Source organism: Castanea sativa, chromosome 6 (genome assembly GCF_040712315.1).
Source record: "Castanea sativa cultivar Marrone di Chiusa Pesio chromosome 6, ASM4071231v1".
NCBI classification, from domain to species: Eukaryota; Viridiplantae; Streptophyta; class Magnoliopsida; order Fagales; family Fagaceae; genus Castanea; species Castanea sativa.
In genome coordinates, this window is record NC_134018.1 from 37,737,024 (window position 1) to 37,808,646 (window position 71,623).

General features: G+C 39.7%; 3 protein-coding genes across 5 annotated transcripts; 1 reads left to right on the forward strand and 2 right to left on the reverse strand.

Moving 5' to 3' along the window:
- Positions 1 to 15,196: 15,196 nt before the first annotated feature.
- LOC142639897 (putative mitochondrial protein AtMg00310) lies at positions 15,197 to 17,044 on the reverse strand. Its single transcript, XM_075814026.1, has 2 exons — positions 16,983 to 17,044; positions 15,197 to 15,629 (listed from the first exon to the last, which is right to left on the reverse strand). Exons 1-2 carry the CDS (start codon positions 17,042 to 17,044, stop codon positions 15,197 to 15,199), a joined length of 495 nt encoding a protein of 164 aa, XP_075670141.1.
- A 19,773-nt stretch (positions 17,045 to 36,817) lies between these two features.
- On the forward strand, positions 36,818 to 48,330 carry LOC142640387 (putative E3 ubiquitin-protein ligase RING1a). 2 transcript variants are annotated; one of them, XM_075814447.1, is made up of 10 exons: positions 36,818 to 37,386; positions 37,522 to 37,564; positions 39,512 to 39,570; positions 42,701 to 42,782; positions 42,951 to 43,071; positions 43,160 to 43,201; positions 43,748 to 44,269; positions 44,499 to 44,606; positions 47,534 to 47,749; positions 48,025 to 48,330. In XM_075814447.1, the coding sequence occupies exons 1-10, from the start codon at positions 37,026 to 37,028 to the stop codon at positions 48,064 to 48,066; spliced, it is 1,596 nt and encodes a 531-aa protein (XP_075670562.1). In that variant the 5' UTR covers positions 36,818 to 37,025; the 3' UTR covers positions 48,067 to 48,330. The 2 variants fall into 2 exon arrangements, with proteins under 2 accessions (XP_075670562.1, XP_075670563.1); XM_075814448.1 differs by having other exon boundaries at positions 43,778 to 44,269.
- A 408-nt stretch (positions 48,331 to 48,738) lies between these two features.
- LOC142638493 (protein TPX2-like) lies at positions 48,739 to 54,382 on the reverse strand. Of its 2 annotated transcripts, none has more exons than XM_075812521.1 (19): positions 54,079 to 54,382; positions 52,824 to 52,909; positions 52,483 to 52,691; positions 52,132 to 52,380; positions 51,951 to 52,050; positions 51,739 to 51,864; positions 51,514 to 51,627; positions 51,264 to 51,416; positions 51,097 to 51,159; positions 50,927 to 51,007; positions 50,667 to 50,825; positions 50,439 to 50,570; positions 50,256 to 50,336; positions 50,053 to 50,172; positions 49,780 to 49,946; positions 49,583 to 49,691; positions 49,419 to 49,478; positions 49,239 to 49,333; positions 48,739 to 49,151 (listed from the first exon to the last, which is right to left on the reverse strand). In XM_075812521.1, the coding sequence occupies exons 1-19, from the start codon at positions 54,254 to 54,256 to the stop codon at positions 49,055 to 49,057; spliced, it is 2,379 nt and encodes a 792-aa protein (XP_075668636.1). In that variant the 5' UTR covers positions 54,257 to 54,382; the 3' UTR covers positions 48,739 to 49,054. The 2 variants fall into 2 exon arrangements, with proteins under 2 accessions (XP_075668636.1, XP_075668635.1); XM_075812520.1 differs by having other exon boundaries at positions 52,132 to 52,368; positions 54,079 to 54,380.
- Positions 54,383 to 71,623: the final 17,241 nt, after the last annotated feature.

A 71,623-nucleotide genomic window follows, 5' to 3' on the forward strand; every position in this document is an offset into this window, starting at 1 on the left:
ATGCAAAAAGGCACTCGACATAAGCTTCACCCTATTTGGACAGGATTATCGTGTCATAACAAACTACTCTATTGTTATTTTCAAGGGCAGAGCTATGTTGAAGGGTGGGGGGGGGGGCCATTGCCCTCCCAAAATTTTGAAATTTTTTAATATATATATATATATATATATATAATATATTATTTTAATGTTTTCAAAATTTTGTCTACAAAAATAAGAGTTGCCCTACCAAAGTATTTGAACTAGTCCAATGATGCTCTTAAAAAAAAATTGGTCTAATAGTTATAGAGACATAACTTTATTTTTTGCAATTCTATTTTTTATTGTAAAATGTACTCTTATATCTGTTAATTATTTGATAAAGTTTGACACAAAATATGTTTGAATTTATCTTTTTCAACCCGTTATGTGGCAATTAACAAGTCATTGACTTATTAAAAAAATCTTGTCACTAAAATTACACATGAAATGTCTCTTTAGTTGCCACATAAGGGGTTAAAGAAAAATAACTTTAAATATGTTTGGAGACTAAGTTGTTCCTCCAAGTTTTGGATCATTCATGTTTTTGAAAATTTTATTAGTTCAATTGAATGATTTTTTACTTACATTAGTATAAAATTTGATAATTTGTATAGAAAATGAAACTTTTTAAAATTTTCACTATGAAAATGGTAAAAATGAATTTTAATAATTTTATGAAAGATCGCCATCAAATATAACTTTGATTGAAATACTAAGCTCTTTTTTTGTTAGGTGTGTGTATATATATAACTTATCAAATAAAAAGTGTGTGTGTGTGTATATATAATAAAAAAACGTGTGTATTGTTCATCAAAAAAAAAAAAAAAAAGCGTGTGTATATATGTGTGTGAATGGGATTGTCTTGATAAATATATTAGTACTGCAACTTACTCCCAAACAAAAATTCCTAGCTCCCCCCTTGGTTATTTTAGTAGACAACATTAAATATACTTGTTGCATCAACTAAACGGTCTAAATGCATGAGTGGAGCTACAAATGTCCCCTTTTAAAAATTCTCTATAAAAAAAGTCCTCCTTTTTAAATTTATATTATAGTACACAAGTTTTTATTTTATAATACACATGTATTTATTAAAAATTTTGCAGGTTGGGTAAAAAAAAGAAGCTGCCACCCTCAAATTTCAAATTTATTTTATAGGAGTAATATTTACTAAACTTTTTAAAGGTTAGGGCAAAAAGGAAAAAAAGAGTTTGGCCCCCTAAAAAAATTGAATTGATGTAATAGTACCCAAAAGAGAATTGATTGGTTGGTCAAGTGGCTATAGAGACAAGGTGTTTTCTATTTTTTTAACTTTCATTTTATGGTGAAATTTACTCTTGCATTTGTTTAAGTTTTAATCCTTCATGACTTTGTGGATTAATTCATTCGAATTTTTTTATTTTCTTTTGATAGATCATTTGCAAATTTATATTGAAAAAAAAAATTTCTAAGAATTTCACTACACAACTTATAATATATTCCATATAAAATCATTGTCCAAATTAAGTTCGATAGTTGTGGGTGCCTTTTGCGTATTTGGACCATGGGTAGAAGTACTAAGACCTATGAGTCTGGAGTGAGGGAGTTGAGACTAGCCTAGTTTGGGTTGCACCGTAGGCCAGCTTGTACTCAAGTTGAGCTCACCCAATGTCAAGACAAGTTGTTAAAGGCACTACAAATTGAATGCAAGGTGTAGTCGTGGCTGGATAACTATTACAGTAGAAATATAATAGCAAAAATATGCTACAGCAGAGTGTTATAGCTAAAAAAGTCACAGCATGCAACTAATACCAAAAGCAAAATAAACAGAGTTACAACAGAACAACTAATACAACTAATAGAAAGGAAAGGGAAATACTACAATAGGACATGTTATACTAAAACAAAATTGGTAACGTTAATACTATTAACATAAACTAAAAGGGGATTGTCACAGGATGTCTAGTGATGCAATGAGAATAGCCTCGTCCTCCCCAACCTTGGGTTGGCTGTTTGACAGGAGCAAGTCCAAAAAGGGAGCCAATCCCTAATGCAATTAACCTCAATGTAGGTTTCTGCTATAGAAATTACTTGTGTTGGGGAGAGAGCCTAAATGGTTTTATGTTCCAGATTATGGGTCCAAGAGAGTGGGAATGTCAAGGGGAGAGAAAAGTTGATCTATAGATGCATGCCTTTATTTCTGCCATAACTCTCTCTATCTTACCACTTGGTTTTTTTTTATTCTCTTTCTTGTTAAGTTTCTTTCATCTTTCCTCTTTGTGTGTTTTCTTTCTCCATCTACCCCTTGCTTCTCTTCCTGTCCGTTCACGGTTAGCTCTATCCCTTTTATACTTAATTAAATTTATGGGATTTCTCCCTTTTGTCTCTTAGGCTGTACCAACCACTTTTGGTTTCTTATGGGCATCTCTTTAGGACTATCCACTAACTTGTTGGTTGCTTGGCCATTACCTCAGCTTAGAGGGTGTCTGCCACACCATTCTCCATTTCCAGACAAAAGTTATTGTTTTGTTTCTCTCCTGCTCACTACCTTGCCTCCCCGTAGTCGATAAGGGTTAATGCCTTTCTATACCTACCCCTATGGCAGCATTAAGTGGTTCCAGCCTATGTTTACCCATTTTGGGAAAAATGTCACCCTAGCAAAGCATTTTCCCGAAAGGAGTCTCGGCAGGAACCCTAAAATAGATATCTTTTCTCCCTACTGCCAAACCACACCCCTTGAATTCCTTGACCGAGGGCCCACCTCCCATGCATTGGCTGGGTACATGTAGGTGATGCCCTAGGCCTTGTGTGAGTGTCACTACCATCTGGGTTTTTCTTCTTTCATTCCCACTCCATTTCTGCCGCTCTTGCACCGTATTCTTCTGGCACGCATACTGAGTAATGTTTATCTTTTGTAGCGTGAGGCATGTGTGGATTTTGGGCTTGCATTACCTTTTTTTCCGTTCCTCCATGGAATGGGCATTGTCCAGATAAGGGCCTCTGCTCGTGAAGCTCATTGGGTTCCTATTCTTTCCATCTCTCTTCCTTTCCATGTGCCTGCTGGCCATGTTGGCCCATTGGACTCATTACCTCTTTCATTGGGCTTCCCTGGCCCACTTGCCTCATCTTTACCTCTTATTCTTCCCATGAGCTTGCTGGCTGTTATTTCTGCCATGTTGGCCTATTGGGCTTGCTACCTCTTTTCTTAGGCTTCCTCGACCCACTTACTTCGTCTTTACCTCTTATTCTCCATTTGGGCATGCTAGTTGTTATTCCTCTCATGTTAGCCCATTGGGATTGCTACCTCTTTTCTTGGGCTTCCTCGACCCACTTACTTCGTCTTTACCTTTTATTCTTCCCATGGACTTGTTGGCCGTTATACCTACCTTGTTGTCCCATTGGGCTTGCTACTTCTTTTCTTGGGCTTTCTTGGCCCACTTACTTTATCTTACCTCTTATTCTTCCCATGGGCTTGTTAGCTGTTATTCCCGTCATGTTGGGCCATTGGGCTTGCTACCTCTTTTATTGGGCTTACTCGGCCCATTTACGTCATTTTTACCTCTTATTCTTCCCATGGGCATGCTGGCTGCTATTCCTACCATGTTGGCCCATTGAGTTTACTAACTCACTTTTACCATTCTTTTTCTTTCCATTTCCTTTATTGTTGGACTTCTTCTACTATTGGGCATTTCATAAAAAAAATGGGCATCAACAATATTTGATGCTAATTTTTTCTGTGTGGATATTTTTGTAAGTTTTCATATCAAACAAGACAATTTTAAAATATTTATTAGACTATTTTTTTAATGATATATTTATTAGACTTTAGAAAAGGATAAATTGTCTTAAAAATTTATCTTGTAAATAAATTGTAAGGTGTCCGAGGATCGAGAAGAATAAGAGGCGGGGTATCATGCACCAACTCATTTGTAAAAGTGCATCTGACCAGAGGAGCTAGTTTACTAGAGAAGAGAATGGAGAGGAGATGCAACATCTTATAATAGCCCGAATGGGAGGGATGGAGCCTTAGGAAAGGATCAGCACGGTGGGAGGAAGCTTCCTGAAAAGGTATACCTTCCACCCTTGCATTAAATGCTCTGTAACAACTTTATCAACTGCATTAATGAGGAAGTGACCCCTGAACAGTATTTTCACAGATAGCAACCCCTTCTACCACTTTCAGCAGAGCCTTCATGGGACAAGTATCCTGGGAAGAGCCTTAGGGCGTACAAGTGGAGGGTTAGGATGCAAAGAATGGGGATATATAAGAGGGAAGGAGCTCCACAGTAAATGAGAACAATTTTTAGAGAGAGAAAATAAGAAGTAGAAAAGTGAACAGTGTATTGCTTGATAAAAACCAGAGTTAGTCATATATAAAAACTCTTCCTCAGAAGTGACCGAAAAGAACTTTTTTTTCAACAACTACTTGATTCGTTCTTTCTTCTTTGGGAACCAGTTCCTTAGCCTTAGGCTTAGATTGTGACTATATCATAATTGTTTTCCCACCTCTACATATAAAAATTCTATTATTTGGACTTGGGTTGAGGTACAAGGCACTACTATTTTAAGTGGGCTTGGACTGCCAAATTCATAATTTTTACATAGATAAATATTTATTTATATATATTTTATGAGTTATAAAATACTCAAAAAAAAAAAAAAAACAATAAGTATCGTTTGAGATACAAGCTCTTGAGTTTGACACGGTGTTGTAATGTGTTAACACTAGTGGCAATTAGCGTATCACACCATCACTGTGTTTTTACATTTTATAACAGTGGTTAATACTCAAGAGCTTAATTGGGTTAAGCCCATTAGCCTAAAGTGTAAGTATTATTTTATTTTATTTTTTGGTTGAGAATCCCAAAGTGTAAGTCTTAGCTCTTATTAAGAAAATAGATTTTGGTATTGACAAGGTTAAAAAAAATAAAATATTATCTATGATCTAGGTGGGGGTTCCTCGTTTCAATTGTCTGTAAATATAAAATATGGGTGCATGATCTATCTAGAGATGCATTTTCAATTTGTGTCAGGTTTGGGCCCTCGTGGATCACCTTGAAGATGTGAACAGCTGGATTTTCTTTTGCCGACTGGCAAAAATAAAGCTTAGGTTGGAGACAATTTCAAGCCCAAACATTTGCGATGTGGGCTGTATGATCAATATGACCCCACACTTCACCTAATTTCTTGAACCATTTTCTCGCCCATGTCAGGCCCATTGAACATTTTGAGTTACAAAATATGAGGTAATTTAATTAAGAGTCAAGACCGACAAAGAAAAATGTGAGCTAATTTCCTCTCATCCTATAACTAAAAGTCCACAAAAATTAAAATAAAATTAAGCTGTTCTTATTACTAACAAGTTTTTTTTTCCAGGTTTTTTTAAAATTTGGTGTTTTAAAAAACTGCACCAAAAAAAAAAAAAGTTTAGAGAGGCTGTAGCAATGAGATTGCCAAACGCTCAAATTCCTCTTATATAGTTTTTTTTTTTTTTTTTTTTTTTAAAGAAGAAAGATGATGAATATCATTAATCAAGAAAGTTAACACAATCGACTAAGACAACATCATGAAAGTGAGGTGGAACATCTTCCATCCACACTATTAAACTACTAAGTTACTAACATATCTTGTACATTTAGTTAAGTTATGAGTCACTACGTTTTCCTGTCTATGAGTACGAGAAAAATAAATCATATTAAAGGAAGCTACGAGTGATTTTGCAGAAGCAAACAAATGACCATAGGAGGCAAAAGAATCATATTCACTTCTGAAAGCATCGATGATAAACTTAGAATCTCTCTCAAGAACAAAGGATGAAAGACAAAGTTCTTGAAAAAAGAGAATAGCTCCTGCTGTCACCATAGCTTCTACATCATCAACTAAAGGAGGGAGAGTGGTCTTTTTAGAAAGTGAAGCTAGGACCAGACCTTGAGAATTTTGAGCAATCACACCCAAATCTGCCTCAGCCGAGTCTTGACACATGAACCCCAAGGAGGAACCTAGTTGACCCGAGGAGGTACTGTGTTGGAAGTTGGAACTCAAGAAGAAAGATTATACCTCAAATAGTCAGACATAGCTTGTTGAGCTCTAGGAATAATCTAAGAAATGGGGAAGTCCTTGCTGCTTGTTCTAAGTTGGTTACGTCTAAACCAAAGAATCCAGGTTGTCTCATACTGCTTGATTGCTGAAAAACCCAAGCTTAAATATTATTTTCAATTTGCTATTTTCTAAGCCAAACTTGAGTATTATGTTGTTCAGTTTGGTCATCCTCAAATTATTTTGGCCTGCTCTTATATTTGACAAGAACTTTGTAACACAAATGATTGGCATCTTTTAAGTGTTTCCAATAGAGACATCTAAGATTTAAATCCCTTCACTCCAACAATTGAATTATAAAAAATTTAAAAAAATCTACAATTTACAATGATCCTTGGTTCAATTGGTTCAGTTGAAGCCGGAGAATTCTAATAGAAATGTTTAGTTTTGATCTCCCAGCCCCAATTTAATGTAGCCAAAAAAAAAGTTACTAATTCATTATTGTAGTGTATATACTAATTATTTTTTAGAATCAAGTCATTGGAAATATTGAACTTCAAGTTCTATAGGGAATAATGGTTATACTTAAACTAAATTGAGTCAAGAACTAAATTTCGATTGGCAATTTTATTGACTCAAGAACTAAATTTGAGGAAAGTAGTAATTGAAGGTGAGTAGGTGACTCAAAGATTTATATAGATACTATTAACAGAGCTCCGAAAGAGGAAAGGCCTATCTTTGTTTCTTGGGAAGCTGTTAAGTATAGTAGAAGATTCTTGTGAGATGGCAAAAGAATTAGATTCCTTGGACTTTGTAAAAGAATGAAGTTTCTAGAAACTGAGAGCAACTGATAGAATTCTTATTGATTCACAAAAAATAAAAATGAAAAGTGTACAAAATAATTAATCTCTGCATCTATATATACACAAACAAAGGCGGGATGATAGGCCAAAAACATATTGACCCCTTGTGATGGATTAGTTGATTAATTAGCCAAGTTTAATTAATTAATCAATTTAACATGCAATGTACGTGACAGCACAAACAAATCACCAACTAAATAAATATGCAGCGGAAAATAAATTGACACTGTGATTTGTTTACGAATGAGGAAAATCTCCGAAGCAAAAACCCCACCGAGAGATTTTAAGGTCACCACTCCCGAAAATCCACTATTATCAAAACAAGCGGTTATAATTAAAAGAATCTCAGTACCTTATACCAACCTACAGTTGAACTCTTACCCTAACATCCAATTGGACTTGTTCTGTAGTGACAATCTCTCCTTGTATTGCACGGCTCCCAGTATGTGACTAACCAATAGATGCGCGGATCCCGACTTGATCACCAACTTGAGAAGGATGTTGATTGCAAAGTTCTTCTGTTCATCACATGATGAAGATCATGAAGTTGTTTGGTCACAAAACTCTACGTTGTACAAACACAGCAGCTTCTTCGAGATGAACTAGGGCAAACTAGGTTTTCGGTCACACTTTTCTTCACACTTGTAGAATTGTGCTCTTGTGCAATTGTGTCACTTATGACGGCCCTTAAAATAATCCTTATATATGTTTAGGGTTGTGAGAAAAGAAAGCCCAAACATACATTCACGGATTGGATGAAAATCAGCTCTGAAATCTGAACTTAATAAATCTCGATAGATACCCTATCTATCGAGCAGTCGTCGAGCCTCGGGCTGAAACAACTCTTTTAAATCTCGATAGATACTAGCTGTCGAGTTTTAATGAACAACACTTTTTCACTTGATTCTTGAACAGATTTGTATGATTTTAACACTTGAACTTGAAACCTTGTTTCTTGAAACTTTAAACACATCCTAAATCTATCCAAATACAAGTAAAATGTGTTTTGTCAAAGAATTAGCTAGTACATAAAATGTTGACATATGTTCCTAACATGAATCACATATGTCCTAACATGGGAAAATGCTTAAACAGTTCTAACTAATTTCCTGATCTAACTAACATTTAACTGCACCGTTGGATGCGCGACACCTGTGCTTCCCTTTAACAAACTTTGGCTTGCATCCATGCACATGATTTCCATTTGCCTTCATTAAAATAAGCTGCCGTTTTCTGCATAATTTTATCCCCTTCATTAAAATTTCTTAATGTCAATTTTCCTTTTGTTTGTTGCTCCTTTATGTCATTTAATTTGAATTCTTGTGCAGCTGAGTTAGTTTCAACACTCCCCTTTAGGTCCTGAACTTTAAGTTCTGAGACTTGAACTAAGGATTGTTTCTTTAATTCCCTTGGAGTAAAAATATCCTTCAAACCCAACTTTCCAGAAAGTCTTGCAAAAGCTAAAAAACTCAAAGCCTTAGTTAATATGTCTGCTACTTGAGAATTAGTAGCTACATGAAATGTTTTAATCATACCCTCCATGATCTTATCTCTCACCAAGTGACAGTCTACCTCAACGTGCTTTATTCTTTCATGAAAGACTGGATTTGCAGCTATATGCAGGGCTGCTTGGTTGTCACAAAACAACATAGTTGGCCTGACATGATCTATCCTTAAGAAATTGTAACACCCAAGTAATGTCACAGGCCACATTTGCCATTGCTCTGTACTCAACTTCAGCTGAGGACCTTGAAACAACCCCTTGCTTCTTAGATCACCAAGAAATTAATGATTACCCCAAGAAAACAGCATAGCCAGTTAATGAACTCCTAGTGTCAGGGCATCCAACCCAGTCTACATCACAAAAGGACTTTATGTGTAGATCAGAATTACTAGCAAAGAAAATGCCTCTTCCTGGTGAACATTTGATGTATTGAAGCACCCTGTTGGCAGCAAGCAAATGAGGCTTTCTTGGCTTTGACACAAATTGGCTTAACCTATGCACAACATAGGTAATATCTGACCTTGTCAAGGTGAGATACAAGAGTCTTCTAAACTTAGCAGGATCTGCAATTAGTTTTCTTTCATATTTGGATAACCTTAAATTTTGCTCCATAGGAAATTTGACTGGTTGGAACTAAGAAAGCCTTATTCTTCAAAATCTCCAAAGCATACTTTCGTTGGTTTAAACTAATACCTGCATAAGTTCTAGCTACTTCAAGACCTAAAAAATACCTCAAAGACCCAAGGTCTTTCAACCCAAATCTGTCATCAAGTAATTTCTTTAGACTGTGAACACAAGCAGGATCATTACCAGTCAACAAGATATCATCTACATAAACCAAAAGTACTGCAAATGAAGATCCCTATGTGTAAGTGAATAAGGAGCAATCAGACTTGGACTGAATGAAGCCCATTTGCAAAATGGTAGTTAAAAACTTCTCAAATCATTTCCTAGAAGCTTGTTTGAGGCCATAGAGACTCTTATTCAATTTGCATACCAGATTCTCTCCTTTGCTGTAAAATCCAAGTCTTAAACACATGTAAATATCCTCAACCAAATCACCATGGAGGAATGCATTATTGACATCCATTTGGTGAAGAAACCACCCTTTCACAGCAGCCAAAGACAACACAATTCTGACAGAAACAGACTTGGCAACAGGAGAGAATGTCTCTGAGTAATCCAAACCAAGTTTTTGAGTAAAACCATTGGCAACTAAACGAGCCTTATACCTTTATATTGAACCATCCGAGTGATACTTAACTCTGTAAAACCACTTACATACAATAGATAACTTGCTTGCAGGTAGAGAAGTTAATGTCCAAGTATTATTGAACTCCAAGGCTTCAATTTCTTTGTCCATGGCAGCCCTCCATTTATGAAATTGAACTGCTTGAGAAAAGGAAGCAGGTTCTGGTGGAATGGTACTAACAGCCATGACAAAGGAAAAATATTGAGGCCTAAGATGAGAGTAACTCATAACATCTGAAATGTCATATGGCAAACTAGAAGCAGGTTTGGTACTAACTACTTTACAAGAATAATTAGAAAGATAAGCAGGTGGATGATGAGATCTAGTGGACCTTCTTAACACAGGTAAGTCAGGAATGGAAGGAACAGGTATAGGTTCAATCGGAGTAGAAATAGGTAAAGCTGAAGGAGAGATAGGATCTGTAGAATCCAAAATAGGTCTGCTGGGACATCAGGTATAGATTGAGAAACTTGATTGGAATCATTGATTGAATCAGATTGGGAAGGAACCAAACTTGATTCAACTATATGAGGAAGATTAGATGGTGAAACAAAAGAAGGATCAGTAGTACTAGATGCATCTGAAACACAATGAGGAAATACAAAAGAATCAAGATATGAGTTAGAAGGATGACCTGATGCAGCATATGGAAATATGTGCTCATAAAAGATGACATCCCTTGAAATATGAATAGAATTGGATTCAAGGTCTAACACCTTATAACCTTTAATGCCATGAGGATAGCCTAAGAAAACACATTTTCTGGCCTTAAGTGCAAATTTGTGCCTATTATGTGATAGTGTGGAAATGAAGCACAAACAGCCAAAACATTTAAGATGAGCATATGGAGGTGGAGATTTAAAAAAGAAGTTCATAAGGGCTTTTATTCCCTAAGGATTTTGAGGGAATTCTATTGATGAGGTATACAACAATAAGAATGCAATCACCCTATAGGCAGAAAGGCACTTGAGATTGAAATTTCAATGCTCTTACAACATTGAGAATGTGTTGATGCTTCCTCTCAACAATGACATTTTGTTGAGGAGTATCAACACATGATAACTGATGCAAGATGCCATTGGAATGAAAGAATTCTTTTAAGTAAAATTTTGTGCCATTATCACTTCTAATAGTTTTAATGGTAGCATCAAACTAGGTATGAACCATATTAACAAAATCAAGAATGACAAATTGAGTATCAAATTTATTCTTGAGAAAATAAACCCAAGTACAACGAGAGAAGTCATCTACAATGGTAAAAAAATACTTGAATCCCTTAATGGTACAAGTAGCAAAATGACCCCATAGATCACAATGAATAAGCTCAAAAAGCAAACCAGATACATGTCTACTAGAAGAAAATGGTATCCTTTTTTGCTTGGAAAAGTGACAGACTTCACAACAATCTGATTTATTTGAAACGTTAGAGCCTACAAGTTTATTCAACAAAACAAGTTTTGAAAAAGAAGGATGCCCCAATCTGCCGTGCCATAAGTTTGAAGAAGAATGACTAGCAGATGTAGCCAATGTAGTGTGAGAAGCAGGAGCTTGCAGCAGATACAACTCTCTACATTCTTTTCCCAAACTAATCATCCTCTATTGAGCAAGGTCCTGGATAAAACACCAATTTCCAAGAAAAATAAGGCAACATGAAGAAAGCTTTGTAAGCTTGCTTACAGATATGAGATTAAAACTGAAAGTAGGGACACACAATACATTAGTGAGTGTTAAAGTGGGTGAAATTTGCACAATGCCTATGTGTGTAACTAAGGCATGTTCCCCATTTGGCAAGAAAACACAAGATTGCATAATAGAAGTGAAGGTGGTAAGCTGAGACACTGAATGGACCATACGGTCAATAACACCAATGTCTAAGATCCAATCATTAGACTTAAAAAACGTGCCTCTCAATAACATGAGCGGATAAAACAAAATGTGACATATTTGGTGGAATCTAGTATGGATTACCTGAGAAGTTAGAGGAATTGGAATTAGATGATGAAGCTGAGGTAGGAGGTAAAACTGGTTGGATGGGAGGTGCAGGTGCCATAACAGTAGCAACTTGATGAGTAGATTGAGTACCAATACCTAAACCAGAAGCTGAAACTTCTTTCAGAAAATTAAGAAGTTGCTTACATTGAACCTGAGATATAGGACACTGAGGCAAAAGGGCTTGTGCAGGAGCCTGTTGGGAAACAAATTGAGCACCAAAAGGATTCTGTGGTGCAAGAGCAGCTTCAGATTGAATGCCATGATTAGGAAAAATAGTAGTATTTTGGTTAAATGTGGATTGGCTAGAGCAAAACCATCCAAGTTCCCAAAATTTCCTGAAGGTAAGACAGCTGAAACTTGATTAGCCATAGCCTTGTTGTTACCCTTGTGCTTGTAACCTGGAGGATACCTATGTAGCTTATAGCACTTGTCTGCTATGTGACCAGTAAGTCCACAATAGGTACAAACATGTCTTTCCTTCTTAGAATGCTCTCCTTTACTACCATGATAGCCTTGATTCTGGCCTTGATTACTAGTAAAACCTTTATTATGATTCACATACATTGCAGTGGCCTCAGTGGGATAGACCATATTGACTCCATGACCAATACTCCTCCTTTTTTCCTCTTGCAAGATCAAGGAACAAACCTTGCTAATGGAAGAAAATGGCTCAGTCAGCAAGATCTGACCTATTATATTCCTATAGCTATCATTCAAACCCATCAGAAAACGGAAAACATGTTCTTAATGCAGTGCATCCAATTGAGAAGCCTTAGATCCACATGTACAAGCACAAGTGCATACAGTAAAAGGTTGAAAATTGACAAATTCGTCCAAAAGTATTTTGAATCTAGTGAAGTATGAACTTATTAAGAGTGATCCTTGAGAAAGATGAGAAATTTCTTTCTGAAGCTCAAATTGCCATGGAGTATTGCCTTGTGAAAGCCTATCTTTGATATCAATCCACAAATCCCTTGCAGTGTTGATATACATCACACTTGCCTGGAACTCTAGACTAAGAGAATTGGTTAACCACAAAAGCACTGTGGTATTACACCTACTCCAAGAATTGAACAATGGAAAGGAAGGATTTGGTTCTAGAATTGAACCATTCACAAAACCAAATTTGTTTCTTGAACTTAAAGCCAAGAACACTAATCTTGCCCAGCTCATATAATTCTCTAGACCAGTTAATGGCTATGATGTGAGAACAATTCCTGGACTCTTAGAAGCTAGAAGGAATTAAGGATTGTTAGTAGATTCATCTGCCATTGCTGTGCTTGAAGAAGGCACAGATTGTGAAGAATTGGACTGTGCTTGATTGGTTGTTAAATCAAAAGCCATGGATGAACCAAAACTTCAAGAAAACCAAGAAGAAAAGGAAGATTTCAAAGTCTAAATTATGTTTGGCAACAACGAAAGTGAAAGAAAATCAAAGATAATGTAGCTCTGATACCATGTAAAAGAATGAAGTTTCTGGAAACTGAGAGAATTCTTATTGATTCACAAAAAATGAAAATGAAAAGTGTACAAAATAATTAATCTCTGCATCTATATATACACAAACAAAGGCGGGAAAATGCTTAAACAGGTCTAACTAACTTCTTGATCTAATTGACTTTTAATTGCACCGTTGGATGCGCGACACCTGTGCTTCCCTCTAACAGACTTTGGCTTGCATCCACGCACATGATTTCCACGTGCCTTCACTAAGCAATACGCTACTGTTTTCTGCATAGTTTTATCCCTTTCATTAAAACTTCCTGATGTCGTTTTTCCTTTTGTTTGTTGCTCCTCTCTGTCGTTTAATTTGAATTCTTGTGTAGCTAAATTAGTTTCAACAGACTTCTCTTGGATAAATTGTGAAGCTAATATGGCAGCTCATTGCTTAACCAAATAGGGTCTTAACAATAGTTGGTAGGTGTTTGTTAATGAATGATCCTTTTTTTTTTTTAATAAGCTGTATATTCATTCAAAGAAATTACAAAGCAAGAGGGGGTATCTCCCTTACAAACTGCCTCAATGGCAGGGGGGAGCATACCTGCAAAAAAACAAAATGATTTCATACAATTTAAAGCAAATCTTGCAACTACATGGGCTATAGAGTTGCTACTCCTGTGCACCCAATCGAATCTACAAGAAGAAAAACAGGAAGATAAACTATAGATATTGCTAATAAGCATGTCAACAAACCATCTGGGAGTCTGATCAGGGTGGTTCAAAGCGTCGAAGCAGATTTTTGAGTCTCCCTCGAACATGACAGAGTATCAACGGTTTTGGATGGTGAGATGGACAACCCAAAGAAGTGCCAGAGCTTTTGCTTGTAAAGGAGGGCAGAGTTGATGTACTTTTCCCCAAACGAAGAGCACCTTTCCAAGGTGATTTCGGGCAACCACAGCTAGAGCAGACTTTGATGAGTTTAAGGCTGCATCCACATTAATTTTGATGTAATCTGGCGGAGGAGGTGACCAAGAGGTAAAGCATGATCTCTGGATGGGGTTGCTGGTTGGGGCGAAAACTTTAGAGATTTCTTGAAACCTTGCTTGCACACGAACCTTGGCATTGATCAGGTTAGCTTGCTCTTGTTTGAAAAGCTTGCGGTTTCTAGAATTCCAAATTTCATTCATGATGAGTGCCATGTTTAGAGTTACAGTCCATTACTCATTTGTTGGAATTGGTGCATCAGGTGGGTTAATGATCAACTTTAAGATGTCTTCACCTAAGGTAAGTGGTGCAATATCAATCCTGATGCCCCACCCTGCAACTGCCCAAAGGGCTCTAGCAAATTGACATTCTTAAAAAAAGTGGATGCTGCTCTCAACTTCATTGTTGCAAAAAGTGCACGCCGGGTCTATATGCTGTATTCTTCGTTGGAGATTCTCTCTTGTGGGAATGACATTGACTCCGTTCCTCCATAAAAACATTTTCAAGTGTTCCCGAAGCCTCACTTTCCATAAATTCTTCCAAAGGGAGTTAACTAGGATTCCATTAAGGACTTGGGTAAAAGCCATACGGTGAACAGATTTTACAGTATAGGATCCCTTGGGGTCAGGCAGCCAAATGAGCATATCTTGCTTAGGGGGTGTGGGATTGGGATTGAAAGGATTGTGGTGCGGACACGAGATATAGGCCCCCAATTATACACACATATGGGAGGAAGAACAAAAAGAAGACGGCCCAACCTGTGGTCTTATGGATGGAGCCTATTAGTTATTGGGCTTGAGATTAAGCAAGCCCGAACATTTAATAATTAGGGTTTTGTGTTGTTAGGGTTTTATGTTGTAGCTATTTAAACACTTTTTTGATTATTGTAACACAGCTTTTGAGAAATATAAAAAATGTTTGCTTTCTTTTTACACTGGTGCCGACTCCAGTCCCTTAGGTGCTGACTCCTAGGGTTTGTCCTACCATTTTTCTGCCCTATTATTATTTTGTGGTTGTCCTACGTCAGATTGTCTGTGGATTTTCAGTTGAAAAGACTTCTTTTACCATGTCTTCATTCCAAGCTTTAGAGGTGTGGTCAATGAGATGGCGTGCCTTGATGGGGAGCTAGAGGTAGTCATCTATCCTTGGCTTCAGCTTAAAATCCTCAATACAAGGCACCCACAGATCAGCCCATATGTTAATGGATTTCCCATCTCCTAACAGGAAGCAAGCTCCTTTTTCAATCAAGTTATTTGTTCTTTCTATTGTACGCCATGTAGGAGTAGCAGATTTACTTGGCTCTGATCTAAGCCAATCCTCCTTATTATACTTCGACCGCAACACTTCCATATATAGGCTTTGTTTGCTAGAAGCCGCCATCCAAGCAAACTTGGCTAGAAGTGCTTCATTAACCTCTCTTGTTTTTTTGAAGCCGAGACCACCTACACATCTTGGTTGACATAGCTTGTTCCACCCTTTCCAAGCAATGCATCTACCTTCCTTCTCTTTGGGTTTCCACCAAAACCTTCTAGAGAGCGAGTTCAATTTGTCACAATTCCTAACAGGTACATCAAAGGAAGAAAGAGTGTAAATAGGTATAGCTTGGGTTACCGAGTTTATAAGTGTGCATCTACCTACCTAGGATAAGCAATTGCTCCTTCAACCTGTTAATTTTGCCTCCAACTTGTCTTGTAAAAATTTAAAATCCTTAGAGGGTGATCTGGACAAAAACAATGGTGTTCCAAGGTACACTGCAACTTTTTTGAGTCTTTTCATGTTAAGTTGCTGCCTTATTGCTCTTCTGTTATTAGGCTAGTATGCTTTGAGAAGAAAATCCCAGATTTGCCTCTATTAATGCTTTGCCCTGACCATGTGCAGAATTTTTTAGGCAATCAGCAAGCCTTTTTGCATCATTTCTTGTTGCTTTAGAAAAAAGGACCATGTCATCCACATCCATAACGTGAGTTATGGAAGGTCCCCTTATGCTTGGTTTAGCACCACTAATGTTGCCATCTCTAAGCTCCTTATCTAGCATTCTTGATAGAACTTCTCGATCCAAAATGAATAAATAAGGCGATAATGGGTCGCCTTGCCTTAGCCCTCTGATTGGTTTGAACTGGTCCAACTTGCCCCCATTTACTAGCACTTCAAAGGATATTAAAGAGACATGATTTAGGATCCAATTGGTGAAGAGAGAATTGAACTTGAGGTTGGTAAGAACTGCATGGATGAACTTCCAACTGAATCTGTCGTAAGCTTTCTGAAGGTCGAGCTTGATGGCCATAAAACTAGATTTGACTTTCTTTGTCTTAAAGCAGTGGAGAAGCTTGTGGATGACTACTTGATTTTCTGCAATCCATTTGCTTGGTATGAAAGCCGACTAGCATCGAGAGATTATCTTATGCAGAAGAGGTCTCAATTTTGCAACCAGCAGTTTGGATATGATCTTGTACACAACATTGCATAGGCTTATGGGTCAAAAGCTGTTTACAGATGTTGGGTTATTGTTTTCGGAATAAGAACGATGAGTGAGCTGTTGGCTTCTTTAGGCAAATATCCATTCTGAAGAATAGGCCAGAATTCTTTGTAAAACAATGTAGGGAAGCCATCGGGGCTAGGAGCTTTTAGATTCTGCATTGGAACAGTGTTTCCTTGATTTCTTCTTGGGTTGGAACCTTTTTAAGAATGGAATTCTCCTCCTCAATGATGCAACTTGTTAGGAGGTCTTCAAGATGCTCTAGGAAGTTCACATATTCCTCAATAAATAAACATTTGAAAGAAGAGTAAAATATATGCCTGATTTGGTGTGAACTGGTAACCCATTTGCCCTTCTCTGTTTTGATAGCATTTATATTATTTTGCCTTCTCCTATTGATGGTAGAGAGATGGAAAAGTTTTGTGTTCCTATCACCTTCCTTTAGCCATAGCTGACGAGAGTTTTGCTTCCAAAGGATTTCGCTTCTGAGAAGCCATTCTGACAGTTCAACCTACAGCTCTTCCTCAATTCTTCCATTTTCCTCAGATGAAGACTTATTCTGGACTTCAGAATTCTTGTCCATCAGAAGGTTGATTCTGACTTGGCAATGCCCAAACACTTCTTTATTCCACTTGCAGAGTGCTTCCCTTGTTTTGGCTTGCTTTTTGTAAAGCCTAGAGAAAGTTGATCCTCTAGTTTTGTCGTTCCATGCTTCTTCCACAATGGAGTTACACCCATTATCTCTGATCTAAGCAGCTTTAAACCGGAACGGTTTGTGAGCAAAACAATCTTTTGGATTGGTATCTAGCAATATTGGAGTGTGATCTGAATTGAGAGCTCCCAGATGAGTTACTGCAGCTTTTGGAAAAGCTAAGCGCCATGAAATACTACCAATGGCTTGGTCTAGCCTTCTTTTAATAGTGGAACTACCCCATTTACTTTTAGCCCACATGAAAGTATAACCAGAAAAACCGAGATCAATTGCACTGAACTCAAAGATCAGTTTCTTCAGAAAGTTAGTGGCTGATGATTCGCCTTTTTTGTTCCCCTCCAAGAATTTCCTTATCATTTATGGTGAAGTTGAAATCACTAATGCATACCCACGGGCATTGACACGAATTCAAAAGGGCCATAAGGTTTTCCCAAGCTTTTTGTTTCTTTGCTGGATAGGGAGGGCTGTAGAAACAAACCAAAAGCCAATCATAGAGAGCATCATACACTTTGAGAGCAATGCGATTTTTATCATATTCCACTTGGTGAATAGAAAGACCTGATTTCCGCATCACACAAATACCACTTGCAGTACCTTTGGCCTCAACAACACACATATCAACAAACTTTATTGCTTTCAAAACTACCTTCATCCTATCTACTGAAGCTTTAGTTTCACTAAGAAAAATAATATCAGGTCTATTCCCCTTAACATGAGCCTTAAGGGCTCTTACTATCACGGCGTTACAAATGCCGCGACAATTCCAGCCTAAGATCTTTATGGGGAGGTTAGGGGCTTGATAAGGCCCGCTTCCTCGGCCGTAATAGTAGGAACAGAGCAAAAAGTAGAAACAAAGCATGTCTTGATGGGAGAAGCAGATAGGGTAAAGATAGACATATAAGTCTCACCTTGGCGTTCTAATTTGCAACGGTTTGATGAGCTAGACTTACCATTCTGGGTTTCCTTAAAAAGCGTAAGGCTCACCTCAGGGACGACAACACCTTCTTCAGTAGCGTGACCTTCAAATCTAATTCTTTTGGTATGATTAGCAAACTCCTGCCGTGACACCTTTCTTTTGTGTGCGGGGTTTAGATTGGTGCTTTCTTCCTGGGAAAATTGTGGTGGAGCAGCTTGAGGTGGTTAAGGTACAGAAGGATTTTCTGGTGTATTTTGCAGTGATTGAGGTTGGGATGTCTTCAATTGGGGATAAATGGCATTGTCTTGGATATGGTTTGTGTTTGTTATAGTTAGATCGGTTGGGTTTGAGCTAGCAACACGTGGGCCGAAACCTGGGGGGAAAAGAGGGCTTAACTCATCTATATTGGTGGATATTGGGCTTGGGTCATCTATGATAATGGGTAGCGGCGTTGGGTTGTTCTCTATTGGGTCCAATTTAGGTTTAGAAGAGGTAAGGGAAGGGTTGCCGACGTGTATGGGTGAGATTGCCAGCTATTGCTTGTTGAGCCCCACAGGTGTACCTTCCTTCTGGTATGCGGTCTGGTACTATACTGACCCATCAGTGCTACTCTCTTGAGGTACAGTGTGAGGACAAGGAGTGTGTATGTTGTCCTGGTTTGATGATGTGGCTTGATGAGCTAGGAAATCTGTTTGAGATTTTGCTGCGTTTGGGCTGTTCACGGATGTTGCCGCTGGTTGATTGACACGGCTTGGATCATGGTATAGCTCCGTCAAAGTGGTGCTATTTTCTACTCTTAGCCTGAGGCGATGAACTCATGGCCAAATGAATTCCGGATCAAAAACGCTTTGCCTTGACATGCATGAGTTCTGTGGCCAATAATCCCACATCGGTAACACACATCCTCCAACTTCTCATACCTTATGCTAATCCAGAGATGAGGGAGATTGTTTCTAGGCAAAAAGATCCCCGGTATGAGTGGTTGATTAAGCTCGACTTCGATTTGGATGCGTATGAATCTCTTCCACGTTCCACCTCCATCTCCAGCTAAGTCTACTTCAACAACGTTTCCAGCTTTACAGCCGATTAGACGGAGGTTGTTTGGAGATCTCCATAACTTGGGAGGGCATGCACTTGTACCCAGAATGCCGATGTTGTGAAGGGACCCTCTTGCCACGTGAAGGAAGGATTCCATTGCTTTAGCACTAGGTGCCCACCACGGATAGACCGTGGTCTTTTGCGATAGGCGTTATCCATGTTCGCTTCATGTTGGAAGTGAAACATGAATGTATAGTCATCTAGTCGACTCATCCGAATCTGGAACGCCGGTTTCCAAGCTCTGTTCACCACATCTGAAACTGTGGATATACCTATAGATTTATAGGTTATAAGCTTTCCTAATAAAACCCATAATGGATTGTTTGGGTCATGTTGGTTTGGAGGGAGCTCAAGACATGCGTCTATGCATGTGCAGTTCTTTGTGCGAGCTATGAGGTCCAAGACCTCCATTATAGAAGAAGCTGACTATTCCACAGCTTTCGGGGTTGTACTGGATAGGGATAAAGGGAAATAACCTTAGGAAAAGGTGGGAAAGGTTTGAGTGAGAGAAGAGAGGAAGGGTTGCTACAGAGGAGAGCACAAAAAAAAAGTTTTAGCGTTACCCTCCATTAACTTGTAAAAGGGCTAAACTTTAATGAATCATCCTTACTTGATCAGTTTGCGGAAGTGATCAAGAAGGATAATTTGAACTGAATTTTGTAATGTTGTTTTTTATCTAAAGAAGTTTGCCCGGCCTTTGTCAAAAAAAATGGTTATGCTCGAACTTTGATTGGTTTTATGGGTTCAACCAACTTTTTTGTCTTTTTTTGTTTGCTAAGTAGCTTGAATTAAGCTTTGGTGAGTGGTGACTACGTAGAGTGTAAGCAATCAAGTTAATATTGAAAATTAAATGCCACTTGCCAGACAAGCTCAATTAAAAATAGTTCAATTGATTCAAGTCAACTTAAACACGTTATTTTTTTGTTATTTTTTGTTATTTTTTTTAAAAGTAAATGGCGTTAGTTTGAGCAGCCCTTTAGGCTTTAGCTTCATCTAACTTGTGGGTACTAGTTAGCTTAACTGATAAAGTCATTGATGGTTAAATAAATGATCTGAGGTTCAATCCCCGCATACACCAAAAACTGATTGGTGTCTTGGTCTGATAATAAAGAACTATTATTAAGAGCAAACATTTTAAGTTGAAACTTAAAAAAAAAAAAAAGAAGCTCCATCTACCTTGATTATAACTTTTTTTAATTACCCTAATCAAGTACAAATATATGATTTGATGTTAAATTTCAGTCAGTTTAACTAGTAAAGTAAAATTTCTCTAGGAAAAAGAAAAAGAGCTCCATCTAGCTTGATTATAACTTTTTTAATTACCTTGCCCAAGTACAAAGATAACATTTGATGTTGGATTTTAATTAGCTCAATTAGTAAAGTTTTTTGTTGTCGAATAAAATATTTGAGAATTGAACTCCCTTTATGGAGATTTTAGCATTTTGCCCTTATTTGTTTTTAGAAAATTTAGCAATATGTCTTTGTTTTGAAATTATTTAAATCTATGCCCCTATTTTAAAACTCGATTGGTTTAAAATCGAGTTATACCAAATGAAACCTAAAAAAAAAAAAAAAAAATTGGAACTCGAGTTCCTTTTTTTTTAATTTGATCGCCCCATATTCGATTTTTTACAAATCGAGTCTCAAAACAGGAACATAGGCTTAAATAATTTCAAAATAGGAATATATTGCTAAATTTAAAAAAAAAAAGGGAAAAATGCTAAAATTTCCCTCCCTTTATACAAAAAACCAATCAGTTTCTTAATTTAATGGTAAAAAATAATCATTATTAAGCAGGATCTCTAGATTTTAAATTCTGTCATGCCTAAAAAATAAAAATATGGTTGGATATTACACTTTAATACAAATACTATTTATGGTCCCGATAAAGCAGTACTATGTAAATATAATAATAATAATAATAATAAAATTTGTTTACAAAACGTTCTGTGATTGATCCGTTGGTAGAATAATGACGATACATGTAGGGTGTGTTGGTTGAGATGAAAATAAGGAGGATGAAAAATAGAGAGATGAAAATAAGGAGGATGAAAAATAGTATTTTTTACTGTTTGGTTGAGAGGGAGAGGGGGAGAGAAAAGTGGTGGAGTCCACAAGTTTTCTCTCCTTTACCTTCAAAATATAATCTCTCTAAATTGGAGTGAAAAGTGAGAATTTTTTTTTTGACAAAACTGCCCTACTATTGTGGTTTTTTTTTTTTGTTTGCTTTTGACTTTTCTACTGTAGCGTTTTTTTTTTTTTTTTTTTTTCCCTTCTCTTTTGAGATTTCCTGTAACGTTGGTTTCTTTTTTTTGCTTTTTTTTTTTTGTTTGGTCTGGGTTCTTCTTTCTTCTTCTTCTTTTTTTTTTTTTTTTTTTTTTTTTCTTAATTTTAATTTTTATTATTTTTTAAGAAGACTTTTGGATGATTTCTTATGCTATTTTTTTGAAATGTCCACTTTCATCTATACACAATTTTTTTTTAAAAAATATAATGTATTACTTTTTCTTTTATTTAAGAGGGTCATGATGGTAAATTTATACAAACCTTATTTTCAACCAAACTAAAAAATTTTCCATTCCTCTACTTTTCCACCCTCTCAACCAAACACAACTGAGGAAAACAAAAATTTTTTCTATCCTCCCACTTTTCTATCCTCCCAAAATGTATATACACCAGATTTAAAATTAGACTCACATGTATAACACATGGCAGTAAGATGATTTAAAATTTTTTATTATGGGGTAACAAAGAGAAAATTTTTTAGGTCGTGAAAGATATAATGGATGAAGTATCTAAAATTTTTTTCTCCAGTTATAAAATTTTTTAAAATTTTTTTTAAGCTGTTTTTTTTATTTTAATTTTTTACTATAATAGAAACTGATGACTACTTTTAAAAATAAAATGCCAAATATGCAAGGTTTCAGCGATTTTCAAGAACCGTGTCAAGATTAGGAATTTGACATATTTGTAAATAACCTAAAGTCTCTCATTGAATCCTCATAACCCCTGAACCTTTTTCCCCCTTGTTAAGATTTTAGTGTTGCCTAATTTCATGACTTTGGTTGTAATAAAATTTAAAGATTTTGATGTATTCTATTCATTGTAAAATTCTGGTCAAAATTGCCTTGAGGCTACTTAAAAGAAGTGTTGATAGAAGATTCCACTTGAGCAAAATGAAACTTACTTAAATCAACTTGAGACTTAGTGTACCTCACTCGAGACTTCGTAAGCGAGATTGAGGAAGTATGTTTTCCTGATTATTATGTTTTTTACTAGGTTTAATTCTGCCTCTTTAAACCTATCTTGTACAACTATATAATACTTGCTTTGCTTTATATTTTTTTTGTAGAGAAAGGGTGGTCACATCTTGTGCTTTTCAAAAAGAAAACATTGTTCTTTTTCTCCTTTTACATAGAAAAAAAATATTTGTTATGTACCGTTCATCTTGTGATCCCAAAGAGAGTGAATTGCATGCAAGCTTAATTGCATTACAAGGAGTAAAATGTTGGCAAAAGCTATGGGTTTCACTTTCACATGGGTATGTTTCGCCAAGCTTGGTGCTTTGTAGGTGCAAGCGTGTTTGGGGTTTCAAGCAAACGACATGGGTCATGGTTGTGCCTGTGGGTGTTCTATGGTGTATATGATTGGTTTCTGAGTCTGTTTGGATTCTAGGAAAATCCTAATTGGACTGGATTATTTTATTTTTAGGGTGAGATCGAATTTTTTTCAATGAGGTAATTCTTACAAGTCAAAAAATTGAATGAAGCATGATATTATTGCATCACATTCTTAGAGATGTGAATGTTGATAATATACTCCTATTAGATTTCTCAAACAAAGCACTCACATAATTATTATGTGTTAAGTTCAAATGTAATTTTTGTTGACGAATTCATATTCAAAACCCTATTTCTATTAAGTTGTAGGTTTAGTGTCCAGATTTAGGTTTGAAGATGCACATTGAAGACATAAGTAACAACTCAAGAATCTGCTCAGAAGCTGAAGGTTTTATTGCCTTGATTGCAGGCCAACCAATTAAGCCTCGTGTAAACTATTTCTCAGTTTGCAACTGATGATGACCATAGTAGGAATCCGTGCACTAGGATCCCGTGACATGTCCAAGGTCATGAGGTAATCATTAAAATGAGGAGAATATTCATTGAAGATGGGATCTTGCTGCAATATCTATGTGTCAAGGGTTTGTACCAAGTAAAGTCTCTCACATTGTATTGAAGATCAAGGAGCGTCTCAAGCGAAGTTGTTGTACCAAGAACTTACACACCATTTAAGTTGTTGTAGTGTCAGCCTAACGTATTCGTGCGTGGAAGAGATCCACAAGTAAAAGAGTCTAATCGGGTTGAAGCTACACGTGGTTATGTAATTAAGTTTCTATTATAATTACTAAGTAGCAAAACGAGGAATTGAGATATTCTTGTACTTGCATTATAATAAACTTCTATTAATTTATAAGAGATCTGTAGAGTTTTTCTTGTTAGGGTTTTCGATTCGTAACCATATCGCTTGTGTTAAATTTATTTTTTGCTGCTCTTTATTGTTTGCAATATGGTTGCCATCATTGGATGTTAAATTGGATCATTGCATAATTGAATAATAAATTAATTTGGGTAATTTATTAAAATCAACCAAGGTCTATACTTCCCAACATTATGTATAAATAACTATGCCAAAAATTTGTTTTACATATACATGTTAAGACAACTGTGGGGAGTAAAAATATTCAAGTGGGCATATGGGCCTTTGGACTGTAGCAAGGAGAGCCGACCTGCTCTTGAGCTAAGAATTTGTTAGTACTGCGAATCGGCCCATACGCCGAGGATCCGAGGACACATCCGAGGGTAAGTTTCTCCTCGGATAGACCCAGGAGAACTCGGAGCTTCACTATGAAGGTCAAGGCAATATTCCGGAAAGACTGTTGGTTAAAAGGGGGAAACCCTGAACCTTCGAGGTACACCGGTGTTAGAAAAATACCAAAAGCAAAGGCTGCCACCTCCACATTAAAGACTCTGCACCTACCTCCCTGGCCGCATTAATGGGGAAGTGACCCCTGAACAGTAGAACTGAAACTTCTGGTCACTATTCAAAGGCACTAAGAAAAGAAATATCTAGGAGGGAGGGGGTTGGAGCAACACGTGGATAAAGTATCAGGAAAAGAAGTATTTAAGGGGGATGAACGCCAAAGAAAAGGGGGGCTGGAACTAAGAAAGAAATTAAGAATTGTAATATTTAAGAAAGAAAGAGAAATAATACAGAAGTAGTCTTCGGCTTACGTCCGAGGAGGATTATTTGCAATTATCGTTTGTTATATACAAGTGCTTGCACATCTTAGCCTGTTATTAAGTTCTCAGTACTTCTAATCTAGATTTCGAGCCCACACTCTACACATTTCATTGTTTAAGGCTCATTGGGCCTGAGCCCGTAGTTGTCTTAGGGTCCAGGTGCAATTGTGCACTTACAACAACTACATAAAAATAAATAAATAAATAAAAGGAGAAGAAATTTTTGCAAAGAAAATTCCCATCCATGTAGACATTCTACCACAATTGTGACTTTTCTTCTAGTATGTTTGGAATGGGGTTGAATAAAATTGAATGAATTGAACAAAAAAATTTTTCAAAAATTTTCTATGCATTACCCTATTTCGAAGTTTAATAAGAGTTTTTTTTTTTTTATATAATTATTTTATATAAATTTATTTATTTATTATCATTAATTTTATAAGAATCCTAATATGAGTGGATAGAATGGTCAACAGAGAAAGCTCCTTAGATTCCATTGCTTAAGCATTCCTTCCAAAAGTGGGAGAAACTCTTATTCCTTTATTGAAATGGGGAAAAACCGATTTTACCATTAGTTTGAGAAAAAACAAATAAAAGGTCAAGGGAACAATAGTAAAACTATATATATATATTTACTTTCCATTTATTCTTTTCTGATCTGATAAACATAGTAGAGAAAATATATTATATTCTTTAGACTCCTGCATCAAATGACTTTGTAAGTGCACAATTGCACCTGGACCCAAAGAAGATTATGGGCTCAGGCCCAATGAGCCTTAAACAATAAAATTTGAAAAGTGTGGGCTTGGAACCTAGGTTAGAAGTACTGGGAGCTTGATAACAGGCTTTTATAAACAAACACAAGTAAATAACGAACGATAATGACAAATGGATCTCCTCGGACTCGAGCCGAGGACTACTTCTTTATTATTTCTCTTTCTTCTTTCAAGATTACAATTTCTTAATTTCTTTCTTCGTTTTCTGATCCCCCTTTTCTTTGGCCTTTACCCCTCTTTTATACTTCATTCCCTGATACTTTTTGAACAGTGACTAGAAGTTTCCACCTCACTGTTCAGGGGTCACCTCCCCATTAATGCAGCCAGGGAGGTAGATGCATAGCCTTTAATGCGGAGGTGGCAGCCTTTACTCTTGATATTTTCTTTAATACTGGTGCATCTAGAAGATTCAGGATGTCCCCTTTTAACCACTAGTCTTTCCAGAGTTGTGCCCTGACCTTTATAATGGAATCTTGAGTTTTCTTGGATCTGTCCGAGGTGAAACTCTCCCTCGGCTGTATCCTCGGACCCTCGGCGTATGGGCCAACTCATAGGGTTTAATCCTGGAGCAGGCCGGCCCTCCATGTTACGGCCCAAAGGCCCATATGCCCACTTGGGTCCTTTTACTCCCCACAATAGCCTCTAAAAACTCTATTTTTCATCATCCAAGGAGGAAAAATAGGGTTTTGATCCAGCGAACACTTCCTCCACACTTTCTGTAAATAACCACACGTGTGAAAACCGTTTCGCGTTCCGGAGGGTGACACTTGGCGGTTTTATTTTCAAAAACGCGCGTATTTATTACTGTAAATTACACCTTGTCCCCTATGTTCAACGGTGAGATGAGCATCCAACGGTCCTTGTTATTCCATGAAAATTTGGGCGGGACAAATACAATTTCGAGGCCGCTTCCCGCACGTCGTGACGCTTCGGGAACCTGCACCTTCATTTATTTCTCCAGAGACTAATCCCATTAAAACATCAGAAATCATCTTTTGTCTACACAAATCCGTGGAAACTCGCACAACTTCAAGTCTGTAAGTTCTTATTCCTTTTTTCTCTTAACCCTTTCTCCTCGGACTCTGTCCTCGGCTCTCCTTATAATCATTCCCCTTTTTAGAATTTAGCCTTTCGTTCATATTTGATGGGAAAGTTTAAGTGTCTAGTTGATACCGCCGCTGGAATGGAAGGCTTCGGAGCCAAGTATCACATTCCCGGCAATGTAGGTTTAAAATATTGCCCGGCGGAAGCCGTGGCCGGCTCTAGAAAGATTGGAGAGGTTATCATCCCAATGGTAGCCTTTGTAGAGGGGGGGATGACCCTCCCAATGAAGCCTGTAACTAGGGAGTACCTCCGCAACCACCGGTTGTGTCCCGATCAGTGCACCTCAAACGTTTTTAGAGTTTTGGGTAGCGTCGATGCTCTAAACGAGCAAATGGGTCTAAACCTCACCTGGCACGATGTCGTCTTTCTGTACGAGTGCCATAAACTCACCAACGTAGGTTACTACATTAAATCCCGCTCCAAAGTCGTTAGGCTAATCTCCTGTCTGCCCAAATCCAACAAAGGCATGAAGGATGACTACCTTATCGTCTCTGGGAACTGGCACGACGGCCTCCATTGCCCAGTTGAGTGGGGAGATCCAGGTGCGACACCTTAGGATTAACCCCCCCACCGCACAACTTCCTCTAACACTCACAAAAATGCGTATTCACATGTATTCATGTTTATTTAAGTTTATTATATGTTGTGTGAATCTGAACATGTTCGTTTGCTTTGATGTCTTTCTTTGCAGATAAGCAACACGTGCGCCCGCGCTTGAGCCACTGCAACGTTGCAGATCTAAACCGAGTACTGCGCTCCGAGGTGTTTGTCAGCGAGGACTTACAACTCAGGGCTGCTCACTTAATTCTAGGGTACGATCCCGTATCCTCGGACTTCCAGGCAATAGAGAACGCCATTATTGCAGGTGACCGGCGGCGTAGGAAGATCAACGTAGCCAGACCTCACTTCCTGGACGATCACGACCTCCCTGACAACCCTAACACCATACTGTACTTACAACCGATTGCCGCGGTCCCTCTAGCTACACACTCCCAGGAAATTGTTGTCCCAGAGGAGCAAGTGTCTTCTTCAAACACTTTGGACGAGGAGATAGACCAGTTTCGGCCCGAGGACTCCCCACGACCTCGTGGAAACCCGTTTGTTATCCTTTCCGACGAGGAAGAAGAAGAAGAAGCTGAGGCCTCTGGGATCGCAGGTCTAGTGATAGCGCGTCCAGACGACAGTTCCATTGAAGAAGATATGGACAAGCTAAAGGATCTTATGACCGATAGAGGCGCCCGAGTGGCAAAGAAAGGGACACGGGGGTCCTAGGTTCCCCCTGCTTTACCACTACCTCCTCCTCCTCCAGCTGACCCTAAGCCTCCAGCCGAAGATCCCAAGAAGAAAAGGAAAGCGGAGGTTGAGGGGGCTGGAGGTGAAAAGCAAAAGAAGATGAAACAGCCTGCGCCGACCCAGCAGCAGAAGTTGGACAAGGGCAAAGGGCGCGCCCGCTCAGTTGAAAGCGGGGAGATCAAAGACGTGGCCAAGGTGCGTCGAGCACCAGCTACTTGGTCTCCTGACTTGAGACTAGATGGCGCTCCCGTTCCCTGCCATTCCAGTATCAGGGCGGTCCAGCAAGGCCACGCTTACCACCTAGCCGAGGTGCTGGAGCGCCCTCTTCTGCTTCCCAGGGACATGGAGTCCTTGGAGAAGATGGGCCAGCCGCAGCTGTTCCTCTCGTTAAAAAGGGGCTTAGCTCTGGTAAGTTCCACCTTACATTTATATTCTATATTTATTTGTAAGTAACTTCACTGTTTTTAATCTCCTAGCATATTTGCAGTCCATCCAAGAGGTTTTCGCGGCCGAGAAGTTCGTGGAGGATTCTCGGAAGCGCACTGGGATGGAGCAAGAGCTAAGACAGGAGACAGAAAAATCCCTAGGCCAGGCCTTAGCGGAGAACGGGAAGATCACGTCAGAGCTGGCCGACTTGAAAAGAGAAAGAGATGGTGACAAGGCCAGCTTGAAGACGATGACAACCCAAGTGGAGGGGCAGCGTAAGCTCCTTCGTCAAAAGGATGACGAGCTCGCCCAAGTCCAACAGGCACGCTCTGACTTGGAAAAGGAGCTTACGCGGGCTAAGGAGGAGGCTCGCGCCCATCAGCACACACTGGAGGCTGTGAAGAAGGCCAGTTATTAGGAGGGGGTGGCCAGAACGCAAGAAGAGCTGACAGAAGCTTTCGCGGCCTTGTGCCGAGAGTAGTGTCAGCAGGTCTGGGGAGAGGCCATGAATGCGGTAGGGGTTCCTCAAGCTTCCGAGCTGAGGAAGCCCGAGAACATCTGGCTTCCCCTAGACATACAGGAAATTGAAGACCCTCATGTTGCTGCCTTTCCTGCCCTTCCTCCTGTAGTGGAAGAGCTCGTTCCTGCTCCTACAGAACCTGAAGGTTCCCACAAAGAGAAGGACGAGTGTGGTGGTGCCGAGAAGGAGCAGATCCAAAGTGTGGAGCCCCTCGTTCCTTCAACAGACAAAGGGAAGCAAGTTTTGTCAACCTTTGAACTGGAATTGAAGAGTACTGAGGCTGGCAGCAGCTCCCTTCAAGACCCCCCTTCCCTAGTTTAGGGCCTAGTATAAGAATTTTCTGTACTCCCCTTCTTTATATATAATTAATGAAGAAGATTTTTATTCAATTTTTGTTCACATTGTCTTGGTTTTACTTTATTCTTTTTGTGCTTGCCATGAGAGCTTTTAATAACAAACAGTTAAAGGGGAAGCAGAATAAATAAGTACAACTCTACCATGCAATTAACTATGACTTCAAAACTGTCGCATAACTTAATTTAGACATCAAATAATACCAAAGTTAGACAACTCATATGACAGTTAAACCTTTGTAATCTGATATATTGCTTTCAGCAGGATGTAAGGTCCGAAGATCATTCCTTGCAAAAATTTTGCTTAACACTTAAGAATGAAGAACTTGAGATCCAAATTAATAAATGATGAGATAATGATTCCATAAAAAGGGTGATGAGAATAAGAACAGTGACAAAATATTAAGAATAGTGACAAGGTTCAGTCCGAGGACTATACTTAACCAAGTTTCTATTTGATTATTAAGAACAGTAGTTTCAAATGTTAATTTCCCCAAAGTAGGAGGTCCGAGGACCCGGCATAACTAAGGTTCTGTTTAACAAATGACAAGACATTAATTTCCACAAGGTTTGTGATCCGAGGACTGCACTTAACCAAGTTTCTGTTTGATTCTTAAGAACAGTAGCTTCAAATGTTAATTTCCCCAAAGTAGGAGGTCCGAGGACCCGGCATAACTAAGGTTCTGTTTAACAAATGACAAGACATCAATTTTCACAAGGTTTGTGGTCCGAGGACTGCACTTAACCAAGTTTCTGTTTGATTCTTAAGAACAGTAGCTGCAGGTGTCAGAGGTACTCATAACTTTGAAATGTTAACTGACAAAAACCCATTTTATTAATAATAATACCTTCTAAGATTATTTACATTCCACGGACGTGGTACAATTTTTTCATTTAGGTCAGCTAGCCGATATGACCCTATGCCTGCTACTGAAACAATACGATAGGGGCCTTCACAGTTGGGTCCTAGCTTACCCCACGCTGGGTTCTTAGAAGTGCCTACAACTTTCCTTAGTACAAGATCACCAGGTGCAAGTGGCCTTAGCTTCACGTGGGCATCATATCCCCGTTTTAGCTTCTGTTGATAATAAGCCATTTGGACCATGGCTGCCTCGCGTCGTTCCTCGAGTAAATCAAGACCTTTCTCCAGGAGGCCATTGTTATTCTCCGGGCTAAAAGAACTTGTCTTTAGGGTGGGAAAACTAGATTCCAGAGGTATCACCGCCTCGGCTCCATAAGTCATAGAGAATGGCGTTTCTCCCGTGGACCTACGCGGTGTGGTCCGATACGTCCACAGGACATGTGGGAGTTCTTCTACCCATCTGCCTTTCGCATCGTCCAACCTTTTCTTGAGCCCACTGACTATGACCTTGTTAACGGCCTTGGCTTGTCCATTTCCCTGAGGATAAGATGGGGTGGAATATCTGTTTATGATGCCCATATCACCGCAATACTTCCTAAAAGCTTTGCTGTCAAATTGAACACCATTGTCTGATATAAGTGTATGTGGTATACCGAATCTAGTGACAATATTTTCCAGACAAACTTCTTGGAATCAATATCTCTGATACTTGCTAAGGGCTCGGCCTCAACCCATTTGGTGAAATAGTCTGTTCCCACAAGAAGCCATCTTTTATTTCCTACTGCCCTCGGAAATGACCCCACTATGTCCAACCCCCACTGCGCAAAAGGCTAAGAACTGGAGAGAGGGTTAAGAACCCCTCCAGGTTGATGAATATTTGGGGCGAACCTCTGGCATTGATCACATTTTCTGGCATAGTCCTGAGCCTCTCTTTGCATGTTGGGCCACCAATAACCCTGAGTCAGGGCCCAATGGGCTAAGGACCTTCCCCCAGTGTGGCTCCCACAAATCCCTTCATGCAGTTCCTCGAGAAGTGCTTCCGTTGATTCAGGGTGCACACACAACAAGTACGGTCCTGAGAAGGATCGCTTGTACAATTTCTGATCCTCGGACAACCAGAAGCGTGGTGCCTTTCGACGTATCTTATCAGCTTCAGATTTGTCCTCAGGAAGGATGTCGTTCTTAAGAAAAGATACGACTGGGTCCATCCAATTAGGTCCAAGCCTTATTAGATGGATGCGAGCCGCCTTGGCGGGGATAAGAGTTGGCTCCAACAAATCCTCCACAAGGATAATCCGGGGCAAATCCTGAGCCGAGGACGTTGCTAACGTAGCCAAAGAATCGGCATGAGTGTTCCCACTCCTAGAGATGTGAGCTAAGACAAAGGAGTCAAATTCTGCTTACTGACGCTTGACCTGGGCCAAATATTCTTGCATTCTTGGGTCCCTGGCCTCCATGGTCCCCATGACCTGGCCGACCACTAATTGAGAGTTTGAGAACGCATGGACATCCTTTCCACCCATCTTATGTAACATGTTCATGCCTACCAGAACTGCTTCGTATTCGGCTTCATTATTAGTAGCCGAGAATGACAGCCTTAGAGATTTTTCGAAGATAATTCCCTCTGGGGATATGAGAACAAGTCCCACACCAGACCCTCTCTGATTGGCCACCCCATCCACATACATTTTCCAAGTCGAAGGCCCTGCGGCCGTGATCACACCAACTGATTTTCCATCCATGCGTGCTTTTTTTAGAGTCTCTTCTGGCAATGGTTCAGTAAACTCTGCCACCAAGTCAGCGAGGACCTGGCCCTTCACCGAGGTGCGAGGTTTATATTTAACGTCAAAAGCTCCTAATATGGTTCCCCACTTTGCCACCCTACCAGTGTATTTGGCGCTGCGTAACACCGCCTTGAGAGGCAACTGGGTCAGAACCACCACAGTATGAGACTGAAAATAATGAGGGAGCTTCCGCGTGGCATGAACTATGGCCAGAAGCGCTTTCTCCAAGAGCAAGTAGCGCACCTCGGCCTCATTCAAAGACTTACTAACATAGTAGACCGGTCTTTGCACCCCACTTTCATTCCTGATAAGGACCAGGCTGACCGCGTGTACGGCCACTGCCAGATAAGCAAACAAGACCTCGTCCGCCTCGGGGCGAGACAAAATGGGTGGCCGAGAAAGATATTGTTTAAGCTGCTGGAAAGCTAACACGCAGTCCTCGGTCCATTGAAACCCTTTGCACTTGTTCAATAGCTGAAAGAAAGGACAACATCGGTCAGCTGACCGAGATATAAATCTGTTCAAGGCGGCAATCATTCCGGTTAATTTCTGGATTTCTTTTGGGTTCCGAGGAGGCTGCAAGTCCTGAATAGCCTTAACCTGTGCTGGGTTTACCTCTATGCCTCTATGAGTGATCATGTACCCCAAAAACTTTCCAGACCCAACGCCGAAAGAGCATTTTGAGGCATTAAGGCGCAGCTTGTACTTTCTTAACACCTGAAAGGTGTTAGCCAGGTCTCTCACGTGTGAGGGTATTGTTTTGCTCTTAACCACCATATCATCCACATATACTTCAACGGTCCTCCCCAGTTGCTGTTCGAACATTCTAGTCATCATCCTTTGGTAGGTAGCCCCAACATTCTTCAAACCAAATGGCATGACCTTATAATGATAATTCCCCGTCGGAGTAATGAAGGCAGTCTTCTCCTGATCCTCCAATGCCAGGGGCATCTGGTGGTAACCCTGGAAGGCGTCCAAAAAACTCATCCGAGGATGTCCGACAGTGGCGTCCACCAGTTGATCAATACGCGGCATTGGGAACGAATCTTTGGGACAGGCCTTGTTCAGATCAGTAAAGTCCACACATACCCTCCACGTTCCATTCTTCTTTTTAACAACAACTGTATGAGCCAACCACTCGGGGTAGAAAACTTCTTTGATAGCCCCAGCCCTCTTAAGTTTAAGCACCTCTTCCTTCACGGCCTCGGAATGTTCTCTGGAAGAACGCCGAGGTGGTTGCCTTCTCGGAACAATAGCTGGGTTGATATTTAAATGATGACAAATGAAGCTCAGATCAACGCTTGGAGCTTCGTAAGGATCCCACGCAAAAACATCAATATTGTCCTTCAGAAATTCTAACAATTCGATCTTCTCTTGGTGTGGCAAAAGTATGCCGACTTGGAAGAACCTCTCCGGGTCATCGGCCACTGGAAACTTCTCTAACTCTTCACAATGTGTCTCCTCTCCTGTCACCATACCAGATGAATCAGGAGCTGTTAACTGCTATAAGTCTTTAGTGATTAAAGCCGAAGACTCGGCTTCCGTCTGATGCAGTACTGCAGCCGATATGCACTGCCTGGCCACCGATTGGCTGCCGAGAACTTCCTCAACATATTCCCCCGAGGGGAATTTAACTTTAACATGCAAAGTAGAGGAGACAGCTCCCAGAGCGTGCAGCCAAGGCCTGGCGAGGATGGCCGTGTATGGAGAGTACGCATCAACCACGATGAAGTCCACTTCAACCGTTTCTGAGCCGGATTGAACGAGCAAACGGATCTGTCCCTTCGGCACAACGGACCTCCCTTTGAAGCTTATAAGTGGTGAGTCGTAAGGAGTAAGATCTTCCAGCTTCAATCTTAACCCCTTAAATAGATCAGGGTACATGATATCTGCACTGCTGCCCTGATCTATCATCACCCTCCTCACATCATAGTTCCCTATCCTGAGCGTAACTACAAGAGCATCGTCATGGGGTTGGATAGTCCCTACCTTATCCTCCTCAGAAAATCCCAAGACGGGCAAATTGAGCTTCAACCTTTTCGGCCTGCAGCCTGTCTCCTCGGCCTGAGAATGGGAAACTGCCATCACCCTAGTGGGAGCCGAACCGGTCCTGCCAGGTGCAGCAAAAATAACATTAATTGTTCCTAAAGCCGGCCGAGATGAATTATTCCTCTGATTGTTTGAACCAGATTGACTGCCCTGCCCGCTAGGTTGGCACAGGTGCTGCTTCAGTTTTCCTTCACTAACAAGCTGCTCCAAGTGGTTCCAAAGGGTCCGACAGTTCTCAGTATTATGGCCCACATCCTGGTGGTACCGGCAAAAGAGGTTCTGATTCCTCTTCGCAGGGTCTCCTGCCATCTTATCAGGCCATTTGAAGAAGGGTTCCTTACGAACTTTCTCCAGCAGCTGATGTATTGGTTCTCGGAACACAGTGTTCACGGCCTGAGGTGCTGCCGAGGCGGACTGCCCAACGTAATCTCTTCTCGGCCTGTTATTGTGGTACCTGTCCGACCTGAAATCCCTTCTCTCCTGCGGGATAACCTTCTCCTTACCCTTTCCTTGCTGTTGGTCTTCCTCTACTCTCTTATACTCGTCAATACGGTCCATGAGGCGACGTACACTGCGGACAGGCTTTTTAGTTAAAGACTTTCTCAGGTCGTGATCAGTAGGAAGGCCTACCTTAAAGGTATTAAGCGCCACCTCATCAAAGTCGCCATCTATTTCATTAAACATCTACCAATAACGGTCGGAGTATGCTTTCAATGTCTCCCCCTCCCTCATGGTCATGGATAACAGCGAGTCCAATGGCCGAGGGACTCTGCTACACGTAATGAACCGCGAAACGAATGCTCTAGTAAGCTCCCCAAACGAACCTATAGACCCCGATTTAAGGCCGTTGAACCACCTCATAGCAACAGGTCCCAGGCTAGAGGGGAAAACTTTACACATCAGGGTCTCGTTGTGAGAGTGCACCGCCATCCTCTGGTTAAAGTGACTCACGTGCTCCACCGGATCAGTCTGGCCATTGTAGATGGTAAAAGTGGGCTGGGTAAACCTCCTGGGAAGCTTTCCTTTCTCAATCCTCCGTGTAAACAGAGATTTGGAGAGTTGGTGCAACGCCCTACTCATAGCATCGTTGCCTAAGCCCCTAGAATGAAGCTTCTTACGTCTACGAGTTGGCTGGTCGTCCTCCTCATCGGAGGATGTTGCACTGGTGGGGGAGCGCGATCTTGAGCTGTAGCCACCTCCCCTATCCTCCTCTGAGGAAGGATTAGATGAGGACGGTGAAAACCTACGTTTAGCGCGACGTAACTTTCTCTTCAAACGATTGATTTCCTTCTGCATGGATTTAGAACCCTTCTAGTGGGTGGTGCTACCCCCACCATGAGTATGGCTAGCGCCTGGGTATTCTGTATGGACACTTCCTTCACGATCCCTTCAACGTTCAAGACGTTCGAAATGATCTTTCGGTTGTGATCCCTGTAACTCTGCATGGTGAGAACCTAGGCCTGCCATGGTATCCCAACCTTTTCTAGACTAGATTTCCCACAGACGGCGCCAATTATAAGTGCACAATTGCACCTGGACCCAAAGAAGATTATGGGCTCAGGCCCAATGAGCCTTAAACAATAAAATTTGTAGAGTGTGGGCTTGGAACCTAGGTTAGAAGTACTGGGAGCTTGATAACAGGCTTTTATAAACAAACACAAGTAAATAATGAACGATAATGACAAATGGATCTCCTCGGACTCGAGCCGAGGACTACTTCTTTATTATTTCTCTTTCTTCTTTCAAGATTACAATTTCTTAATTTCTTTCTTCGTTTTCTGATCCCCATTTTCTTTGGCCTTTACCCCTCTTTTATACTTCCTTCCCTGATACTTTTTGAACAGTGACTAGAAGTTTCCACCTCACTGTTCAGGGGTCACCTCCCCATTAATGCGGCCAGGGAGGTAGATGCAGAGCCTTTAATGCGGAGGTGGCAGCCTTTACTCTTGATATTTTCTTTAATACTGGTGCATCTAAAAGATTCAGGATGTCCCCTTTTAACCACTAGTCTTTCCAGAGTTGTGCCCTGACCTTTATAATGGAATCTTGAGTTTTCTTGGATCTGTCCGAGGTGAAACTCTCCCTCGGCTGTATCCTCGGATCCTCGGCGTATGGGCCAACTCATAAGGTTTAATCCTGGAGCAGGTTGGCCCTCCATGTTACGGCCCAAAGGCCCATATGTCCACTTGGGTCTTTTTACTCCCCACAGACTTTATATTTTAATTGACATTTTTTAAATATTTTCAATATAGATATTTAAGATTTAAATTTCTCTATACCAACTATCAATTATTAAAAATATATATATAAAAATAGACTATTGCAATCAGGTACAAGCATAAAAATTTATAAAATTTATCATCTTCCAATAATTGAATTATATATATAAAAAAAAACTTTTGCAATTGAATTATGTATATAGGAATTCATGAAGGAGGCAAAAGCTTTAAGAAATAGACAAACAAAAACAACATCAAAGTCAATATAAGCCCTCATTCCATTCAAATGCTAAACCCTTTTGTTGTTGTTTATTGTATTTTATTTTATTAATTATGAGATAAAAATCATACGTTAGTCTAATATAAGTATATATGTGTGAATCTTTTTTCTAGACACTTAAACTTTAGCTTTTACCTCACACCACAAGAACTTGTGTTAGTGGAATAACTATCATGCCAATGTGCGTGATTGTCAAACCACCTTCTTGTTGATTCCAATTGATTGTGGACAATAATTTTAGGACAAATGGCATCTTCTCGTAAACTTTAAAATGTGATTGTGTTGTGTATTAGGAACGATTCCCAGAACACAAAACACATAGATATAGGCTCGCCAAGTTATCAGAAAAGATGAAAAAAAAAAAAAAAAAAACGTTTTGTGTGCCTTTAATGTGGTGAATTTTGTGTATGGGATACAAAAGTGGGAAGTCAATGCCAAAAAATAATAGTGTATGTGTCATTCAGCAAAAAAAAAAAAAAAAAATAGTGTATGTTGTGTGAGGAAATTGAAATGACAAAAAAGGGCAAAGAGGGACAGAGGAAGCTACCATGTGCTGCTTTTTCTTGACCCTTGCCGTAACTTCCGATTTCTCCATTCCCAGAGCTACCATACCTTTTACTATTATTTTTACTTAATATTAATATATATACATATACATATAGCCACCCCAAAATCCCATCTCGTTTTTCTTCTTCTTCGTTTCTCTCTCCAACAAAAACACACGCACCGAAAGAAAGAGAGGAAAAAAAAAAAAAAAGTTGTGTGTTTTTCTGTGTGTTAGTATCAATGCCTGCACAGAAGCGTTGTTTGTCAGAAAATCTGGACGATGAGGAACAACATCAGCATCATGCTAAGCAATCTCGACCGCATCCTCAATCACTAGTAGATGATGAAGTTATTGTTGATGATGATGACGATGATGATGAAGCAGGACATCATCTACTAGAACTACAACCTCAAGACCAACAAGTAAAAGAAGAACACGATGACGATGAAGATGAAGAAGGAGGAGATGGTGATGATGATGATGATGAAGCAGAAGATAAGCAAACTGTGAAACAACAGCAGCAACAAGAAAACGAAAAAGAAGAAAATGAAGAAGAAGAAGAAGAAGAAGTAGTAGAAGAAGAAGATGCGGAAGCAGAGGGTTACGTATCTTAACTCTTTCTCTCTCTCTCTCTCTCTCTAGAAATATCATTTGGTCTGTTGCAAAATCGATTTTGTCATCTGGGTCTTGCTTTGTTTTCACGATTAGCTCAAGCTATTGCCTCTATTTTCCCAGATTCTCAGGGAAGCCCATCTTCTACCTTACAAGAAAAACCCGAGTACTTTCTCTCTCTTTCTCATTGCTTTAATTTTCAACTGTTTCTCGTTCACTGTTTTGATTCCTATTGCCATCGTGTATATGTCTGTTTTTGGGTACTGCTTAAAGGGTTATTTGGATGCTTATTGCTTTAACCATTGATGGGTTTTCTTCTTGTTAATGGGCACAACTACAATGTATTTCGATGCACGCCGATTGCCGTTGAACTATAATGTATTTCGATGAACGCGATTGCCGTTGAATTTGGCACTGTTCTTTTTGTTTTTGTCCTGCTCGGATAGATTGCTGCATGCTGTGATCTGTATCTTGCTTGTGTACTTTGAATCTCAAATCTGGGAATATGTAAAGGAGTTTTAAGTTACTCTGTTATAGTTACAACTTATATGTTTTTGAATCGTCGTACTATTAGATTGATGTCCGTTTTCTTTTTATTCATTAAAGGAAAAAAAAAAAAAAAACTTGCTTGAACGTTAATTAGCATATGCTTGTAACCAACTTGTCTGAAACACTTCCATGCCATCGGTTGGTTTATTGGGCTAATTTGGAGTTATTCAAAGTTCACATCATCTTGGGAAATGAGTTGTATAACATCACTACTATCTTTGGTAGGTACAACAAATAGGACTTTTTGCATTGAATTGCAATTGCAAAGTCTTTAGGATGCATGACATCAAAGTTTTTATGTTTTACCTTATCTGCTACGGTTACAAATCTGTGTTTCTTCCTTCTCACTTTTCTTATAGTCTCATATGATGTGCTGTTTGACTTGGCACGTTCTCATGCTGATTATGGTCTTAAGTTCTTAATTATGATGATAGATGGGTGGTTTCTTTAAGCTACACATGTTGTTATTGCATTCATTGTTCAAGCAAATTGTCTAACTTTGAAAGTGAAGACAAGCATCGCTACTCTTTTATCTTTGATACTCTTTTGTCCTTGATTTTAGATCCTTTTGAGCTCCCGTGTTAAATGGACTGACTGACAGTTTCTGATGTAGAGCTTGCTTCTCAAAGTTTTAAGGCTCTGATTTGTGATTGGTAGAGGGTTTAATTCTTCTTGCTTTTTTTTATAGGAGGATTCTTTTAAATTATCAAAAAAAAAAAAAAAATTTAATAACATGACTGGGTCCAAAGGTTAGTAAATTAAGCTCAATGCAAACCCAAGAAAGAGTTGATTTAAGCAAGGATGGAGTTGGTGAATACATCTTTACAGTTATTCCTGATAATGTTGAAATTAGGAATCACATAAAAATTGGAATGGAAGCAAATATTAGGAAGTTCTTCCAAGTTTAATTTACGATTTAATTGCTAGTTTGAAATTTGGATCCATGGTAAGCTCATTAGAATTTTTTTTTTTGATATTCTATAACCATAGCTGTTGACAATCTTCTATGCATTGCAGTCAATTAAGTACTAAGAATGTCAACATAGAAGCTAACCTTAAGACCAGAACTTGAGAATTTTATCTAGATACACACCATAGAGGGCTGACATGAGGGAACTTTTCAACAAAGATTAAGATAAATGTTTCCTCTTTTTAAAAACTTAGGGGTTCTATTGAGAAAGAGCGGGGAGAAGATGAAGATCCTTTCAAAAGAGCAATTTAGAATGTTTGGATGAAGGACCAGGGGCTGGTAGCAGTGGTAGCATTCGACGCTCCATTATCAAGAAACCATTGATTTTCAGGCCTTTAGAATTTTATATCCATCTAATACGTGTAAGAACATCAAATCATAAATCAACCACAAAAATTTCTTTAGAGCAAGGTTACTTTGTTCCTGTATTTAAAGGATACAGCTAAGAGAGTTACATATGGTCTTACTTCAATAATGCTTGTGTATAACTGTATTCTCTAATCAACAAGTAGCTTGTATAAATTCTGCATTCAGCATGTATTGGTGAGTGACTAAGTGCAAAGTAATTTAATGTGGTTTTGGTTTCTGCTGCAGATTTGTCTTTGTGCAACTGACAGACATTCGTAAAGATGTGCAGTGTCCTATTTGTCTCGGTATGGTTTGTTTTGAACATTGTGTGATCAATTTTTTTTAATTTTTTTAACGATATTAATGCTGGTGTGTGTTTTCAAATAACACTAGATACAATTTATAAAGCTGGGCACTTGTGCCTGAAGAAAGGTTTGTATATGGAAATACAAAAATTGTAAAATGAGGAGGGAATATCTAATCAAAGTTGTTATCATTTTCTTCTGTTTGTTGATCTTGTATGTCATTGTTACTTGAATCAGAACTTAGGAATTGTAGTTGAAAGGAGCAATCGATCTATAACAATTATAACTGTGTCAAACTTTTATGGTTGCAATATTGCATGTTGAGAGCAATATTGTCATGTTGAGGCTGCTAGTTGTTGCAGTGTCATGCTTACTCAGCTTGATAGGAATTCTCTCTGATGTAGAGAATAAGTTGTGAATCTGTTTTATTAGCATTAACAATGTCAATAGTGAAAGTTACAGACTTACACATGAAGCCAACAGCCACTTGTTCAGATCCTACTTGAGGGGCCACCTTGCAAAGGACAAATTCAGGCCACAATGTGCTTCAAGTGCCATATAGAATGGCGGGTGACCATATGCTGCCCGCCACCTGGTTCATCCAATTGGTCTGGAATAGAACCATTCACCCAGCGAACCACGCATTTACTGGTCAGGGCAGGACGATCTCCATTCAAAAGCACTGGCTGAAAAATCTCAAGTTAAATGCAGAAGTGTTTTTATGCGTATCTCAAACTCAAACCAAAATTAACTTGAGCATGGAATGCTGTGGTTCTGTTTACATGTGAATCAGGGACAGGCCAATTAGGGCACGACTTGGGCTAGTGAGAAAGAACGTGATGACTAATGAATTAGCAAAGACATGGCCTTCACAGAACAAAAATGATGGACATCCGTGTAACTAACCGCACATTGTTAGAATATGTCGGTTACGTGTAATGATGAACTAAATCTAATTTTATACACCATTTTGGTTGAAGTTCTTTTTGCACTTATTTTCCTTCTACCTCCACCCTCCAATTGACTTTTTGTTGGATCCTGACCCTTTTTGTACTCTAGTTATATGCTTAGGTTGATCTTCGCAGAAGAAAACTATTTTTCTTTCCTCCTACTTCTATTTTATTTTTGATAAGTCAATAACTTATGCACCCCATAGGACTTGAACTGGCAACCTCACTCACCACCCATTTTTATAGGGGGTGGAGGTGCAATTTGACCCAAGGGCTATTGGCTTTTCCTCCTGTCTCTTATGCTACCTTGTGTTGTGATTTTAAATAGTAAAATTGTATTGCCCATCAGAGAGGGGTGCACCCAAGTACATGGGAAGCATACATAGGAGATATCCCAGAAAGAAAAATGGTACTATAATTAGTCTTTAAAGCATTAGTCATCCAAAATATTGAGAAAATGTTTGGTGGGTCTTCCTACATGAGCTGTATACAAGGGAGACTTCCAAATCATAAGTTATCTGAAAACAGTCTTGAAAAATAGACTAATGATTAACAAACAAATGTCTCTCATATTCCTGGAGACCTTTATCATAAAAAGGAGACCTTTATCATAAAAAGAAAAAAGAAAAGAAAACTTTCTTCTAAATTTTTTTTGCTAGTTTTAGTTAATTAATCTAAGATGCAGGAACATCAACTCCAGGTACTTAAAATATGTGAGGAATTTCTGTTCAATGTCAGAGTTGTCAATCAAAAACCAGGGAAGTCATGCCCTGTTGGAATAAGCAGGGGGATTGGGAATGCAGGGGTTTGGAGCTGTTTGGTAGTATCTGACAATTCTTTTTAAATGTCGCACTGAACCCATGAGAAAAATTGGTGAAGAATTTGGGTACTTAGGCTTGGTTGTTGTTGTTGTTGTATATATAAAGAGAATCAAGTCTACTGATATTCACTTTTTCCAGAGAAAATCAAATATTATCTTGTGAGGGAAGGGCTGGAGATTGTTCATGTTGCTGTTCAAATTTCCCACTGAGGGAATGCGTTCTTGGTCATGATATATATAATATATATATGCATGTAATTTCCAATTGAGGGAATGTGCTCTCATTAATGATTGGTCATATCCGTATATGTCCATATTACTTTTTCACAATCTTGTTTATTGTCTATATATATGTATGTATGTATGTATGTATGTATGTATTTGTGTGTGTGTGTGTATGTATGTCTGTGTGTATGCATTTGCGTGTATATGTATGTATGTATATATGTACAAATGGAATTCTGAGTTTGTAATGCCATCCTCTCAACCAAGTTCAAAGAGCAAATGTGATGGGATAGATTTTCTAGTTATAATTAGAAAATTGTTTGAACTTGACCATATATTTGAAAGAAAGGGAAAAAAGGTGACTGAATTGAAAAAGAAAAAAGAAAAGTAAAATACATTGAGTGGGGGTTTCTGTAGCTGTTCAAATTTCCAACTGAGGGAATGTGTTCTTGGTAGTGATATATATAATATATGTGTGCAAGTAATTTCCAACTGAGGGAATATGCTCTCATTAATGATTGGTCATATCCGTATATGTCCATATTACTTTTTCACAATCTTGTTTATTGCCTATATATATATGTATGTATGTATGTGCATGCATTTGTGTGTGTATGTATGTATGTATGTATGTGTGCATGCATTTGTGTGTGTATGTATGTATGTACATATGTACAAATGGAATTCTGAGTTTGTAATGCCATCCTCTCAACCAAGTTCAAAGAGCAAATGTGATGGGATAGATTTTCTAGTTATAATTAGAAAATTGTTTGAACTTGACCATATATTTGAAAGAAAGGGAAAAAAGGTGACTGAATTGAAAAAGAAAAAAGAAAAGTAAAATACATTGAGTGAGGGTTTCTGTAGGTTAAATGGGAATGCTAGTTTAATTTCACTGTTTAAGACTATTAGTATTATTTTGGAGTCCCTTTTGTTCCAATAGTTCTGATTTTGATTAAATCAGCACTAGAGCATGGGTCTAAGAGACTTCTAGCTGATTGGGTTTTTCTAAGCCATTATCTCTGCAGTTCATTATATCCTTGGATACCAAAATTTTCATTTTTTTTCCCTAATCAATCATGATTAACTATTAATCTGGTAAAGGAAGCATTAATCTCGTCTGTTTCCTGTACAGGGATTATTAAGAAAACACGGACTGTAATGGAATGCCTCCACCGCTTTTGTAGGGAATGCATTGACAAATCAATGCGAATGGGGTAAGTAACATTGGCCCAGTCCTGTCTCATCCTTATTTGATTCATGGTGGTACTAGCATCCTAATTTACATGTCATGCCTCTGCTCAGTTTCATTTAGTGAACAGCATGTACAAATACTTTAGAGATTAAGCCAAGTTTTATTACTTAAATATATGCTAACTTTTCAGGAATAATGAGTGTCCTGCTTGCCGCACACATTGTGCCAGTCGGCGTTCTTTGAGAGATGATCCAAACTACGATGCCCTAATTGCAGCTTTATATCCAGATATTGATAAGTACGAGGAGGAGGTATAGATTGATTGGTATTGCCTTTGGTTGAATGCATCTGATAGTGTTTTTCATATCATGCGCTGACTTACTGAGTATGTGGTCTCAGGAATTGGCATTTCATGAAGAGGAGATGACACGCAATAAGCAGGTCAGAATCCTGGGTAAACATATAACTGCATTCTGCTTGCAGATGCAAGTGCATTTATTTTTAGGTTTTATTGGCTTGAGGTGAGCCCAAAGGGCTCGTCTTTAGAAAGTTTCCCTATATTATAAAAAACTATACATGAACTTTAGGAAAAAAAAAAAAAAAGCACTTATGGCAGACTCCTGTGTGGATATCTTAAATGGGGTGGAAAACCATGCATATTATAAAGCAAATCTCATGAATTTTTTTTTTGCCTGGTTTCACCTACAATGATAATACTCATAGAATTATGGCTTCTGACTGTGCTGAGAATTTCAGTTTTGGGACATGAGCGGTGTTCTTGTGACATGGACATTCTACTCGTTAAATACCTTGCCAAACAATTATTATCACTACTTTACATATTCTTTGTGTTTGCCATCTCATTATGTGATTTTACTTGTAGGCATTCTTTAAACAAATTGACTCCAAAAGGCCTCCTGCTGTTCCATATAGGGGATTAGTGCATATTTTGTTATCAATATGTTGTTTTAATGCTTTGTTGAACAGATTCAAGCATCAATTGCCCAAATTTTACAGCGACAATCAGAAGCTCTAGTTAAGAGGCGCCAACTGGGTAATACACCCGGCACATATACAACTAGATCGCAGCGCAACAATCGGAATACTCATTCAAGGCGACGGAACTGCCGAGGCATTGAACTTCAAGGATCTGAGGACAATGAGGATGAAAATGATAATAAAGATTCATCTTCTGCTGATGAACGAGGTACAGAACTCAGGCAGAGAAGACGCAAGAGACGGGCAGGAACCAGGTCTTCCCAGCCTTCTTCATCAGCGGCCAATTCAGATGGTGGGTGCATTGAAAATGATTTAGAAGTCAGCAGAGAAAACAGAGGAATATCTCCTGGTCTTGTTTGGAACCCTGAAATGCTTGCTTGGGGCCGGGCTGGTACCCGGAGTCACACACGGCATGGCAATGCTAGTGGTTGCAACAGTAAGAGTGCCCAAAGCACTCGCTTGTCCAAGCTGGTTGAATATCTCCGGAGCTTAGAGGAAAAAAACGATGAGGTATAGAAGGGTCTGTTGCATTTTTTGTTTGAGTTATGGATAGGTCCATGGGTGACAAATCCAACTCAAGGATGCTAAATAATAAATCCAGCTAGTGATGAAATAAAATTTTATTAAGTCCTAGGCTTTCAGTGAGCACCTCAATGGCCTGATATGGTCCACCAGTGATTTGTGTCTGTAAGTTCACATCCTCCATTATTAAACCCTCTCTATTTTTTTTTGGGTGCAGTTAGATATTCATCTCATGCTTCTTTCTTTGGACTTACGAACTATACCAAGATTGCAGCAGCCACACCTTTGCTGTCGACCAAGTTTGTCTGTTAAACACCTATGTGAAGTAAGATTTCTGTCTCAGTCTCTTATTCCTAGAGTAGTAAATTTTGCTTTATGATTCTATAAAAACTTTTGCTACTTGGAGATGAAAATTATAATTCTTAAAATGTAGGAAATTACTTCCTTATATAAGACAAATTGCTTTTTGTGAAGCTCACAAGACATGCTAATTTCATTTTTCTATAATGCATTACAGCATTAGTATAGAACATCACTGCCTAGAAAGTAGTGATACATGTAAAGCTTGTAATATCTGACCCTACTGCTGATTTGCCTAGGCTTAGTGGGATGCGTATAGGATGTTAGGTCCAGGATTTACTTGACCTGAATACCAATCAATACAAATATAGATATAACAACCCAAAAAGAAAAAAAGAAAAAAAGAAAAAAAGAAAAAAAGAAGTTAGGCAATGACAGGGTAAAAGAAGATCGGTATGACATTCTATTGGACTAGAAAGTACCACATTGACTGATGCCTTGCCTCTATTGCATCTTTAATTGCCCAAAAGAAAGTCATGGCTTGTAGCTCACTAAGCACAACCATGCACCTTTGAGTTTTCCCTCTCTTGATTTTCAATTAGGCTGGATTATAGGAATTTTCTAATGCATATAATCTTTTTTTTTTTATAGGTAAGAAAAGTTATATTCAAGAAAACTGCTGAATGCAAAAAAGCATCAGCATATCAAAAGTACAAAAGAGAAGGAAAAGCAGAAAAACATAAACAAAAACGACTAAAATTACAAAAGAAAGAGAGCTAAGGAATAGGGGAAGAGAGTCACTAGATGTGAGTCCCCAATCAAAAAGGGAACCAGAAAAGAGGGCAAGCAATTGGTTCTCGGATTTATCCAAATCCTCAAACGTCCTCCGGTTACGTTCCCTCCATATGCACCACATCAAACATAGTGGAACTAAGTTCCATATGCCAGATGTATTCTTCCCTAGCTAATTCCACCAACTAAAAAGAAAGTCTGACACCGTACAAGAGGGAACCCAAGAAATCCCAAAGCTCCTAAAGACAAAGCACCACAGCCGATAAGCCTTTCCACAGTGTAACAACAAGTGATCCACTGTCTCACCACAGCAACGACACATAATGCACCAGTCAACGAAGTCAAAGCCCTTAAGCCGTAAGTTTTCCCCCGTAAGGATTCTATCCCATGCAGCTGTCCAAACAAAGAAAGAGACACGTCGGGATGCCTTAACCTTCCAAATACCTTTCCAAGGAAAAGTCACAGAGGAGAAGCCATGTAACTTATGATAATATGATCGGATAGTAAACTTCCCATTTTTTGTCAACTTCCATTTCAAACAATCACTATTAGTCCCTGCAGGTACATTAGATGCCAAGAACCGAAAGAACTCGTCCACCACATCAGACTCCCAATCATTAGGACCCCGATTGAACCGAACATCCCAAGTTTTCCTAACCCCTGCCCCTTGACCTATCAAAGTTGACTCTACGGAAGCCTCTCTGTTTGCAGCAAAATTGTACAATACTGAAAAAGCCAATTGTAGAGGAAGATCTCCACACCACCTGTCATTCCATAGTTTCACTCTATCCCCCACCCCAACCTTATACTGAACATTGCTGTTAAAAACTCCCCAGCCCATCCGGATACTTCTCCATAAACCACAGCCATGACCACCCCTCCCCAACTTAGAGGTCCACCCCCCCCGCCCCCCTCATTCTACCCCAAACTTCAAAGCTATCACCCTCCTCGAAAGGCTATTCTCCTCGGTCCCAAAACGCCAAAGCCACTTTCCTAGTAAAGTTTTATTGAAAGTGGTCAATTTCCTAATACCCAAACCGCCATTAGCAATAGGCATACACACCTTATCCCAACCCACAAGATGAGTCTTAGGATCTCCCCACAGGAAGTCCCTTTGCATCTTCTCAATTTTGTTTGCCACATGTGTAGGAATGGTAAATAAAGATAAAAAATAAGTGGGGAGGCTAGAACGCGTGCTTTTAAGCAATGTCAGCCTACCACCTTTCGATAAATACAACTTCTTCCACCTTGCTAGCTTCCGTTCCATTTTTTCCAAAATAGGGTTCCAAATAGAGGGGGACTCATGGGACGCCCCCAACGGCATACCCAGATAAGGCCCCCGCCCTGCAATCCAATATCTCTGCCAAAGCATGCACATTATTTACCACCCCTATAGGAACCATTTCACTTTTAGCTATGTTAACCTTTAGACCGGTCACAGCCTGAAAACAAAGTAGTAGTAGTCGTATATGAAGAATTTGCTCCACCTTAGCATCACAAAACAAAATAGTATCATCCGCAAAAAGCAAATGTGAAACACTTTCCCCTCTACCCCTCCTACCATTCGCCCTAAAACCACTAAGTAAACCTGCCCCCTCCATTCTCTTCACCATCCTACTAAACACCTCCATCATAACTAAAAATAACAAGGGAGACAACGGATCCCCTTGTCTCAAACCTCTAGAGCTACTAAAGAAATCAGCTCGGGACCCATTGACCAACACTGAAAACTGCATTGTAGAGATACATGTTCGAATCCAACTACACCATTTCTCCCCAAAACCCATTTTCTTCAACAACTTCAGAAGAGCGTCCCAATTGACATTGTCATAAGCTTTCTCAATATCTAATTTACAGATCACTCCCGGAATCTTACTATCAACACACTCATTAGCAATGAGAATTGAATCAAGGATCTGCCTGCCTTCCACAAAACTATTCTGAGATTCAGATATCAGTTTATCTAACACCATTTTCAATCTATTTGCCAAAACCTTGGCCAAGATTTTATATAAACTCCTCACCAAACTGATAGGTCTGAAATCACGAATATTTGAGGCGTCATTCTTCTTAGGAAATGCATATAGTCTTTAATTATATTCAGTTCTCTCCCCAACTTTTCTGGTCCTCATCTGATTTTGTAATGCATTTATTATGCAGTATATTGCTCGCCAGGTGCCTTTGCAAGCTGAAGAAATTGAAATACTGGCGCTAAAAGGGCAAGAAACTTCAGGTTTTAAAGCCAACCGCCTTTTGGAAGATGCAGGTGATCCGGGTCATGCTCCCATGTTGGAAGATCCGTGTCTGCACATTTTGGAAGGGCAAGAAACTTTGGGAGGGCTTAAAGCCAATTGCATTTCGAAGAAGAATCATTTGGTGAGTAAGCATTTGTCTGAAATGGGGAACATTTTCTTATGGCAGTCAGTTGAAACCAAATACTACTGTGAGCTAAACTCACTTATATTTATAGACTTTTCAAAAACTGCAAAGCCTTCGTATTCTCTTATGAAGAAATTACAACTCCATTTTCTGTGGACTAGAGATATATATACATATTATGTTACAAGCATACTTGACTCTGGAAGCTCCTCGCAAATTGATATAGAATTATTTTGAAACAAGTACAAATTATACTTCTTATGTTCTTTCAGATTCTAGCATACCGGCGGAAGGTGACTTGGTCAAACCCATAAGATCTGCTATTGGCGTCCTGGAGAAAATTAGAAGTTACATTGCATTTGCTGTTGATAAGGGAGGTTGTAGTCAATGATAGTCAAAGAGAGAGGTCATAGGATGAATTGAACTTGAAGCATTTTTTTTTTCCCAGTTGCATTTGATAATGTAAATTTACACAGCGTGGTGCACCATATTTATTGTTTAGTGTTTCTGTTCCGTATGTTATGAGACGTTTTATTTGTGTATATGAAAGCCATCATGTACTGTGTGTTGTTAAGCAAGGAGCTCTGTCCCTGTCTAGGGCCACCAAAATTAAATTCCAGCACACTGATATGACCTTTTGGGACTTGTTTTTTAACTTATAACATGGACTTTTTGTAACTTAACCAAAAAACAGCAGGCTAACTTTTTGAAGGCAAAAATCAACTGGCTAACTGGGAGTGAAAAACTCAACAGCTGGCTTGCGTTTTTTTTTTTTTTTTGCGTAATTAAAATTGTCGTCATAAAGTCTCTAGAATCAATATGGCAAAGTTTGGAAGCAGCGAAAGCTAAAGGAATTTTCGTGTTATTTTTCACTCAAATTTTTTTTTTTGAATCAATTCCCTTCCCCATTGCAGAAAGAATTGCATTTGAATTTTGAACGGTTTAAAGATTAAATAAATCAACAACACAATGCTGCAACTATAGCATGTGGAAAAAGAATTTGCATCCTTGAATCGTTATTAATTGTTCCAATTTAATAGAATTTGCATCCTTGAATCGTTAGTACATATCTAATATCTTCTTTCTAAGGTACAACTTTACATGATTTAGTCTGAAACAATAGTACAATGGGTAACAACAGAATGATATTCCAATGCCGCAACTATATTATGTGGTTGTACAAACCCTCAAACGGAATGAAATTCCAATGCTGCAACTATGTGGGACATTTGACTTGTACAGACCTTTTTTTACCGGGGTTCAAGAGTTCTTGAACACTAGTCCACTGAACAATGCAAGCACTCATCTCATATGATAAGCACTGCCCACTTTTCGCCTTTCTTTTCTCTGGAGTACACGCAGATTTGGTGACTTTGCTATCGTTGTTTCCTTGGAAGACCTGTTTACACACAATATCATGCCAACATCAATTAATCTATCAAGAAGGCTGTAAGCGGAATAAGACATAGCAGTTGGTTATTCATACCTTTGAGGGCAGAAAGGACGATTAAAATTAGGCACTGGTCTTGCATGGGGAACCAATGTTCTTCTCAATTGTTTCAGGGCCTTCTCTTCCTCCACCTGTAAAACAGTGCCAGGAAATTTTGAGCTTTCTCAATATTGACAATATAAAAGCCTATACAACAGAATTGCAAAAACTCCATACCATCCGAGATGCCTCGCTCTCTTCTCTATATCTCTTATACATCATTTCTTTCTCTTTAATCTGCAAATAGACTTTAATGAGTACTAAAAAAAACAAAAAAAACACACACAAAGCCATGTTTCAACACACAAAGCCATGTTTCAAGCAAGCTGCTAATTCTTTACCTTTTTATCGAACTCAGATCTATCCACAGCCCGATGATCCACGTGATGATTAAATTCCTGAACTTCAGTGAGGGGTTTGCGCACTTTCTCTGGAACTGGGATAGGGTCCCTGCATGAAAAATAAAATTGACTCATCTTCTTCCTCTACATATATATATATGTATGCATGCAAGGTATTGTTAAGAATTGCTGCTTACTCTTTCAATACTGGCTGCGCCTTAAAAATTCTCATCTGGGCTTCTTCCTCTTCCATCCTCCTCCTTTCTTCCATTTCCCTTTGCATTTCCTCCTCATGCCTCACCAGGCTTTCCAATTGGAAGGGTTCTGGTTTTGTACATTGCTTGGGCTCTGGTTTTGGTGGAACCTGCGTAATATATGAATAAATCGTTAACATGGTACCATCTTCATCATTATTAATGTAATTGAAATTGAAATTGAAATTGAAATGAGATTGAATTAAGTTTCTGTACCACAGGATAGTCAGTGGTATAAGGGTATGGGTTAGCCTTGGGAACCCTAGCTCTTTCCTCTTCAAACTGCTTCTGCATGAGTTCTGTAATCAATCTCCTCTCTTTCTCAGCTCCTCTTTCCTGAAGCCAGAAAGCCACAAGAAGTTAGTCGTAACCATAACTCTATTGTCCCCCATTGACCAAAAGAATTAATAGGCACACACCTCTGTGCGGAGATGGAACGGATTTGGATTAGTGTTTCTTGGAATTGTATTTTCATGGCGAGGTTCTGAATTCAAAGAAAGCTGCAAAAGAAATAAGTTGATGAGAAACTGCAGTTGATGAATTCATATTTGTTTGTAATCTGAATAGAATACAAAAGAGACACCCTTTCATAAAATGACTACCTTGTCAAACAAATCAAAAACAGCTGCAGGCGGTGGAATCCTCTCATTTGTTGCAAAATGAAATTCTTGAGGTATGGTCACTTGTTTCTTTGCATTGCAGAACATCCCCAACTCCCCTTTACTTTCAAAGATCTATAAAAGAATATGAAATATATTTTGTTTAGCGATACTAGGTAGTAGAATTAACCAACATAAATAATTGTCAATAATATAGGTGCAGAGTCATACCTTCTTATTCAAAGGCTTTGCCTTGAATTTTGGTTGTTTTTCAAGCTCTTCCTGCTCAAGCTCAAAAGAGCTTTTCACCCTGGGGGGACGGGCCCTCAATGATGTATGAAGTAAGGGCGTTTTTGGTGTAGTCAGATGAGGCTTCCATGGATTATTATTCTGTTATAAACATAAGGAGATATATAAGTAAACAGACCAGGAAGTACAGTATAAAAACACAATAAATTTCACAGGGATGGGCATTAGTCTCCAAACCAAACCTGATTGGACATTTCTGTCGAAGCTACAGAAGCTGATTCTGCATTGTGATTGGCCCTAGCCATTGTCTCCAAATGAAATTCCTGCAGCAAATAAGAAATATTAGTCTGATATCTAATAGCAATTTTCTTTCTTAAAAATCCTTTTCTCTCAGTCCATTACTCTGGTTTACCTGAAATTCCGGTGGCTGTGGTGTACTTCTTGGTATTGCAGGTAATGTTGGAGCCTCAAGGATCTGTAACAAAAAGCAGTGGGGGAAAAAAGAGAGAAACATTTGTGTCACAAGTTGACCACATCGCTGAGGAAGAGAACCACAAGGGCAGTAAACAATAGAAATACCTTCTTGTTTAGCGGTCGGGCTTTAAATTTTGGAATTTTGGCCATCATTTCTTCCTCAAGCTCAGCAGTACTTTTTATTCTGACGGAGCGAACCCGTTGAGCCGTTTCAAATTCAGGTTCCTTTGGCCTAGTCAGTGTGAGTTTAGGTTTCATCTGGATAATGAAAGCACCCTGAATTAGAAGGGAATTTGATATGTATAAAAAAGGACATGCACACAATTAAGGGGGAATTAGTATAGGACTCATTTACATGTGGAAGAGAACCATTGGCGTGTGGCAGTGACAAGTCTCTAGTACTTGATTGGAACTTCTTCATCATTTCTGCCATTGAAACAAATTGTTTTGGTTGTTCCCGTACGTAAACCTTTTAAATTAACAACAAAGAGTCACAGTGAGTTAAATCTTGAAGAATGGAAAACAATAATAACTGTAACAGATTTTAATAAATTCATAGGATCCGGAGAAAACAATAAACCTTTCTGTCTTCTTTATTAGCTTTATTAGCTTTATCAGCAGTTAAAGAGAACAAGTTGGAAGTGCTACTGCAGGTAATGCCCAGTTTTGACTTGTGGGGGAAATTTTGAGGTTTAAGACTAATTATCTGAGGAAAAAAAATTTTCAGATGATAAAAATAAAATAAAAACAGTAATAGTTAAAGAAGAGAAAAGAAAATTCGTAAAAATTCACCTGTCTAGTTCTTCCTCCTTCCAATTTCTGCCGCTTAATGGCCTGGTTCTCTTGAGTGAAATTGGGAGTCCCAGCAGTGTTTTTTTTCAAATTGGTGTCCCTATAAATTTTGAGAAGCCCAATCAGTACATTAGCATAAAAACAGATTTCAACACAAATCAGACTATGGAAATCAACCAACCTTTTCACACTTGATGGTTTGGTACTTTTGGTTTTTGATGTCTGCAACTGATTTTTAGGCTTCAGTGTTGATGGGTTCTTAACCAAACTAGATATCTTTTTAGCGGTCTCGTGCTTCTTGGAATCAGTCATTCGGTCTCCCTTCTGAGAAGTCATTGTCTGCTTAGGTGTGCAGGCTTCATTTCCTAATTGAATACTGGATTTGTTCAACTTGTCATTGCTTGCTTCTACTTTCACACTGGAAGAAACGCTGAAATCAGCAAATAAATGCAATTAAGGGAGAGAACACGAATCACAGTATTTACATGTTGGACTTTATATGGATCACTAATTAATGCTAGGAGAAACAAACCTTCCGTTTTCTTGAGTGCATGCACTCACTCCTTTATCATCTTCACTTGTCCCCTTATCAGCAGAAACCTGGAGGATGCTTGAATTAGCAAGAAGAAGACCATTGTTTCCTTCTTCTTCCTCACTGGGTGTCACTTCCTGTTCCTTAATTTCAGCAGGCTTAGATTCTGAGATATCAGTAGTAGCTTTGGAATCTGACGACTCTGAGGTCTACACCAAAAAAATTAATTGACCAATGATATCAGAAAACTAGTAAGCCAAATTTTGAAACCCTTGATATCAGAAAATTAGTAGGCCATTTTTGACCAAGAGGAATTAGAAATACATAAATGATCACACCACCTTTTGCATTTGGTCTGCTTCATTGAAGTCACATAAGCTCTCAACTTTAAAAGATCTACTACCAGTCTTGATTCTAGGCATGCAAGCTGCATAGATTAAGACCCAGAAAGATCAAACGTTTTGAACAAGTAATAAAAAAATGCAACAAGCATAAGATCTGAAACTCAAGCACAAATGCTTAAAAATTGGAGCAAGCAAAATCAATCCCATGCACCTCAAAAGAAAACACTAATCAACACGCTACAGAACAACCCTACAGTCCTCTTTGATAGCACAAAAAGTGCTGGAAGTGTAAGAACTAAGAAGGGAATGAATACTTTGAAATCTTGCAATCCTATAAAAAATCTGGTCCTAATTCAAACCATCTTTACCTACATAAGAAGAGTTAGTTAACCTTATTTGACACCAGCAGAATCTTTTATTTCTTAGAAAGAACTCAGAATCTCAATTTTCTTACATTTTCTCAACTACCAAACAGTATATTCATCACAAACAACAACCAAAAGAACTCCCAATTTATCTCTTTCTCTCTCTCTCTCTCTCTGATGAAAACCATTCTATTCCAAAACACAAACATACAATATGGCAAACAAAAGGGCAAACATTCAACCATTTTCGTTTCTTTTGGTCAATTTTCCCAACTGCCAAACAGAGTCTAACAATTTCCACGGAGAGAATTCATTTCCATGAGTTTCAACTTCCAAAAAAGCCCTAAAATTGGATAAAATTACATTCAAATCCTCAAAACCCTAAAAAATTTCCAAAGAGTGCCTCACACGAAAACCCTAAAATTGCAAGAAAGATTCGCATACAGAAATGAAAATACAAACCCTAAGATTCAAGAACCAATCAAAAACGTAGAAAATATCAACGAACTCAGTCCACAAAAAAGAGACCCCCAAATTCGAACCAAACCAAACCCACAGCGAAGAACTCAGAGAGAGAGAGAGAGAGAGAGAGAGAGAGAGAGAGAGAGTACACTTCGATTATCCTCAAATCAAAGTCAAGAAACCCTAAAAAATCCAAGATAGTTTACACTTATAAACACTAAAATTAGGACCAATCCAATAACAGTCAGAGAAAAAATCTAGAATTTTCTTCTCTTATAAGCCTAAAGAAAAATCAAGAAAGTGAGTACATTGCGAAGAAAAGCAGAAAACAAATCCAGAGTTTTCCTCTTCTTCTTCTTATAGAAAGAAAAGAAGAAGAAGAAGAAGAAGAAGAAGAAGAAGAAGTGAGGATGATATATACGTACGTGAAGGGGCGTAGCTGAGAGCGGAGTCGAACCAGAGTTCGGCTTTTAGCAGTTGTTCCTCCGTCTCTCCCTTTATAAAGTCAAAAAACCGAGGCGCCGAGAACTCGTACGCCTCGTCTATCATCGTCGTCGTCGTCGTCATTGTTATCGTTGTTTTTGTATCTGAATCCTCTGCCATGTTACTCTGATTCGAGAGAATTGAATTGAAGAGATTTGTGAGAGAAGAAGAAGAGAGAGATCTCTTTGGTGGTTTATTGAGAAAGAGGAAGAGAGTGAGAGAGATAGATATGTGTTTGGTGTGAAGTGGGGTGCATTGGAGGAGCGAAGTATAACGTTGGGGATTTGCAACGGTCGAATTTTTTGAATTTAGGGGGAGTGTCTCTCTATTACTATTACTCTATTCTCTAAAATCCAACGGCCACGTTTTTGCAAGCAACTCTTCGGATCTCTGTGTCTCTCTCCCTTTTCCTAACGGTCATATTTCACGGTCCTATATGTCCTTAAACGCTGTCGTTCTACTTTTCCAATTAAAAAACAACAAAAGGGTTTTTGACTTCTGGTTTGTTTGCGTTATTAAAGATAAACGGGGCTCCTTGGAAGGATTTTGAGTTAGACCTAAATCCTAATGAGTAACAAGCTGAAAAAAAAAAACTTAGCTAAAATACATTAGACTCTTTAATTAAATTTAAACACTAAGGTAGATTTAGTTTAATTATCCTTAAAAAGATAAATTATTTGTATTTTATTGGACAATGTTACTAGATTTTTAAAATTAATTGAAAATTTTAATGTATTATACACCTTAGGTTTTTGTTTTTGTTTTTTGTTTTTTTTCTTTGAGGAAGTATACACCTTAGTTATTGTATCTAAGGTTTTATCAAACAAGCCCACCTTCTATAAAAAGCTAGGCAATTTTGGTATCTATATAGCAAATCATTTTATACTATATTATGATTTTTTTTAAATTTTAAAAAAACAGATCATACTTAATTTTAACTGTCTATCGATTACTACTACTATAAAATAATATATATATATATATATATATTAAATAAGATAATATCTTCTTGCATTAACTGTTTAGATTAGATAGGTATGTTAGTACTCTCTCAAAAAAAAAAAAGATAGGTATGTTAGTTAAAAAAAAAAAATGGTGTATAAAAAACAGTATATACTATAGAATTCTCCCTTTCTAACAATATTACGTTAAGAATTTATTCATATTTGATGAGAGTTGTTGAGTCTTCGTTACTCAATCAGCCGGAAAAAAAGTACATCTATCATAGTGTTATTCTATTATGAAAATATTTGAGCGAAAGAAAAAAATTCTTTACCCCATTGCAATTACCCTTTAAGGATACTAGTAATGGTTAAAGCAATAAGAGGAATCTCTCTCTCTCTCTCTCTCTCTCTCTCTCTCATGCACACGAGAAGGTTTATGATTTTTGGGTATACACGTGTGAGTTGTGACTAAAGTTTCACATTAAATAACAATAACAAGAATGAAAGGTTTTTTTTTTTTTTTTTTTTTTTTTTTTTTTTTTTAGTAAACAGTAATACTTATTTGAACACACACGAAAATAGTAATAGTAGTATTTTAAACCGGGTTTATAATATGATGGTGGTCCAAAAATTGAACCATCTCTAATTCGTCCATAGGGTCATTCAAGGCCAAAAGGGTAGTCCCAATCCGAGAAGGTCGTCCAAGAGTAAGAAGATCGTCCAAAGTGTAAGAATGTCGTCCAACATCAAAGCGCCTGGATGACCTCCCAACACTTAGAAATTTTCTAGATGAATTTATATCCAAAAGGTTATAATTCGGATCACGTTCTATTATTATAAAGTATGAGCAAAATCCATATTCATCGTTCTAACTTCCCATTAAGTTCTTAACTTCTAATAGTAGTTGTAGAAGATAAGTCTAAACATTCTAACTTCTATAGTAGTTGTAAAAGATAATACTGAACCTTCTAACTTCTATAACAGTTGTAGAAATTAAGTCTAAACCTTCTTACTTCCATCTACGTTGAGGAAGTTACTAAACAAGTAACTACTCTAAAACTCACTATAAAAGGACTCATCCATATCAAGTGAAGGTAAGTTTTTCACCACTCCCAAAGTTAGAATTCTTGAGTTTTAAAGAGAAAAACTAACTAAAGTATTGGAGGGTTCTTAGTCAGTTCATCCCGGTCATCTTTGATCTTGTGCTTCTTTCTTTTCAAGTCTTCCAAGCAATTACTAGCCCATTGAAGCTCGGAGCATTCAATCTACTGATTTTTTGTGCATCATCATAATACATTACATAACTAGAGTACAACTACAAAAGAGCCTAACCTTTGTGGTTGTAGACTGGGGTTATAAACAAACAAGAATGAAATGTTAATATAATATAGTTGCACTCAAATTCATAAGTTTAAACTTTTTGGGTTAAGTGGTATCATTATATGTGTGGGGAGTAAAAAGACCCTGATGGGAATGTGGGCCTTTGGGTCATGCTAAGGAGGCCGACCTGCTCTTGGGTTTAGAACTTGTTAGTACTACGGGTCGGCCCATACGCCGAGGATCCGAGGATCTAGCCGAGGATCCGAGGATCTAGCCGAGGGTGAATTTCCCTTCGGACGGACACCGGAGAACCCGGGACTTCATGGTAAAAGTTAGGGAATGACACGGTCAAGACCAATGGTTAAAGAGGGGGAACCCTTGAATGTCCTAGAAGCACCGATGTCAGAGAAATACCAAAGATAAAGGCTGCCACCTCCACATTAAAGACCCTGCACCTACCACCCTGGCCGCATTAATGGGGAAGTGACACCTGAACAGTGGAAGGGAAACTTCTGGTTACTATTCAAATGTACTGAGAAAAGAAATATCTAGGCTAAGGGAGAGTGGGGGCAACACGTGTACAAAGTATCAAAAAGAAGAGTATTTAAGGAGCAACCTGGAACAGGGATAGGGGGTCCCTTTTTGGTAATCTAAAAAGAAAAAGAAAAAAGAGAAAGAGATAATATAAGAACAGCTCTCGGCTTACGTCCGAGTAGGTTGATTGACAATATTCCTTGTTGTTTTCAAGTGTTTGCAATCTTTGACTTGTCATTTAATCCTTAGACACTTCTAACCTGGGTTTCAAGCCCACACTCTACAAATTCATATTGTTTAAGGCTCATTGGGCCTGAGCCCGTAACTGTTCTTGGGGCCAGGTGCAATTGTGCACTTACAATTGGCACCGTCTGTGGGAAATCTAGTCTAGAATAGGTAGGGATATTATGGCAGACTTAGGCTCTCACCATGCAGAGTCACAAGGATCACAACCGGATGACCATTTTGAGCGTCTTGAACATCGAAGGGATCGTGAGGGAAGCATCCACACAAAGTACCCAGGCGCCAGCCATACTCATGGTGGGGGTAGCACTACTCACGAGGAGGGTTCTAAATCCATGCAGAAGGAAATTAATCGTTTGAAGAGGAAGTTACGCCGTTCTAAACGCAGGTTTTCACCGTCTTCGTCTAATCCTTCCTCTGAGGAGGATAGAGGAGATGGCTACAGCTCGAGGTCGCGCTCCCCCACCGGTGCAACGTCCTCCGGTGAGGAGGACGACCAGCCAACTCGCAGACGTAAGAAGCTTCAATCTAGGGGCTTAGGCAACGACGCTATGAGTAGGGCGTTGCACCAACTCTCCAAGTCTCCATTCACACGGAGGATTGAGAAAGGAAGGCTTCCCAGGAGGTTTACCCAGCCCACCTTTACCATCTACAATGGCCAGACTGATCCGGTGGAGCACGTGAGTCACTTCAACCAGAGGATGGCAGTGCACTCTCACAACGAGACTCTGATGTGTAAAGTTTTCCCCTCCAGCTTGGGACCTGTGGCTATGAGATGGTTTAACGGTCTCAAATCGGGGTCTGTAGGCTCATTCGGGGAGCTAACTAGGGCATTCGCTTCGCGGTTTATTACGTGTAGCAGAGTCCCTCGGCCATTGGACTCGCTGCTATCCATGGCCATGAAGGAAGGGGAGACGCTGAAAGCATACTCCGACCGATACTGGGAAATGTTTAATGAGATAGATGGTGATTTTGATGAGGTGGCGCTTAATACCTTTAAGGTAGGTCTTCCTACTGACCACGACCTAAGAAAGTCTTTGACGAAAAATCCCGTCCGCAGCGTACGCCGCCTTATGGATCGTATTGATGAGTACAAAAGGGTAGAGGAAGACCAGCAGCAGGGGAAGGGAAAGGAGAAGGTTATCCCGCAGGAGAGAAGGGATTTCAGGTCGGACAGATATCACAACAACAAGCCGAGGAGGGATTACTTCGGCCAATCCGGCTCGGCAGCACCTCAGGCTGTAAATACTGTGTTCTGAGAACCAGTGCATCAGTTACTAGAGAAAGTTCGTAAAGAGCCCTTCTTCAGATGGCCCAGCAAGATGGCAGGGGACCCTGCAAAAAGAAATCAAAATTTCTTTTGTCAGTACCATCAGGATGTGGGCCACACTACCGAGAATTGTCGGACCCTTTGGAGCCACTTGGAGCAGCTTGTCAGTGAGGGAAAACTAAAGCAGCACCTGTGCCACCCTAGCGGGCAGGGCAGTCAATCTATTTCAAACAATCAGAGGAATAATACATCTCGGCCGTCTTTAGGAACAATTAATGTTATTTTTGCTGCACCTGGCAGGACCGGTTCGGCCCCCACTAGGGTGATGACAGTTTCTCATTCTCAGGCCGAGGACACAGGCTGTAGGCCGAAGAGGTTGAAGCTCAATTTGCCCGTCTTGGGATTTTCTGAGGAAGATAAAGTAGGGACTATCCAACCCCATGACGATGCTCTTGTGGTTACGCTCAGGATAGGGAACTATGATGTGAGGAGGGTGATGATAGACCAGGGCAGCGGTGCAGATATCATGTACCCTGATCTATTTAAGGGATTGAGGTTGAAGCTGGAAGATCTTACCCCTTATGACTCCCCCCTTATAAGCTTTGAAGGGAGAGCCGTCCTGCCGAAGGGACAGATTCGTTTGCCCGTTCAATCCGGCTCAGAAACGGTTGAGGTGGATTTCATTATGGTTGACGCGTACTCTCCATATACAGCCATCCTCGCCCGGCCCTGGCTGCACGCGCTTGGGGCTGTCTCCTTTACCTTGCACGTTAAAGTCAAATTCCCCTCGGGGGAATGTGTTGAGGAAATCCTCGGCAGCCAATCGGTAGCCAGGCAGTGCATATCGGCTGCGGTATCACATCAGACAGAAGCCAAGTCTTCGGCTTTAATCACCAAAGACTTATAGCAGTTAATGGCTCTTGATTCATCTGGAATGGTGACAGGAGATGAGACACATTGCGAGGAGTTAGAGAAGTTTCCAGTAGCCGATGACCCAGAGAGATTCTTCCAGGTCGGTGTACTTTTGCCACACCAAGAGAAGATGGAATTGTTAGAATTCTTGAAGGACAATGTTGATATTTTTGCGTGGGATCCTTATGAAGCTCTAGGCGTGGATCCGGGCTTCATTTGTCATCGCTTAAATGTCAACCCAGCTATTGTTCCGAGGAGGCAACCACCTCGGCGATCTTCTAGAGAACATTCTGAGGCTGTGAAGGAAGAGGTTCTTAAACTCAAAAGGGCGGGGGCTATCAAAGAGGTTTTCTACCCCGAATGGTTGGCTCATACTGTTGTTGTTAAAAAGAAAAATGGAACGTGGAGGGTATGTGTGGACTTCACTGATCTGAACAAGGCCTGTCCTAAAGATTCGTTCCCAATGCCACGTATTGATCAACTGGTGGATGCCACTGTCGGACATCCTCGGATGAGTTTTTTGGACGCCTTCCAGGGTTACCACCAGATTCCCTTGGCAATAAAGGATCAGGAGAAGACTGCCTTCATTACACCGACGAGGAATTATCATTATAAGGTCATGCCATTCGGCTTGAAGAATGCTGGGGCTACCTATCAAAGGATGATGACCAGAATGTTCGAACAGCAAATGGGGAAAACCATTGAAGTATATGTCGACGATATGGTGGTGAAAAGCAAAACAATACTCTCACACGTGAAAGATTTGGCCGATACCTTTCAGATACTGAGAAAGTACAAGTTGCGCCTCAATGCCTCAAAATGCTCGTTTGGCGTTGGGTCCGGAAAGTTTTTGGGGTACATGATCACTCATAGAGGCATAGAGGTAAATCCGGTGCAGGTCAGGGCTATTCAGGACTTGCAGCCTCCTCGGAACCCAAAAGAAATTCAAAAGTTAACGGGAATGATTGCCGCATTGAATAGGTTCATATCTCGGTCAGCTGATCGGTGTCGTCCTTTCTTCCAACTGTTGAATAAGTGGAAAGGGTTTCAATGGACCGAGGACTGCGAGTTAGCTTTTCAACAGCTCAAGCAATATCTTTCTCGGCCACCCATTCTGTCTCGTCCGGAGGCACATGAGATTTTGTTTGCTTATCTGGCAGTGGCTGTCCACGCGGTCAGCCTGGTCCTGATAAGAGATGATAACGGGGTGCAAAGACCGGTATATTACGTTAGTAAGTCTTTAGGTGATGCCGAGGTGCGTTATCAACCCTTAGAGAAAGCGCTCCTGGCCGTGGTTCATGCCACGCGAAAGCTTCCCCATTATTTTCAATCCCACACAGTGGTTATTCTGACCCAGTTGCCCCTCAAGGCAGTGCTGCGTAGTGCCGACTACTCAGGAAGGATAGCAAAGTGGGGGACCATCCTGGGGGCTTTTGATGTTAAATACAAGCCTCGCACCTCGGTGAAGGGTCAGGTCCTCGCTGACTTGGTGGCGGAATTTGCCGAGCCATTACTGGAAGAAACTCTAAAGGAGGCCCACATGGGTGAAAAATCAGTTGGTTTGATCACAGCTGCGGTATCTCCGATTTGGGAAATGTATGTGGATGGGGCAGCCAATCAGAGAGGGTCAGGTGTTGGACTTGTTCTGACGTCCCCCGAGGGAATTGTTTTTGAAAAGTCTTTGAGATTGGCATTCTCGGCCACTAATAATGAGGCTGAATACGAAGTGGTCTTGGTAGGCATGAAAATGGTGCATAGAATGGGTGGAAAGGAAATCCATGTCTTCTCGGACTCTCAACTGGTGGTCGGCCAGGTCACGGGGACCATGGAGGCTAGAGATCTAAGGATGCAGGAATATTTGGCCCAGATCAAGCGCCAGCAAACTGAATTTGACTCCTTCGCCTTAACTCATATCTCTCAGAGCGGAAACACCCATGCAGACTCCTTAGCCACGCTGGCAACGTCCTCAGCTCAAGGTTTACCTAGGGTTATTCTCGTTGAGGATTTACTGGAACCCTCTCTTGTCATTACCAACGCGCCTCGCATCCATCTAATAAGGCCTGGACCTAGTTGGATCGACCCGGTCATATCTTTTCTTAGGAACGATGTCCTTCCTGAGGACAAATCTGAAGCAGATAAGATACGCCGAAAGGCGCCACGTTTCTGGTTGTCCGAGGACCAGAAACTGTACAAACGATCCTTTTCAGGACCGTACTTGTTGTGTGTACACCCTGACTCAACGGAAGGGCTTCTAGAAGAACTGCATGAAGGGATTTGCGGCAGCCACACTGGGGGAAGATCCTTAGCCCATAGAGCTCTGACTCAGGGTTATTGGTGGCCTAATATGCAAAGAGAGGCTCAAGACTATGCCAGGAAATGTGATCAGTGTCAGAGGTTCGCCCCTAATATTCATCAACCTGGAGGAGTTCTTAACCCCCTTTCCAGTCCTTGGCCCTTCGCACAGTGGGGATTAGACATAGTTGGGCCATTTCCGAGGGCAACAGGTAACAAAAGATGGCTTCTCGTGGGAACAGACTATTTCACTAAATGGGTTGAGGCCGAGCCCTTAGCAAATATTAGAGATGTTGACTCCAAGAAGTTTGTCTGGAAAAACATCGTTACTAGATTCGGTATACCACACACACTCATCTCAGACAATGGTGTTCAGTTCGACAGTAAGGCTTTTAGGAAGTATTGTGGTGACATGGGTATCATAAATAGATATTCCACCCCAGCTTATCCTCGAGGAAATGGGCAAGCCGAGGCCATTAACAAGGTCATTGTCAGTGGGCTGAAGAAAAGGTTGGATGATGCGAAAGGCAGATGGGTAGAAGAGCTCCCTCATGTTCTGTGGACGTATCGGACCACACCGCGCAGGTCCACTGGAGAAACGCCATTTTCTATGACTTATGGAGCCGAGGCGGTGATACCTCTGGAATCTGGTTTTCCCACCCTAAAGACGAGCTCTTTTAATCCAGAGAATAACGCGGGACTCCTGGAGAAAGGCCTAGATTTGCTTAAGGAACGACGCGAGGCAGCTATGGTCCAAATGGCTTATTATCAACAGAAGTTAAAACGGGGATATGATGCCCACGTGAGGCTAATGCCACTTGCACCTGGTGATCTCGTACTAAGAAAAGTTATGGGCACCTCTAAGAACCCAACTTGGGGTAAGCTAGGACCCAACTGGGAAGGCCCCTATCGCATTGTTTCAGTAGCCGGCATAGGGTCATATCGGCTAGCTGACCTAGATGAAAAAATTGTACCACGCCCATGGAATGTAAACAATCTTAGAAGGTATTATTATTAATAAAATGTGCTTTTGTCAGTGAACATTTTAAAGTTATGAGTATCTCTGACATTTGAAGCTATTGTTCATAAGAATCAAACAGAAACTTGGTTGAGTGTAGTCCTCGGACCACAAACCTTGTGGAAATTGATGTCTTGTCATTTGTTAAACAGAACCTTAGTTATGCCGGGTCCTCGGACCTCCTATTTTGGGAAAATTAACATTTGAAGCAACTATTTTTAAGAATCAAACAGAAACTTGGTTGAGTGTAGTCCTCGGACCACAAACCTTGTGGAAATTGATGTCTTGTCATTTGTTAAACAAAACCTTAGTTATGCCGGGTCCTCGGACCTCCTACTTTGGGAAAATTAACATTTGAAGTAACTATTTTTAAGAATCAAACAGAAACTTGGTTGAGTGTAGTCCTCGGACCACAAACCTTGTGGAAATTGATGTCTTGTCATTTGTTAAACAGAACCTTAGTTATGCCGGGTCCTCGGACCTCCTACTTTGGGAAAATTAACATTTGAAGCAACTATTTTTAAGAATCAAACAGAAACTTGGTTGAGTGTAGTCCTCGGACCACAAACCTTGTGGAAATTGATGTCTTGTCATTTGTTAAACAGAACCTTAGTTATGCCGGGTCCTCGGACCTCCTACTTTGGGAAAATTAACATTTGAAGCAACTATTTTTAAGAATCAAACAGAAACTTGGTTGAGTGTAGTCCTCGGATCACAAACCTTGTGGAAATTGATGTCTTGTCATTTATTAAACAGAACCTTAGTTATGCCAGGTCCTCGGACCTCCTACTTTGGGAAAATTAACATTTGAAGCAACTATTTTTAAGAATCAAACAGAAACTTGGTTGAGTGTAGTCCTCGGACCACAAACCTTGTGGAAATTGATGTCTTGTCATTTGTTAAACGGAACCTCAGTTATGCCGGGTCCTCGGACCTCCTACTTTGGGGAATTTAACGTTTGAAGTTATAACTATCGATAATCAAACAGGAACTTGTCCAAGTACAGTCCTCGGATCACAAATCTTGTGGGTGTCCTTGCCCTTATCACACATATGAGGGAAATTATTACTTCTCCATTTGTTAAAATCGGATCTTAAATTCTTTATTCTTGAGTGTCAAATTCGTTCAGATTATAAAAGTTTGATCTTTATGTGAGTTATTTGCACTGTGACATTCTTTAATATCTAAAGTTATATGATAATTTTTGAAGTCATGATGGTTTGCATGGTGGAGTGACATTACCTGTAACTACTTGTTATTACGAACTTTCATGGCAAACGCAAAGAAAATAAAGTAAAGCAAAGGCAACAATAATGAAGGTCGAATAAAATGTTTTTCATTAAGCGTATACAAAGAAGGGGAATACAAAAGTTCCTAGACTAGGCCCTAAGCTAGGGAAGGGGAGCTTGATGGGAGCTGCTGCCAGCCTCAGTACTCTTCAATTCCATTTCGAAGGTAGATAAGGCTTGCTTTCCTTTGTCTGTTGAAGGCATGAGGGGCTCCATGCTTGGGGTTTCCTCCTTCTCGGCACCATCACGCTTGTCCTCCTCTTTATGAGAACCTTCAGGTTCTGTAGGAGTAGGAACAAGCTCTTGTACCACTGGAGGAAGAGCAGGAGAGGCAGGGACATGAGGGTCTTCAATTTCTTGAATGTCTAAGGGAAGCCAAATATTTTCGGGCTTCCTCAGTTCGGAAACTTGAGGAACCCTTGCCATATTCATAGCCTCCCCCCAGACTTGCTGACAGTATTCACGGCACAAGGCCGCGAAAGCTTTTGTCAGCTCCTCTTGGGTTTTGATGACCCCCTCCTGATAACTGGCCTTCTTCGCGGCCTCCATGGCGTGCTTATGGGCGTGAGCTTCCTCTTTTGCCAGCGCAAGCTCCTTTTCAAGATCGGAGCGTGCCTGTTGGATTTGGGCAAGCTCGTCCTCCTTTTGACGGAGGAGCTTACGCTGCGCCTCCACTTGACTCCCCATTGTCTTCAAGCTGGCCTCGTCACCGTCTCTCTCTCTCTTCAGATCGGCCAGCTGTGAAGTGAGCCTTCCTTTCTCTGCCAAGGCCTGGCCCAGAGACTTTTCTGCTTCTTGTCTCAACTCCTGCTCCATCCCAACATGCTTTCGAGAATCCTCCACGAATTTCTCGGCCGCAAACACTTCTTGGATGGACTGCAAAAAGGTTAAGAAGGTTAAATGCAACGAAATGTTTATAAATAAATGTAGAAAACAAAGGTGTACAGTTGGAGCTTACCAGAGCTAAACCCCTTTTTAACGAGAGGAACAGCTGTGGATGACCCATCTTCTCCAAAGACTCCATGTCCTTGGGCAGCAGAAGAGAACGCTCCAGCACCTCGGCTAAGTGGTGGGTGTGGCCTTGTTGCACGGCTCTGATGCTGGAGTGGCAGGGAATAGGGGTGCCGTCCAGTCTCAAATCAGGAGACCAGGTGACTGGCGCTCGTCGCACCTCAGCCACTTCTCTGATCTCCCCACTCTCAACCGAGCGGGCGCGCCCTTTGCCTTTGTCTGGCTTCTGCTGTTGGGCCAGCGGCGGTTGCTGTTTTATTTTCTTTGCCTTTTCCCCACCAGCCACCTCGGCGTCCACTTTTCTCTTCTTCTTAGAATCATCGGTGGGAGGCTTAGTGTCGGCTGGAGGAGGAGGAGGTGGTGGCAAGGTAGGAGGAACTTGGGACCCTCTCGTACCCTTCTTTGCCACCCGGGCACCTCTGTCGGACATGAGATCCTTAAGCGTGTCCATTTCCTCTTCGACTGAACTATCATCTAGACGCGCTATCACTAAACCTGCAATCCCTGAGGCCTCGGCTTCTTCTTCTTCCTCCTCGTCGGAGAGGGTGACAAATGGGTTTCCGCGAGGTCGTGGAGAGCCCTCGAACTGAAATTGTTCTATCTCCTTGTCTAAAGTGTTGGAAGAGGACACTCGCTCCTCCGGGATGGCAATGCTCTGAGAATGTACGGCGAGAGGAATTGCCGCTATGGGCTGGTTGTACAAGACGGTGTGAGGGGCGTCGAGGAGATCGCGGTCGTCCAAAAAGTTGGACCGGGCTACGTTTATCTTCCTTCGCCTTCGGTCACCCGCGACTATGGCGTTTTCTACCTCCTGGAAATCCGAGGAGATGGGAGTGTACCCCAGAATCAGATGAGCAGCTCTAAGTTGTAAGTCCTCGCTGACAAATACCTCGGAGCGAAGCACTCGGTTTAGATCGGCAACGCTGCAGTGGCTCAAGCGTGGACGCACGTGTTGCTTATCTGCAGAGAAAGACGTGAAAGTGAACAACATGGTTAGATTCACACAGCAAGTGATAAAGTTAAACAAATATAAATACATGTTATTGTGCATGTTTATGAGTATTAAAGGGGGTTGTGAGATGGGGAGGTTAATCCTAAGGTGTCGCACCTGGATCTCCCCACTCAACTGGGCAGTGGAGGCCGTCGTGCCAGTTCCCAGAGACGATCAGGTAGTCATCCTTCATGCCTTTGTTGGATTTGGGCAGACAGGAGATTAGCCTAACGACGCTGGAGCGGGATTTAATGTAGTAACCTACTTTGGAGAGTTTATGGGACTCGTACAGAAAGACGACGTCGTGCCAGGTGAGGTTTAGACGCATTTGCTCGTTTAGAGTATCGACGCTACCCAAAACTCTAAAAACGTTTGGGAGGCACTGATCGGGACACAACCGATGGTTGCGAAGGTACTCCCTGGTTATTGGTTTCATTGGGAGGGTCATCCCACCCTCTATAAAGGCTATCATTGGGATGATAACCTCTCCCTCTTTTCTAGAACTGGCCACGGCTTCTACCGGGCAATATCTCAAACCTACATCGCCGGGAATGTTATACTTGGCTCTGAAGCCTTCCATCCCAGTGGCGGTATCAACTAGACACTTAAACCTACCCATCAGAAAAGAACGAAAGGCTAAACTCTAAAGGGGAGAATATCTACGAGGACAGCCGAGGAATATATCCGAGGAGAAAAGGTTAAGAATAGAGAGAGCAAGAACTTACAAAGTTGAAGGTGTGCAAATTTCCACGGTTTTCTGCAGGTAAAGTACGATTGCTGATGTTTTGATGGGATTAGCCCCTGGGGAATTAAATGAAGGCGCAGGTTCCCGAAGCGTCACGATGTGCGGAAAAGCGGTCTCGAAATTATACTCGTCCCGCCCAAATTTTCGTGGAGTAACGAGGACCGTTGGATACCTATCTCGCCATTGAACGTGGGGGACAAAGTGTAGCTTACAGCAATAAATGCGCGCGTTTTTGAAAATAAAACCGCCAAGTGGCATCTTCTGGGACGCGAAATGATTTCCACACGTGCAATCATTCACAAAGTGTGTGGAGTATGTTCTCGTCAGATCAAAACCCTATTTTTCTCATCGGACGTTGAAAATTAGAGTTTTGAGGGGCTATTGTGGGGAGTAAAAAGACCCTGATGGGAATGTGGGCCTTTGGGCCATGCTAAGGAAGGCCGACCTGCTCTTGGGTTTAGAACTTGTTAGTACTACGGGTCGGCCCATACGCCGAGGATCCGAGGATCTAGCCGAGGGTGAATTTCCCTTCGGAAGGACACCGGAGAACCCGGGACTTCATGGTAAAAGTTAGGGAATGACACGGTCAAGACCAATGGTTAAAGAAGGGGAACCCATGAATGTCCTAGAAGCACCGATGTCAGAGAAATACCAAAGATAAAGGCTGCCACCTCCACATTAAAGACCCTGCACCTACCACCCTGGCCGCATTAATGGGGAAGTGACACCTGAACAGTGGAAGAGAAACTTCTGGTTACTATTCAAAGGTACTGAGAAAAGAAATATCTAGGCTAAGGGGGAGTGGGGGCAACACGTGTACAAAGTATCAAAAAGAAGAGTATTTAAGGAGCAACCTGGAACAGGGATAGGGGGTCCCTTTTTGGTAATCTAAAAAGAAAAAGAAAAAAGAAAAAGAGATAATATAAGAACAGCTCTCGGCTTACGTCCGAGTAGGTTGATTGACAATATTCCTTGTTGTTTTCAAGTGTTTGCAATCTTTGACTTGTCATTTAATCCTTAGACACTTCTAACCTGGGTTTCAAGCCCACACTCTACAAATTCATATTGTTTAAGGCTCATTGGGCCTGAGCCCGTAACTGTTCTTGGGGCCAGGTGCAATTGTGCACTTACAATATGTTATATTAACTATTAAATAGGAATTTTCCTAAGGTGTAATCTCTCCAATAAATGATATCAGAGCCCTTGAGTGCTAAGGTGACAAGGTTAATAAGAATTCCTTTTGCAATTGGAGCAAGATTTCGGCAAGGTTAACAAGGGTCCCTTTTGCAATTGGAATAGGAGTTTTAAAGGTTTATAAAGGACCGTTTCACAATTAGAGTAGAAAGTCCGTAGGCATTCAAAGGGTGTGGATTTCACATGATTCTGGGGTCTATACATCTTAGGAGAAGAAATATCAAAATGGAAATTTATAGTTGGTTTTATTTATTTATTTTAATTTTAATTTTAAATTCCATATCACGTGTGGTTTCTTGATCTACCAAAAAGTTTCGTTCAAAGAATAGTCTCTTATAAATTAGAATTATCTTGTTTTATGCAAAACCAAGTTAAATATTGAGATATCATGATTTGCATTGTGTAAGCTATAAAAATCTTGACCATTTGTTGATTAAAATATAAACCACTTATACATTAATAAGTGAAAAAAATGGGATAGTTCCACTCATGAGTCCAAATATTCAAATTATACCATGATACATTAACACTTTTGGGAGTTTTGTATTTTTGATACAAAAAAGTATTTTGTATGGAATAATATCGCGTCGTCGTATCAAAATCTAATAACCAAGAGATATGTGTATAAAAATAACTATCAATTAACACATGTTTTTCATTTGTTAGTAGGACAGTTATTTTTTATTAACATGTCTCATACTCAATATATTTTAATATATCGCGGACATTTTTTTTTTTAGAGTTTTAACTTATGGCGTCCGCTCTTGATAATTGCTCTATATTATCAGACTAAGACATCAATCAGTTTTTGGTGTAGGCGGGGATTGAACCCCAGATCTCTTATGGCGTCCGCTCCTGATAATTGCTCTATATTACTTTTTGTTATGATGTTATTTGTATGAATAATGATGTGTGTGGATATTTGTGTGTATAATATAAATATAATATAACTTTATATAATTTAATAATTAGGAAATAGAGAGGGTTTATTACATGTGTGTGTATTGTTATCATGTTATAATAACTTTTTGTTGTAAAGTCTGAAAATTCAAGAAAAAAAAAATTGTAAGGTTAGTAATTGGTTAAGTAGACACGCAATGTATTATTTTATGTATGAATGAGAGTGATTATGTGTGTCAATAATTAATACAGAGCCAATGAGTTAGGTTTATTCATTTAGTTTAAAATTGCCGATGAGTTTGGATTCTCAAAAAAAAAAAAAGTTTAAAATATTTTTATAAAAAAAATGACAAATTAATAGATAATAACAATTGCATAAAAATAAAAATTTTAGACAAACTTAACAAAAAAAAAAAAAAGGTTATAGTTACTCACATTGACAATAAATACTCATAATGAATTATCATGTAACAATTCAAAATTTGAAAACTTATAGAAAGAAAATGTAAAACTTTTTTTTTTTTTGGTCGATAACTTGATATATTCAAGTTCTCTTTTTATTAAAATTTTTTTAATTTAAGTTTTTTAGTAACTCCTAAACAAAATTTCTGAAGCTGCCACTGATCTAACTCTTATTATTTTGTTTATTGGGTCAGCCATGGCAAGGTGTGAAGTGTGAACTGATCCAATTCTGTCCCACTGGGGGGTCTCACAACTTCGTGGGTATTGCATGAGGTTCCTTGAGGGGTTTACTGGCGAACCATCAGGACGTTTCAGCTGACTCAACAAACTTGCAAAACCAAATTAAGGGAGCTCCAATCCATGGAAGTTCTGTCTTTTTTTTTTTTTTTTTTGATGAACCTCCATGGAAGTTCTGTCGATGCATTGAAGAAATGTCATTTCAATTTAACATTCCAGACATTGCCTCCCGTATCAATCATCTATCAGAAAAGTGTCGTGTGCGTTATAGTTTTCATATTTTCATTAGCATGCGTTAAATTAAATTTAATCTCCTATTAATTTAAAGTGAAATTGTTACCATATGTACTTAAAAACTTACTACTAGAAGTGGAGACTACTAATTTAGAGGACACTATATAGGATATAGCTAGGTTGGAGCCAACTATAGTAATAGTATACATCCCCCAAGAAGGATATAGGGAGATTAGATTGTGAAATCGATTATTAACCTTACATGTCAAATATAGTTCGTATCCTCTTCTTCACTCACTATTTTCTTTCGGAGTATCATAAATTATCAATTGTCTATGAATCTCCTTATCCACACAAATCTCTTTAAATTGCTCAGATAGATAGTAAGAGTCTTAATAGTTCTTTTCTTTTAATTCTCAACCGAATTCATGAAATGAAACACCTAAAGTTGTCTAATGTTCAAACTTGTGGGTGATCAAAAACACACATCACATGACCATAACACATAAAGTTTTCTATAAATGTGATTTGATAAAGGCCTTGTGCCTTGCCCTCGCACTCATTCTCATTGGGCAACGTATATTCAAAATTTCACATTAGCCCATTATCTTTGTAAGGTTGAATTTATTCAACTATGTGTTGGGTTTATTCCGTACTAAATTTGCTTGTAATTTAGCAATTAAATACCCCATATTTAGGTGAGAATTATGTAAGGGTTGTGTGTGAGATAGTGTGAAGAAATTAAAAAATGTGTGCATTGGAGGATTCTCGTGACGGGATTTCGCGAGTGACTCACGATTGGCAACTCGCTAAAGTGCCACATGTGTGAAGCATGTAGGAAGCTGAAGGTTCACGACAGCTGGAGCACTATAGGACAAAAGTATAGTCTGGCTTGGTAGTTAACTCGCGACTCAAACTCGTGACTCGTTCCAGTCGCGAGACCGAGTCGCCAAAATCCCTTGTTTTGCAGAAAAATGACTTTTCACATTCCTTGCGTACCCTATTATAAATACACTTATACCCACGAAATGTAGAGAGCTTCCAAAGAGAATTTTGAGAGAGAAACCCTTGAGAAGACCAAGATTGTCTTATCCACAATCTTAGACATCTAATTCTCCAAATTCCTCTATTTTCACCCTTTCCATTGACATATCATTGAGACAAATTCTTACCTCACCACACCCATATCAATGAGTAGGTGCTTTGGTGCTTGGGAAGCAGTTCGGAGATAACCAATTCACTTGATTGATGCAATGGGCTTATTGCGGTATCCGAAAAGTTAGAGAAGACACGGTTAGGCTTAACTAGTTGGTAGTAGGAGCTTGGAGGGCTCAAGTACATGGGCTCAAATCCTTACCTTACCATACCCACATTAGTGAGGAGGTACTTTGGTACTTGGGAAGCAGTTCGGAGATAACCAATTCACTTGGTTGATGCAATGGGCTTATTACGGTATCCAGAAAGCTAGAGAAGACATGGTTAGGCTTAACTAGTTGGTAGCAGGAGCTTAGAGGGCTCAAGTACATTGGGTAAACTAAGCTTGAAGGGTCTTTTATTATTCGTGTACTCCAATTTATTCTCTAGTGGATCATTTTACCGCTTAGAGGGTGGTAGAGAGGTTTTTTGTCGAGTTCTTCGATTTCCTCTTCGATAACACGTGCCGGTGTTATCCTTGTATTTGCATCTCTCTTCCCTTACTCTTTAACCATTAATTGCTGTTGTGTTTGTGATTAATTATGTGTTAAAGTAGTTTGCTAATTTGGGTATAACTTTTATTTATTATTCCGCATATCAATTGTTTGAATATAAGCTTGCGTTGGTTAAATTGAATTTGGGGGTCTAAACATTCATTAGTGTTTTACACACTAATTAAACTTTCAATTTTGTCAGG

Bases quoted from the DNA above. Each gene is read 5' to 3' on its own strand.
- LOC142638493 (XM_075812521.1), bottom strand. From the start codon at position 54,256: ATGGCAGAGGATTCAGATACAAAAACAACGATAACAATGACGACGACG. The intron at 52,381-52,482 runs GTTTGTTTCTCC...TGCTGATTTCAG, and splicing joins TGCACTCAAGAAAACGGAAG to CGTTTCTTCCAGTGTGAAAG. The intron at 50,826-50,926 runs GTTTGGTTTGGA...TGTTTATAACAG, and splicing joins CGACAGAAATGTCCAATCAG to AATAATAATCCATGGAAGCC.
- LOC142640387 (XM_075814447.1), top strand. From the start codon at position 37,026: ATGCCTGCACAGAAGCGTTGTTTGTCAGAAAATCTGGACGATGAGGAA. The intron at 37,387-37,521 runs GTTACGTATCTT...CTATTTTCCCAG, and splicing joins AGAAGATGCGGAAGCAGAGG to ATTCTCAGGGAAGCCCATCT. The intron at 39,571-42,700 runs GTATGGTTTGTT...TTTCCTGTACAG, and splicing joins GCAGTGTCCTATTTGTCTCG to GGATTATTAAGAAAACACGG.
- LOC142639897 (XM_075814026.1), bottom strand. From the start codon at position 17,044: ATGGCTTCTCAGAAGCGAAATCCTTTGGAAGCAAAACTCTCGTCAGCT. The intron at 15,630-16,982 runs GTGATAGGAACA...TGTACCTGTTAG, and splicing joins TCAGCTATGGCTAAAGGAAG to GAATTGTGACAAATTGAACT.